Raw genomic sequence first — 71,323 nt, forward strand, 5'->3', positions numbered from 1 at the left:
TCAAGCTGGTTTAAGCAAAAGATTATGGAGATGGATCAGGCACTGCAGGACCTAGGGGCTTGAGGAAGATCTTAGAGTCTTACGGTGGCTCTGTTCCTTAGCTCCACCTTCTCTGGGGTTTTAATCCATGCATCCATCCATGCATCCATCCATGCACGCATGAGTGTGTCCACCCATCCACACATCCGCTCGTCCATCCCCTAGTGGGAGCAAAGATGGCTGCTGTGGGGACTCAGGATGCAGCGCAGGCTCCCCCTCGATGCAGGACCTGGCAAGGCTGTCTGCCGGCAGAGGATCAGCACTGCGGGAGGGGATACCCTGTGTTAGGGCACACCTCCCCCTTGGTGGCTCAGGCCTGCTGATGACAGGTGTGCGGTGAGAGGCTTGGTCCTCCCAGTAGACTCTGGGACAAGCCCTGCTCCAGTGTTCTCTGCTGGTGGCTGGGGCTGTCCTTTGTCTGTCTGCCCACTCCTCCTCCTCTCCTGTCTTCCACCAGGGCTGAGCGCAAGGTCCCCTCTAATGAACGCTTTCCTTGCTAAAGTCTGTCTCAGAGTCTACTTCTCAGGGGACCCAACCGCTACAAACCCCGAGGAGTCTCTTGTCAGTGTCTCGCTCGGGGACCCTGGAGAAAAGAAAGACCTTTCTCAGAGGTGCTGCAAACCGCCCAGGAGTGGTATTCCTTACTTCTGATCCACTCTGCTGGGGTTTTAGCACCACCCGCTGAGCCAGTCCCTGTGGAGAGGAGGGTGCAGTGCTCGGTCCTTTAGCCCCTCTGAGACGGGGCCTGAGAGGAGGGGAGGGGTGACTCTCCAAGGGGAAACTGAGGTGTCGGCGGTGGAGTCGAACGCCAGAGCAGACCGGGTGCGGGTAGGGAAGGAAGTGCACCTTTCCCGGTCGCCTAAAGAAAAGTGGGTCAGTTGCTTCCAGCTGTCTCTCTTTCTCTCTGTGCCCCCACCCCCATTTCTCTAGCTGAGGAGATATTTTATGCAGGGCACGGGCACAGCCAATGATTCTGTCACCGTGGCCGGACCCCAGGTACCAGGTGGCCACATCCCAACGGCAGCTCAGATTCTGCCCCATCAACAAGGGGACCCCACCCCACCCACTGCATTTCCAGAGGTCGTCTGGAAGACACACACCAAATCAAAGCCCACTCTCTAAATGGGCCGATCCAGAGCACATTTCCCCCTCCCTGCCCTGGTGGAGGGAGAGCTGATTAATGAAATCCATGTTCCCCTGCATCTAGGATGAATGGGACAGCCATAGATACTTGTTCCTCAGTTGCCCTCCAAGCGGGCAAGTTTCCTTTTCCTGGCTCTGCCCTGGAATCTCTGGGGAGCCAGCGCTGGCTGAGAACCACCGTGTAGCCTGGGGCCTGTGATCCCTCGCTCGGTTTCTGTGTGGTCAGGCTTGGCTCTGCACCCCACTCACCCCAAGGCCCAGTCACTCCTCAGAGCATCAGAAGCTGGCTGGCTGCTCCCCTCCTCTAAGCTCTGACGCCTCCCCAGGTGGCCTGGGGGACCTCAGTCTGAGCCCAGCACCCTCCTCACACCACCCCCACCGCATACCCTCACCTTGAGGACAGCCCTGGCTTCTGCCCAGCCACAGAGCCCAGGAACCTGGACCCCACTTGTGACTTTCTGTGGGTCACCTGACATTCACCATCCATCACACGCCCCTTCAAGTCTTCCATCTGACCAGCAGCCGTGGCTCCTGGCCTGATGGCTTGGACTTGGGTGTCCCCTGACCCCACCCCCAGCTCCCACTGGGCCACTAGACACCCCGCCCGGAACCCTACTTGTCTCCCCGGCTTCCTTGTGCAAGTGCACATTGTCCCCTGGCCCAGCCCCTTGCTGCGGTGCTGTTGCCCGAGGGTGGCCTTGCTTTCCTCTGTCTCTGTTTGTGCTGTTCCCTCTGCGGGGAGCTCCCTTCCCTGTTCTGGCGATTGCTTCCTGGGACCCAAAGTGTGTGGCTGTTCTGAAGACCCCTCCTGGGCCTTCCTGACCCCAGGGGTCCCTGAGGCCTTGTGTGGAGCTGCCTTCTGGGGTGCTGACCTGTTCAGCAGCAGTGGACCTGGGGCATCTCAATCCCAAGCTGCCGGTGAGCCAGGTTGTGTCAGATTCCCCATCAGCTCATCCTTGCCAGCCTCCCGGGGCCTGCGGGAGGGAGACTGTGGCCTCCAGTGCCCTGGGGTGGCAGCCACAGCGAGCCGGCAGCCAGCAGGACCCCTCTGCTCCCGGAGCCCCCCTCCCCAGAATCCCCCGCCAGGACCGGTGGCCGGGCGACCTGACTTCCTGTCCCATCTGGCTCCGGCCCCCACCCCCTGCCTAATTAACGCCCGGAGCAGCCATCGGCCCCTTCCCTCCATCTCATCTCCGACATTTTTCATGTCTAATCCACCGAGGAGATCTCCTGAAGGCTTTGAAGTCTCCGGGCGCACGAATAAAGATGTCACCCTGGCACATGCAGCGCTTCTTAATGAGTGCGGGTTTGATGTGGGAGCCGAGGCCCGGAGGGAAGCCCTCCTCCCCCCAGCTGCAGCATGGCGTGGCCAGGCAAGTGGGGAGGGGGGGAGCCCAGGTTGGAAGCCGGAGCTGGGATTCTGAGCTGCAGCGGGGGTGGTGGAGCTCTGATCCCCCTCGCCGTCCCTGGCCTGGGAACCCCTTGCCCAGGCGCCCAAATCCAGAGACCCTGAGGCGGCTGCTGGTCAGGGGAAGACAAGGGGAGGAGAAGGGGCCCTTTGAGGGCACTGGGAGGACATGGCACCTGCTGCGGCTTGGGTGGAGACAGGGGAGGGGACAGCTTCTGAGAGTGGCCCTGTGTCCCCAGTGTGACCAGCGTGTCCCTGTGGCACGGGCCTGGGTGGCTCTGGCTCCCATCTGACCTTTGGCCTCTGTGTCCGAGGACGAGCACTGTCACATGGGGTGACAGCAGGGTCACAGCTCAGGGCTGCTCCATCATCACCTGGATGAGCCTTTTGGGCGTCTCTGGGCCTCAGTTTGTCCCTCTGGAGAATGGGGCTTATGGATCCTCAGCTCTGTCTCAGAGGGAACTGTGGGGACAAAGGGGTCCAGTGCAGGACTGGAATGCAAGGGGTCCCACAGCTGACAGGTACTGGTGACAAATGGCCTTGTGCCTCTTCTCCACCCCATCACCTGCTTGCGGGCAGTGCCCCGGGTGGCTCTGTGTGCCAGCTGCTTGGATGTCATGGGTGTAGAGACACCTCCTAGTACCTTGAGGAGGGCTCAGATGGCTCCCTGGGGATGTTCTCACTGTGCCCTGGGCCACCAGGCACCCCCCACGCGGCCCCTGCAGTAAGACCCCTGGCCATTCCTTTCTGCTCAGCTCTGTGGCTGGCAGTTCCTGAGCAGGGCGGCCAGGCAGGCCGATGCAGACCCATCTCACAGGGGCTGGCAGGGGGCCAGAGGGGCTTTGGAGGTCACCCCAGGTCACAGGCCGAGCCAGGTTCACTGTCAGGTCGACCAAGGATGCAGTTGGTCTCGCACTGTCTCTGCTGGTGTGCTCAGCCCCTCAGGAGCGGGATGGGGACCACCATCACTTTTTAGAGGTGCTTCTGATGTTGGGGTATGGCTGAACCGACATTTACCTGGCGGTGAGAGCCAGCAGAGGCCACAGGGAAGCCCTGCCCTCCTCCCCATGCACAAGGGTGATTTTGAGGGGTCCTGGGCCCCCAAGGAGGGTCACATGCATGGACTTTGTGGATTCATGACGTGGAGATGGGGCGGGGCTGAGTGACTGCACATAACCTGCACTGAAGGACCGTGGCTGGGGTCTGGCAAGCATGGGGGACAGGGGCTGCGCCCAGCCACTCTGACACATGGCTTGTGTCAGGCACTCCCCTTTAGCCTCGCTCAAACCTTTCTGAGGGACTATACAGTGCCATTTTACAGAGCAAACAAAGATCAGAGAGGTTAGTGACTTGTTGAGGTTGCACAGCACTGCTTTCCTTTCCTTCTTGCCTGGTCCCCATTTCCCTGTGGGATAAGCTGGGACACTTCCCAAATAAGCAATGTGGGCTTGAATACTTGGCTCAGGATCTGTTTCTAGGACCCTGGCAGCATCCTCATGGAGCTGGTAGTGATTTACCAGGGATGCCCGCCTCCCCCAGTGTGGCTAGGTCTGGGCCCAACGGCTCCCTCCTCAGAGCAGTGTGGCCAGGTGTGAGGGACCTGTGGTCCTGGGCCACTTCAGCAGTTATTATTAGGCCGCTGTGATCCCTGGGGGGGGGTGGCCTCCTTTCTGATGGACACAGACACTGAAGAGTTGGGGGGACCCTCGGGGCAGGGCTGTGGCCCGCAGGAGCCTGGAAGCTCCTGGCTCCTCATGCTGCCTGGAGTGCCCTGTAGGGCTTGGCCACCTTCCTGCTCTTGGGTCTTGCAGACTCCTGAGACCTGCCCAGTGTCCCTGCCAGCCCTCCACACACCTCGGCTCCCGCCACTGGCCCCAGCATACCCTTCCCTCTCTGCCCGCTGTCACCTCTCTGAAGATCCCTGGCCCAGGCTGCACCAGTCACCCCCTCTTCCCCTGCCCTTCTCCTTGCTCTACTGCCCAAATACGAGTCCCTTGTAATTTCCAGAAGGCCCTTCTCCTCTCCACCCCAGCCTCGCCCATCCTGCCGTGGCATGCGCTTTTGGCTCCCCAGGAAGGGGGCTTGTTGACTCAGGGCCACTCAGCATTTCCATGTCAGGGACTCTTCCCCTCCTGTTACCCAACGACCACCAGGGCTGATCCCCGGATGCTACGCAGCCCCTGCTGCCCTGGGCCCAGCTCTGCGTCCCTATGAGCCCCTGGGCTGAGTCAGGGGAAGGCCATGAGCCAGGTGCAGGGTCCGGCCACGGGATGAGGTTTCCAGTCGGACGTACCATCTCCATGGCGCTAGCCCGGGGCTCGCAGGTGTGTGGTGAAGGGCGCCAGGGGACCCGGGTGCAGGGAGAGGGCTCAGTGGTGCTGACCTCAAGTTCAGACATATGGGCAGGCAAAGCCCTGTTGGAGATGCACTCTGATGACTCAAAATGACTGCTTCTGCAGCAGCAAAACCAGCCAACCAGCCAACACTAAATCCCACGTGGATGTGAGAAGCAGCACAGTAAGTAGTGCATTCAGGAACTTTGGAGTCTGATGATGTGAAATCCAAGGCTTGCAGCAGATTTGCTGTGTGGTATTGGGTAATGTCCCTCACCTCACTCTGCTTTGCTTTCCTCGGAGCTGCAGAATGGGGGCTGCAGGCACAGCTCAGTGGCATCGTGAAGCCCTGGGTTAGATCCCCAGCACTGAGAGAGGGAGTGGGGATTAAAATAATGGTCATGCTTACCTTACAGTGGGTGTGAAGGGTGTGATGAGTTAATACATGTTCCAACCCAATATTCAGAATAGTGCTGTAGTAAATAGTATTACTATCATCTGGAGAAAGGATAAAGAAACTGGTCCGGTCATAACACAGAATATTGTACAATGTTTAAAAAGAATGAAGCAGATCTGTAAGTGTCAGTGGAGGTAGCCGTTGAGTATGAGTGTAAAAGAATGTTTCAAGTTAACATTGTCTAAGTCTGTTTTCAGTTGCTGTAACAAAATCCTGGAGATCATGTGATGTATAAAGAATGGAAGTCTGGGGGCTGGGGATTTAGCTCAGAGGCAAAAGCGCCTGCCTTGTAAGCGCAAGGTCGTGAGTCCGGTTCCCGGTACCGGAGAAAAACCCAAAAAAAAAAAAAAAAAAAGAATGGAAGTTTGTTGGGCTCGTGGTGCTGGAGGCTAGAAGTTCCAAAAGCATAGTTGGTGGCATCTGGTGAGGGTCTTGGACTGTGTCATAGCACAGTGGAAGAGTGGGAGGGGCAAAGCACGAGGGCTGCCTCAGTTCACAGCAGCCCACGTTGTGGTACCCTCACCCTGTTCTGGGAGTGTGAGAACAGACTCACACCCCAGGAATCACCCCAGTCTCTCCAGACCAGTGCAGTTCCGCCTAAGGCCTGAGTCACCTTTTAACCATCTGCCACCTCTCAGCACTTACACCAGAAAGCAATTTCAGCATGGGTTTCAGAGGGGGCGAACCCTACCCTGACTGCAGCAGGTACACGTCAGACACCATTTATGATTCCTGCGTGTTTCAGGTGTGCATGACGGGATGAGTCCTGAGCTTGAACACACAAGGAGCTGTGCTGATGATGGTTTGGGGGAGATGAAGATGGAGGTGGTGGTATTGGGGCCTGGGACAGGGATTTCAAATCCCCCAGTGAGAAGGGGGGACTTTACCTTCCTCTTCGACGTTCTAATTGTGCACAAGGAGAGGGTCATTACTCAGACAGCGACGGCCACATATTTAGAAACAGACAATGACTGTTGGAGAAGGGGTTTGAGGGGTCCATCCTGCCTGGGAGGGCCTGGGGTGGGCAGAGAGTGTACCTGAATCTCTATGCAGAATTATCGAGTTGGAAAAAGCACTTGTGTGTTACAGAATTATTACAGGGTAATTTAATATTTGGAAAAGTGGAAGGAAATTAGCTACATTTCTTGTAATAGAAGCAATGGGAAGTACAGCTGAAGAAAATCCTCTGACAGCCGGGGCTTGGATGTGAAAATACAGAAACCCCAGCCCACCGGGCTGAGCACTGCACTTAGCATGCAGCCTCTTGTCCAAAGGCACGGTGGGATGGCCGGAGACGGGCCGGGCCAGCTGGACCTCACCGTCGTGAGCACAGGACCCCATCCCCATCTGCCCGAGCCCTGCACTGCATGCCAGCCACCAGGACTCCACACCTCTCCCTGCTTCGAGCTTCCTTTGATCATTTTTATTCTCTGTAACAAGCAGAGCTCCACTTTGCCGAACACTTACAGTGTGCGAAATACTTCATGAGCTGCATCTCATTAATCTTGCAATAACCCCCGAGCCGGGTCATGGTAGATTGATTGCAGAAATAGATCCAATCAATTCTTCTTCCTTCCCCACCCCCCGCACCTTCGCCCTTTGGGGCACAGCCTCCCAGGAAGGGGCAGGGTCCACTCCTCCATCCGCTGGCTCTGGGCTGGCCGGTCACCTGCTTTGGCCTGTGGAATGTGGTCAAGCAACACTGTGCTGGTTCCAAGCCTTGGACTCCAGAGACCCTGTCCATTTCCAGTTTTGCTCTGGCACCTTTCCGGCTGATGTGGGAACGGCTCTGGAGGCTCAGAGACCCTGGCCTGACCACCATCGTCACGTGACTGAGTCACAGCACCGGCGAGCTGCTGGCTGACCACAGAAACACAAGCAACAGGGAGTGCTGCTTGTCTCCTTTCCTTCACACCCCCTGTGTCTTGAGGGCCGTTTGGTAGGCAGCCTGATTTGCACCAATAGACTGGCAAGGAAACGATCTCAGACAGGCTGAGCGGCGTGTGGTGGCCTGGCCGGGCTGGACCCTGGTGGCCACACTCAGAACTGTGGACCCGCCTGGGGTATGCGGTCTCCCGTGTCAGTTTTACCTCCAGCACGGGAATAGTGTTCTACATCTTGTCCTGCTTGTTTCTTTCATTGCATTTCAAGGCTCCAGGGACAATTCACCTGTGAAAGACGTTCTGGGGCGGCCCCATCAGCCCCCACCCTGCCCCCACCCCTCATTTCCGCCTTGGGATAAAGCCCCTGCCTGATTTGGTTCTGCAGGTCAGGCCGACCCCAGGGAATCAGGTTGGCAGAATACAGGACTTTACTGAGTAATTATAGGATTAGGCATCCCCCTCGAAATTAAATGCTACCTCTTTACCTTCCAGAGAAGAATCCCACCCCCCACCAGCTACCGTGTAATTATCCGGTGAATTACTCTACGGAGGTCTCATGGTAATTATGTGAGGAGTCAAAAGCCAGCAATTCTTCCAGTCATTACAACCGAGGAATTAGCTTTCATTGTGCAAGCCCGCCGCGTCGCAGCAGAAGGCTGGTGCCCAGCGCTCCACCCTCCAGCGTGGGACGAGGCCTCCAACCACCCTTCCCAGCTGCCCGAGGATGGACTCTGAGCAAGACGGGGTGCCTGGGCACAGCCCAGAGCTACCCTGACCCCCGGGCGTGACGGTTGTCCCCCTCTGGGCTGCCAGAGCCCTCCAGGGGGCTGCCCCTTGGCATAGGGACAGCAGGTGTCTACTTCCTGCTGGGCTTCACGTCCTCTGAGGGTTTGGAGGGCAGGGTCTACATCTGACCATCCCTGTACCCCTGGTGCCTGGCAGAGAGCCTGGCACAGAATGAGTGCCAGCAAACGCTTGTTTAATCAAGAACAAGTGCACATCAATGAACTTGCAAGTGCCTGATGAGTGATATAATTATTGACAACCCCTCATCCCAAGCACGCTCAGATTACACGCCGACCTGCCGCCCACATGCAGCAGCGTGTTGGGATTGTGGGCTTTGGGTTACCACCTGCATTCAGCCCTTCAGAGCTGTGTGCTTGTTTTCTGCCTCAGTCTCTCCCTCTGTACTAGGGCTGGTTGCTAAAACTGAATGAATTTGAGCCAGGCATGGTGGCACACACCTGTAATCCCAGCACTTGGGAGGCTGAGGCAGGAGGATTTGCTGAGAGTTTGAGGTCAGCTTGGGTTACATAGTGAGTTCAAGGCCAGCCTGGACTACACAGTGAGATCCTGTCTCAAAAGCAAAATAAAATAAAAAGCCCCCCAAAACGAAACATGAACTTGTACCAGCATCTGGCACAGAGCAAGTGCTGAGAAGCGTTTTGCTTCCAAGAGGAGGGTTGTGTTGTGTCGTAGGCTGGGTCCCGCTGTGCTCAGCATGCCCTTGAGCCATCAGCAGTTAGGGAATGGAGGTGCATGGCAGCACCCAGAGAAGTGAGAGCTGAGCGAGAGGGGGATTAGGCTTGAGATATCCTGGAGGTGGGGTCTGCCTCATTCAGGTGGGGCCCGGTCTCTGCTGCTTGGTGGCCTTGGGCAGGTGGCTTTGCCTCTCTGAGCTCTGGGGTGAAGAGCTGTGAGGGCCTCTGAATGCTGTTGTGAGAATCTAGGCTGCTAAGATGTGCAACTCAGAGAAAACGCTCAGCTGAAGCTCTGCAAAACACAAACGTGCCGGGCACGCCCTCCGTCTGACTCATCAGCCTCGGTCCTGTCCCTCTGTCCTGCAGCTCCAGGAACGCCTGCATCGCCGCCCGACTCGGGGCCAAGGGAGCTACCAACCACCGCCCAGGCCAGGGCTGCAGAGCCCGCTGCGGCTGGACTCCTGGAACCGGGTTTTTCTTTGCCCTCCGGGCTACAGCCCACGCCCCACGTGACATGGGTGCCTGCCTGGTGCTGGGTGCGGTCTCTTGCACAGCTGTGCAGCTGCCCGTTGTGGATAGCCTGGGAGGGAGAGGGCAGTGCGGCTGTGCCTCAGCCCTCCCCCTCCCCCACCACTCACCTGTCAATCTCGTCCCTCCCCTCCCGAGCAGGGACGTTCGGAGCTCGCCGTGGTCTGCGAATGGCAATCTGAGGCTCCCCGCTGGGCCCGCTCCTTTTCAACCGCGCTCCCTTCCACCGCTCCATCACTGCGGTGAGGCCGAGACACCGGCTGAATGAGGCGGCCGCTCAATGCGAGCCTGCTACAAAGAGAGTATTTTGATGTTTTCATTTCTTTCTAGTTCAATAATTTGAGAAAATACACAGACTCGGTGCTCGTTCCAACAGGCTCGCTAACTACTTTTTAAAACTTTGTGTTGGTTAACAGCGTAGTGGGGGTGGGGAGCGACGGCGGATGGGACCCTGGGGCGCGGCTGCTTTGCACCGGCGGCTGTCTTCTCCCTCTCCTCTTCTCTGCCCTCCGTAGCTTGCTATTCCCGCAAAGCGGCGGACCCTCCAAGTCTGCGGGGTCGGTGCAGGCCCAGCTCGGCCACCCAGGGAACAAAGACCCTAACCTGGAGCGGCTACCCGAAAGGCCAGGCGACCGGGGCGCTCTCCGCGGTCCTGAAAGGGCCCGGACAAAGCCTCCCTTTGTCTCCTGCGTGCAGCAGGCAGATCCTAACTCATCTGATGTACTAGCATTCATTCTTTAACCCAAGAGCTGTAGGCTGAACTCCTAACTCAGGCTTTCATTGTTCGGGGTGCTTGGGACCCACCTCCAAATAAAAAAAAAGAAAGAAAGAAGGCCCCTGCCTTCAAGCAGCTCACAGCCTAGGAGGGGCGTTGTGACCCACAAATGCCTGGGCTGCCTGTGGGGACCAGGGAGGCCTTCCTGGAGGAGGTGATAACTGTATTGATGTCTAGGGGTTGTTGAGATTTAGCCAAGTAGAGACAGGCATGGTGGCACATGCCTGGAGCCCCAGCACTTGGGAGGCTGAGGCAGTAAGATCGCTGTGAGTTTGAGACCAAACTGTGCTACGCAGTGGGGTGCTACATAGTGCTACATAGTGCTACATACTGTCTCAAAAAAAAGAAACCAAAACAAAACAAAATAAAAAAAGATTCAGCCAAGTAGAGATGGAGGCAGGAGAGGGAAGGGGGTGTAAAAATAATTAAGATGTGTCATGTCCATGTACCCACTTCCCATGATGAATGTGATCATTATGCACTGCAAACATGACCTAATAAAAATAAAGATAAAAAATGATTTATCAAGTGAAGAGAGAAACTAAAGAGAGATTCAGAGAAAAGGACCAGGGTGTCCAAAACAGAAGTGAGGGTTTAACACAGGGTCAAGGGTGCAGGCCCTGACCAGCTGTGCCTCGTAGGCTAATGACACCCTCTTCTGTGTTTCTGTGTCCCAGCTACAAAATGTTGCACAGCTAAGAATGTGCTACATGTTTGTAGGGTGGTCGTGTGCTCCGGACAGTGGCAGGAACACAATGGACACGGTACAAGCTGCTCTCACAGGCGCAGGGGCTGAGGCAGTGTGGGGAAACTGGGGCAATGGATGAGTGGGGGGCACAGGAGAGGGCTTGGGGACCCCTGTTGGGTGCCAGATTCCACTCTGAGTCCTCAGAGGGCTGGCTGCGTGAACAGGCTGCATGAGGGACTGGAGTGTGCACCCCCTTAGGGGTGATGAGGGGATGCTTCCCAGACAGCTGCTTGGGGTGGAGGGGTCCAGTGAAGACCGCCCCCCATGCCTGGCTCTGGGTGTGGTCGTGGGGGGGACGTCCTTTCTTCTTGGTCTCCTTGCCATGGATCCCCTAAGGAAAACCTATGCTAGCAACACCTTTCCTTCTGCATCCTTCTCTGGTACTAAAACCCTATGACAGGCATAAGTAGAGAGATGCTCATGCCCACGTGTGGAGTATTGTGTTGGTCTATGAAGACAGGATCGAATGCTGCATACTTATCTCCAAATCACTCTTCTCATCCAACAGTACTGTATACAAAGTCTACTGCAGTCCACTGGTACAAAATTAATTACATCTTCTCTAGGTCGCAGAATGCTGTGCTGCACGACTAGGTCACCATCTGCCTTTCCTGTCCTGCCCCCTTGGGTTCACCTCCACCACACTGCTCCGTCAGGCCTCCCCAGGCTTCCGGGCGCTGCATGCTGCCCTGCTGCTCCCAGCCAGTGTGTGGGGTACGAGTGTCCCTGTGCTGGGCCTGACTCCCACTCCTACTCTCAAGCTTGGGAGGAGCTGGGTGGAGGGGGCTTGGTCCTCACCCTAGAAGAGGGGCTCCTGGAAGGTTTGCAGCCCAGCATGCCTGGTGCTAAGCTCTGCTGTAGCTGCTGGGGACCTGGACCTCATGGAGACCTGAAGGGAGGCAGAGAGCCCCGCCCCCCCACTATCCCCCTCCGTCTCGATCTACTTGCCCACCACTGGCTCCTCCTCCACTGCCGGAGCCCAGGCTGACCCCACCTGTCCAGGTCAGCGTGGCCCCATCCCCTCTGCTGGCTCCTCTTCCTGCTGCCCCCCAAGTCTTCAGGCCCCACAAGGATCCTACCAAGGAGAAACAAAGGCACTGGCCGCTGCTCAGCGCCCTCTGGGGAGGCTCCAGTCACCGTCCATCTGAGTCGCAGCTCTGAGCTCTGCTTCTCCTGAGTTGAGCTCCGGTGTCCTTGGGGCTTTGATTCCTGGGGGGCTGCCTCCCCATCCACACCCAATGCGTCCACTCCAGGGCAGGACAGGGAGGTGGACAGTGGCACAAAGTGGACTTTTCAGTCCCCAGACTCCCCGAGGCCACGCCTAAGGCTCTTCTTGGAAGGCCTGTTTCTGTCTCATCAGCTGTACCCCACAGGATCAAAGGTCATGGGTCATCAGCAGCCCAAGGATGAGGATGCCCCCAAATGTGGCCACACGAAGCAGAAGAGGGCTTATTATTATTATTATTATTATTATTATTATTGCAGTGCTGAGGGAGGACCCGGGGCCTCCTGCACGCTGGGCAAGTGCTCCAGCCACGCCCAGACCTAATCTTTTGCTGCGACTGTTCCCTTTACTGTGGCTTCAATGGCGCAGGATGCAGGACATGGTGACTAAGGACCAGGGAACCTAGGGTTTCCTTGTGGGTGAAGGCGTTCAGTGAAGAGGAGCCCAACGGAAGGAACGGCCCACGAGGCCGGTGAGAGCTGGGCAGCCGGACCCCAAGGCATGTGTTTTGCACACTCCTGGCTGCAAGTGTGGCTCCTGAGGATCCCCCTCCCCCCTTTCTCATACTGCTCTGAAAAGCTATGGAATTCTGGGACATGCCCATAAAAATCCGTATTTCCTGGCTTCTTCAGAAAAATGTGAGCACTCAGCAAAGCTGGACGGGGGCTGCAGCGAGGGGGCCTGCTGGCCAGGAGCGGCGTCCCCTGCTGTGTGCTGGCCCCGGGCCACCTCTTGTTGCCCCCCTGCCCCCCCGCCCCCCCCATTTCACAGACCGAGCTCCTGCAGGGCAGGGTGGGAGGGGCATCTTCTGAGGGTTGGAGCCAGGCGGGCGTCGCCTCCGGGGACTCATGCGTCCTCTCTACCTCCGGGGCCCCCGCTAGGACTCGGTGGTAGCGCTGGCCGGGTTGGCTCCTCTCTCGGGTCTTCCGCCCGCCCCGCTTTGGCTTTCGTGGACGGCAGGGGGCGCGCGAGGCCCACGAGAGCGGCTCCGAGCAGGACAAAGGCGGGGTGCGGCGGGGACCCTGGGGCATGGGACCCAGTGCCTCAGCTCCGTCCCGGCCGACCCCCAGCAGCTCCTGCCACTCCCGGTCCTTTTCTGGGGGCTCGGTGCTCGCGCCCCTTCAGCCGGGCCTGGGCTGTGCCCCCCATCCCTGTGGCACCCCTCTATCTCCTTCCCTCTCTCTGTCATCGCCTACCTCTTGTCCCTGACTTTCTGGGCACTGGCCCTGTCTCTTTGTGGCCCGTGGCTGGCTTAAGCTTCTTTTTCTTTCTTTCTCTCTTTTTCTTTCTTTCTCTCTTTTTCTTTCTTTCTCTCTTTTTTTTCTCTCTTTTTCTTTCTTTCTTTCTTTCTTTCTTTCTTTCTTTCTTTCTTTCTTTCTTTCTTTCTTTCTTTTTTCTCTTTCTCTCTCCCCCTCCCTCCCTCCCTCCTCTCCCCACCCCCTGCTTTGGGACAGGCCAAGTCACCTTTGTGGCAGGCTGGGCCACCCCTGACTGCCCAGAATCCTTCTTGGGTTCCCCCTGTCTCCCGCCAATCCCCTAGAATTAATTGCCCAGGTCCAGGGGACCAGCTGGGGCCTGCATGCCTGACTCCCATCTCTCCTGGAGGACATGCACTCTGGGCTCCAGGACCTGAGTGGACACAACTGGTGCTGAGCACAGCCCTCACTGAGGAGCCCCCTTTATCTGTTGTGCCTTGCACAAGTTGTTGCCCAAGAACTCTTTGCAGTCTGGGTGTCGACCAGTGCACCTGTCATGGTCACTAAAGAGCAGGTGCCTGGGTGATAAGAGTTAGGAGTCCAAGAGCGTCATTGCAGGCAGGCTGTGAAAGACAAGGCAGGGAGGGGTTGGTGGGGAGGGCCTCAGACCCGAGCAAAAGGCTGAGACTGCAATGGCGGAAAAGCCCCAGCCTGCAGTGCACTGTCCGGAAGTCCTGACGGTGCAGCAGGAATCCCCGGCCAACTGTCCATGACAGCTGCGTGCGCTCGAAGTCACAGTGCTGGAGGCTAGAGGACACCACGGTCCCCAAGGCAGGCTCGTCTGGAAGGCTGAGAGGGGACAGCTTGGCTCTGTGGCCAGGGCATCTGCTATTCCAGCAAGTACATAGCTTTTGGGGCCAACCAGACCTGCCACGCCTCCTCAGGCCATGTTGGTCAAGTCTCTGGGCTGGGGTGGCCCCAGCGATGCAGATGACCGGACAGCTGCCCTGAGCACTGCAGTCCCGTGGCAGTGCCTGGCTGTGGCCGGCAGTAGATGCTGGACCAGGGCGGTTGCTTTCAGGTGACTTTCTTTATCCCCTTTTCCCCAGGACTGCTGGGACCCAGTTTGGCCTGATACTTCTCTTTCCCTAACTGTAACATGGGGGCAATAATGGTATCCTCACCAGTGGCCCGTGTTTACCTTTCTTCCTGTTAGTGGCTATAAAACTCCCTTACGGTGTGGTCATGAAAATTGTGCTCTGATTTGCCATTCATTCATTCATTCTCTGGCCCCAGACATCACCTTCCCATCTCGTGGTACCTAGTTCACGGAAGTGTTCATTGTCCTTGAGCTCCACAAAGCCTCGGCCCTGTCAGAATTTTTCACAGCTCTGTCCCCAGGGCCTGGTTGTAGCCCCTCTTTGTTGGCCAGTTGGATGTATTTATGCAGAGCCTACCTTCTCTCATGGAGGGCTTGCCCTGCCCTTGGGTGTGTCCAGTTCAGGGGGGCTGGACATGGCCAGCTGCTGAGCCTGGCGCAGTCAGAGCTGGAGCAAAGCCAGCTGTGAGACTGAGCTGGGAGGGAGGTGAGGCGGGCACCCACACCCATCTTCTGGAGCTACACAGAAAGGGTCTCTCTAGGGGTTGCATTAATGGGATGACCCATTGTGAACCCACAGACCCACAGGGACCTGCAAATGCCCAGGGTGTGCTGGGAGCTCAGGTCCTGTCCAAAAGCCTTCAAACTTGCTTGAGGCAGCCCTGAGGACCAAACCCAGGGCCTCCTACCTGTTTGGCAAGCTCTCTACCATTGAGCCCCAGCCCCAGCCCCAAGCTCGATTCTGTAACAGCACAGGCAGACCTGCAAACATGTCTATGGCTGGACAAGGCCCCTGGGCCCCTGCTTTGCCTTGCCTTTGCTGGTCCAACCCTTGCTTCCTTTTTGGGGCAGAGCAGGGGAGCAGCACGAAGAAATCAGCCCCGGGCTGGCACTTGGCTTACATTCACCAATTCCGAGTGGCCCAGACTACTGATTCCCTCAGCCGGATGCAAAATCAGAGAGCTTCCCAACTCCCCAGGGCTGCCCAGCAAGGAAGGGGGCCAACTAGAGTCTGAACTGAGTGCCAGCTGGGTTGAGAAACAGTGAACTTCCCCACCCCTTCACAGTGGTACCCAAATAAGCCACTTCTCCTCCAAGTCACCCTTCTTTGGCGCTGAAGTCTGCAGGGGCACGTCTGTCCCCACGAGCTCTGGGACAACAGACTTGGTTGCCTGCAAAGCTCTTGTGCCTATGCCTCGAGCCAAGCAGCAGCAGATGGCTGCTCGGTGAGGCTGTGCCCATGCCCTGGCTCCTGAGGGACAGATCCTCATCTCCAAGGAAGGGCTCCCCAGGCCCCTTGTCCCAGACAAGGCCCCCCGGCAGGCAGCACTTGCAAACACAGCAGCGCTGCAGGGCGGACAGCAACCCAGATGGCCCCAGCGCTGCTCCCCAGAAGGAATGTACCACTGTTGTTCCCGGATGGACCGGCTGCTTCGTGAAGGCCACCTGGAGCCCACGGACATCCACACAGCCCCCGCGGGCTTCAGCGCGTCTCTGTGCCTCTCTGGGTCCCCGTTTCTTCTCCTCTGAGATGAGGCAGGGTCTGGCTGATCAGTTCTGCGATGGGCTTTGGGCTTGGACAGCCCATGCCAGTTTTGCACTCTGGCTGGCTGCACGAGACTCTTGGGGAAAGAACAGATATATGTTCGTTTTGCTACCAGATTAGAGTGAAATTAGCAACATTTGGCAATTAATGCATTTTCCCCAAGACTCAACTCTTAAACTGAGTTCTGAGTGTTTGACTTTCATTTTAAATAGGAGGCTGTCAGGAGGAATTACACAGCTCCTAAAGCAACACAGACATTATAATTAAAGAGATGCCAATCCTGGCAGGTAGGAGGAGAGGTGAGGGAATGTGGCGATGAGGATGGAAGGAAGAGTGGGGATGGAGAGCCCCGGGGGATGGGATTAGCCATGGAGTGTCCCCATCAGCATGGAGGGGTTGGTTTCTGCCACCTCACCCAGCGACTGCCACTCACAACACCCCTAGGGCAGATGTGCATTTGACTGTGTCCTAGGCACCGTTTGGTCAGTCTTTCAGGATCCTGAGGCAGTCCAGGAAGGCAGGTGTTATTTATCCTATTTCACAAGTAAAAAAGAAAAAGACCAGTGATCAGTGCTCTTCTTAATACACTGACACTGCGTGCTACAAAGTATAGTGAGTGCTACAAAGTGATACTTAGTGCTACAAAGTGATAGTGAGTGCTACAAAGTGATACTGACTGCTACAAAGTGATACTGAGTACTACAAAGTGATACTTAGTGCTACAAAGTGATACTTAATGCTACAAAGTGATACTGAGTACTACAAAGTGATAGTGAGTGCTACAAAGTGATACTTAGTGTTACGAAGTGATACTGAGTGCTACAAACTGTTATTTCCCTCCAGCCCCAGCTTGAGATCCTCCTCTGGTCCCGGCGGAGCTCTACCCCCACCCATGACAGCCCCACCTCCAGCCCAAGCTGAGCTCCTCCTCTAGCTGAGGCTGAGCCCCACACTGGCCCAGGCTCTCCCAGTGAAACCATAACCACACCTACTCCACCGGACATGAGACTGATGGAGTCTGAGTGCGTGGATGCCACCTAGGCAGGACCTGAGGGGCGAGGCATACTCAGAGGTGGGCTCTGAGGCTGGGGGGTGCCCATTGGTGGGCGTCTCTGCCCTTGCAGGTTCTCCTCCCTGCGGACAGGCTGAGCCCTTCCTGGTGTGGCTCTGGGAGATGGAGAGAAGACGAGAAACCAGCAGGAACCTTGGGGCAAGAATGGAGAAACCAGAGAGCAAGGTGAACCGAAAGCATCAGGAAATCAGCAGAGAAAGATTATCCCGCCCCGAAGACTCGGGCATTCATGAAGCCGAAAGTACCCGGCGCTGGCCGAGCCCAGCTCCTCAGCATTGCGAGTTTGACCCCTTCCACCCCACCCAGCCTGTGGTGTCTCTGCATGGGGCTCGAGTGCGTCTTACCTGCTACTCTTTGTGAGTGTCTGGCTCAGTACTTTGCCGGGGCGACCAGGAACCTGGACCCAGCTGCCCGAGGCCTCTGTCCACTGACACGCCCAAAGCAGGTCCCTGGCCAACCCGGGCACCCGTGTGCCCCCCCCCCACAGGCAGGTCCTTAATTCTGTGCCTGGTGGGGGCCTCCTGGGCTGAGCAGCGGGCGCAGGGCACTGATGGGCTGAGCAGCGGGCGCAGGGCCTCAGCGGGCTCCACTTCCTCCCTGGGGGTGGCTCCCTGGCCTCCTCCCCATCCCGGCTGGGCTCCCCCCTCTGACAGGTACCTCATTAGTAGAATCTCTATAAATAACGCCGATGAGTTAGAGTTACAACAAGGTAGCTCATTAAAGGCACTTCGCTCATCGCGCTTCCCAATTAGTGTTTCTGTGGCGCAGCTGCCAGGGCTGCGTGTGACAGGGTACCCTTGGCATATGGTAGGGCCTGGCCAGGCCCCCATCACTGGGGGAGCTGGCATCCCAGCCCCAGGCGGAGGCTTCTTCCACCCCTTCCAGCCTAGCAGCCCTGTTTGGCCAGTGACCCAGGGGACACAGAGCCTCTGAGCACTGGTGCCCATGAGGGCAGAAGATCCCGCTGCTCCACACACCCTAGAAATGCATCGAGACCAGTGCAGTGGCTCCATCTGACACACGTGTGGTCCACACCCCCACAGCATCCGAGGCTCCGCAATTCCACTCCAGGGGCTCCCTCATAACTTACCTGTCCTGGGCCTCTCCTGCTCACAGTCTTCCCCTTACCTTCTTTTTTTTGGTCTTTTTCCTTTTTTGAGACAATGTCTCACTAAGGAGTCCAGGCTGGCCTTGAACTTACTATTCTAGTCCAGGCCGGCCTCAAATTCATGATGATTCTCCTGCCTCAGCCTCTTGAGTTCTGAGATTATAGGTGTGTGCCATCACGTCCAGCTTTTCTAGGTTATCTTCTTTTATAGGTGACCGTAAACTCTCTCACTGCAGCTTCTGGGGACAACACTGTCCTCCTTGGATGATGACATCATTAGTGACAGCAATGGAGGGAATGTCAGGCAGGAGAGGAGGAAAAGAATGTGCTAGAGTGCTGTGGGAGGTGCACTGAGGGTGTTCTCAGAACAAACCTACCAAGGTTGCAATTTGTATACTTTTCCACATTCAAGGGAGCAGGCTAGAGGGCTTTGGCCACTTGCCCCAGGTCATAGAGGGTAGGTGCCATCGTGGGGGTCGGACCAAGGGCACAAGAGAGCTCCTCGGGGAGCTGGATTCTGGTGGCTCAAGTGCTGCTCACCTGTCCCAGCAGGCCATGGGGTAGAGAGCGGATCTCCCGGCCCCCCATCCTGCCCCACAGCCAGCCCCTCTCTTTCTCCACCTATGTTTGGATCCCCTGACCGCTCAGCCTTCTGTTTTCACTTTGGCTCCGCACTTTCTGCTTCATTTTGGGAAGGAAACAGCTCCCAACTTCTCTCCCTCTTGCCTTGCTGAATCGATAGCCTAGCTGGGCGAGGCAGATAATGAAATTTACATTCAATGGTTTCCATGGCAACCCCAGTGCTGGACCAGTTTCTCCTGCTCTTGGGGGCATAGTGTTCTGAGAGGAGCCAGGTATCCAAAGCTTAGCTCCCTGAGGATGCGGCAAGGGCTTTGAAGAGACCTGGACAGGTCGGGTCCTCAGGACCACCAAGTTTTCTAGCTGTGTGGCTCATGGGGAGGGGAGAGGAATCCTCATTTCCCCGTATGTTGGAGGGACACACTAATGATCCCGCTGTCCTCAAATCCCCATTGCTAACACCATAGGCTCCAACTACATGCCAGACCCTGTGCTGAGCACTGCGGTGCTATCTTCTTTTATCTTTGCTGCAACTCAAAGAGGTGGGCATTTTGTTATCCCATTTTACAGATGGAGAAGTTGAACCCAGGGGGCATCACACACGTCTGAGCTGCCAGAATGAAGCTAGGTTGGCTCGAGCCTGAAGCCATGGCCTTAAGCGTTCTGCAATGAGACAGTAGCATTGTGAGCTAACACAGGCCCTTCCTGCTTCTCCAACATCTACGGGGCGGTCTACAGGACCCAGGTTGGAAGCACAGGTCCGTAGCCACGTGGCTTGGGCCCTTGCTCATCTTCTCTGTGCCTTGATTTCTCCGGCCCTGAACTAAGGATGGAACAGAGCATCTGCCTCTCCGGGGGAACAAGCGGATGGAACGAGAGGAGACCAGGTGTTGTGTGGGGACCTGGGCACATGGCCAGGCCTCAGGCCTCAGTATTCAGGGCTGCCACTTACACAGCGCCTGCTGAGTGATGAGAAGAACCAGGCTGCAGGATCCCGAAGGAGGTAGCGATGCCCCGGCCTAGGGGCTCTGGGGGCTTCCAGAGGAGGCACGGCTGGGCCCAGGCAGGGACAAACAAGCACAAGGACATCCGAGGAAGATCAACAGGGAGGAAGGAATAGGTGTGGGATATTTGGGGCAAGTTGAGTGTGGGGCAGGGTGTGACTCTGAGACCCGGAGTGTGTGGAGGCAACATCTGTCTCGCTGGCCCACTCAGCCTCTTATTCTTCCGTGCACTATTCCTTCAGGAACCAGCCTTCCCCCACTCTTAGTCTGTGTGGCTCTGGAGTGCTGGGGACCAGGGGACATGAAACAATATATTACCACCTGGGGACCAGGCTATGTGACTGGGCCCTGTGGTCTTGAGGTCAGTGTGACCTAGCTTGAGGAACAGAGAAACATGTGGAAGGCCGCCGCGCTTCATGAATGTGCAGAGATAGCTCCAACCGCAGGGCTCCTAAGGCAAGAAAACATCTACTGAGGACACTGCAAAGAACGCAGGCATCCAGGTATAGGGAAGAACGTGCCCTCCATTAACTTTTCTCTGCCTACCACGGTCGCTGTTCCAGGAAAAGCACACCACCCCTGCTCCTGTGCTCCTCGCTTGCTAATAAAAGTGGGTCAGCTGCAGAGACTGATGTGCCTGCCCACTAGAGGCAGGTTCCTCTCCGTCCACTTGTACCTTGAATATCGTCTTTTGTCTTTCTTTACTCCCTGCCATTCCTCCCACAGGTATCCTGGGGTCTGATCAGTCCCAGGCTCTGGAGGCTGTCAGGCCGCCCCCTAGGTCTACATATGGGCACATGACTCAATCTTAGCCAATGAGAGACTTGCACCTCTCAGAGCTGTAGTGATTGGTTGGGAGGTGGGCACATGAGTCCAGCAGAGCCAATCACTGCTTATTATGCCTGAGACTCTTCCCTCCACAGAAGGTAATGAAGCTGGGAGAAAGGAAGCCTGACCTTTGTGGGATGGGGCTGTTTGCCACACAAGGAAAGAGCCTGTCTGAGGATGACGCCAACACAGAGGGAAGTGTGGCCCAAGTGGCAAAAGAGGGATTCCTACAAGTGTTCCTGGACCCAGCTGTGCCTGAAGTCCCAAGCTTTCTTTGCACACGAACCAATAGATTCTCCTTCATTTTATTTACACTGGTGAGAGCTGGGGTCACAGCTTTTACAACTGCAGGAATTGTCCTTTTTAGAGACAGGGTCTATGTAGCCCCGGTTGACTTTGAACTCAAGGCAACCCTTCTGTGTCAGCCTTCCTGAGTGCTGGGATTACAGGCATGAGCCACCATGCCTGGCGGTAGGAATTGTCCTTAATACAAGAGAAGTGACAAGCAGTGGGTGGAACAGATGGCAGGCCCCACATGACAAGTCCTAGATGCCACGGTGAGGGAAGGACGGGCTGGGAACCCCTGCTTGCACACAGCGTTGATAAGATGAGCCTGGGTTTTTGTGAGACCTCTGATGCAGGGGCCCCAAGTGACTTTCATGCTGCAGAGGTGGCGTGGGGGAGTTGTGTGTGGGCTGGGACTTCAGGCAGGGTCTCTTGGTTCCCAGGCCTGTAACAGGTTGCCACAAACTCAGTGGCTTAAAACAATACAACCTTATTATATTTCTGGAGATCAGAAGACTGACAAGAGTCTCACTAGACCAAAAACAAAGTGTCTACCAAGTCCCTTCCTCTGTGAAAGCTAGAGAGGAGACCCCACTTCCTTATGTTTCCTAGCGTCCAGTGGTCACGGGCGTTCCTTCCATTGTGGTGCCCTCTTCCACCTTTAAAGCTCCTCACTGCAGCCTTGGCCCCTGACATCCAACCTTCTCTCTGACTCTGCCTTCCTTCCTCCCGGTCAGAAGGAGCCTTCTCTTACACTGGGACACTGGACAGTCCATGAGCGTCTCGCCATGTCGGGACCTGAGCTTGCTCACATCTGCAGATCCTCCTTTGCTGTGCTGAATGACACACTCCCAGGGCCCAGGGATTGTGACGTGGGACACCTTTGGGGTCTTGCTCCAGCAACATGGGGTAGTGAGGATGGAGGGGAAGGATGGAGGGAACACACCAGGCAGGGACTTGGAACACTGGGGGTGGGTGACTCATGATTATTTTGACTTATGGTTTCAGACCATGGTTGGTTGGCTCTGTTACTTTCTGAGGGCTTTTGGTGGCTCAGTGCCTTGTGATGGGAGGGTGTGGAGAGCAAGGCTGCTGATCTCATGGTGGTGAGAAGCCAGAAACGATGTGGGGCCGGTCCTTATATCCCCTTCCAGGCCACACCTCCAGTGACATCACTTCCTCCCACTCGGCCCCAACTCTTAAAGGTCCTACGAGCTCCCACTTTGCCGTCAGCTGGGGATTCCGCCTTTGTGTATGGGCCTTTGTGGGCCATCCAGATCAAACCACAATGCCTAGCAAAAGGGCTGGCTATTGTGGAGTCTCAAGGCTTAACTTTTTTGTCTTACAAGTAGTTTCATTAGAGAGTTGCTGTTTGGATCTTCCTCATTTTACGGATAAAAGAACAGAGACATAGAGGGTTTAAGAAACTCTCCCAGGGCCATGAAGCTGGTACGTGACAAAGAAGAAATTCTAACCCAAGCGGATGTGTGACTGGGCTTACAATAGGTGTATTTGACCAAATTGGCAGCATGCTGACCTTCAGGGTAGCTTTCCATGAACACTTTCCTGTCTTAATATTTCACAAGAGCATGATTTTTACAGCTGCATAGTAATTCATCTTCCAAAGTTACTCCATTTATTTTGTGTTTTCTCTCTCTCTGCTGTTATAAACAACAACCTGATGAATGTCTATCTTTGGGACATTTTTAAGGCTAATATATCTTTTTGACTATGGACGCCAGCTGTCCCCTTCTCAGCACTCAGGAGAGAGAAGATGCCGTTAGCGAGCCCTCCCTGCCACCTTGGTGCTGTAGAGGAACAGTTGGGGTTGGAGCCAAGATCTCCATGGCGGGAGGATCTCATTCCAAGGTACTGACTCTGTGACAGAGGTGGAGCTTCATGCAAGGGACACCTCAGGCTTGAGGCCCACAGTGGGATATCTGCCCCCTTGGGAATAACCTGTGGGGACCAGGATCTGGCCTTTGATCGTGATGTCCTTCTGCTTGAATCTCTCTGGCTTCTGAGTCGGGGTGTCCCAGTGCACAGAGGTCCCTTCAGAGTAGGCCTGCCACCTTGGGGATCAGGGCAGGGCCAAGAAACCTGTGTTCTTGGGATCTAGGTGCAAGAATGTGCCCCAGGGTTTCAGGCTGGGGTTTTCCAGAACAACTTGGGAGCCTGAACTTTTCATATGACATTTCCCATTTTTCCCAGGTTGAAAACTGGTCTTAGTCCACCTGTGCTGCTGTAACCAAATACCACACACCAGGTAGTTTACAAAGAACTATTCGAGCTGTGTCCTAGCATGATGGAGGGTGTCACACGGGGGATGGGGCATACGCTGCATTCGGGTCCCTCCCTCTTCTCATAAAGCTGCTAACGCCCTTCTGGAACCCCACCCTCATGCCCTCCTCTGTCCTAATCACTTCCAGAGACCAAGTCTGTAGACACCTTTACCACATGAATTTGGGAGTTAAGCTTCAGCACCTCCCACCATAGCCAAAATCAAATCCTCTTCTCACTTGTGGACTAGACTGCCCATTATCTCCTGAGTCCCTTTCACTATCCTTGCGTTCTTGATTACAGAAGAAGCAGCGTGCCTGCCACTGTCCCTCATTTATTTAGCAGCACACCTCAGAACTCTGTTCTCATTACACACAGAGCCTCTCTCCATCCTGCATGCATGCCTTCCATGGCACGAGGGGCCTCTGTTGACTTAACCTGCTGGCTCTCTCATCCAGCAGTGATTTTTCACTGGCAGTGTCAAGAGACACTTTGATTGTCACTGTTTAGTTTTGATCAAAAAATGTCCCTGACATTCTTGATGTGTTCAGAAGCGAGGCCTTGGGAAAGTGGGTAGATCATGGGACACTAACATTATCGTCAGTGGATCAATCTATTGCTAATAGCTGAGTATACTGCTAGGACGCGGGGCCTGGCTGGAGGAGGGTTCCTGGGAGGTGTGGCCTAGAAGGGTGTGTTATTGTCCCAGGCTCCTCCCTTCTCTCCCACTCCTTCTTGGTTCCACCCTGCCCTTCAACCATGATGTTTCCACCTTAGAGCCAGTTACCCATGGACTGAGCCCTCTGAAACTATGAAACCAAATGCACTTTTTCTTCTGCACACTGTGTATTTAGGTATTTTGTCCCACCAATGGACAGCTGGATGTGTGTGTGCTCGTGGTACTGCACTGAGGCCAAGAATGCTGCTAAACCCCCTACCACGACCAGGATTTCCCTCACAGCAAAAAATGATCTCTTCCAAAATATCAACTGCAGCATGGCTACTAAACCCAGTGGAGGTTATAGTATTGAGCTGTGAGGATACAGGATATACTGAGAGCCTGTCCACAACACAGTAAAGATGCATTCATGGTTCACCTGCAGTTCAAATTCAGATGGGCATCCTACAGTTTATCTGGGGACCTGAAACCCATCCCCTATTGATAGAGACACAGTGGCTTTGAGTCTTTCACTATTATAATGATGTAACAAGGAGTAAATGTCATTGCACCCCTCATCTGTTCACAGGCAAAGGTTTCTGTAAGATCCATGCCTCAATGTGGAATTATTAGAGCAAAGGTCACAATTGTGATTGTGTTAGACCCTCCCAGGCTTATTCTCACCAGGCCAAATGAATTTATACTCCCACCAGCAAGTGTACGAAGATGACTGCTTCCCTGCAACAGACTTTCTGATGTTTGCCATTTTGATGGAAAATAGGTATAGAAACTTCCAGTGGAGAATGCGTATAAGGAGCCCATTGCAGACCAGCTCAGCGTAGCTTCTGTATGCCTGTTGTCCCAGTCTCCAGTGTAGCTGTGTGAAGTGCACCTTCCATCTCAGAGAGGTCAAATCCCCTGCCTGAGGCCACACAGCTGGCGGGTGCTGGAGCCCTCCTTGGCTTGCTTCCCAAGTCTCCGTCCTCCTGTTTGCTCAGTCTCTGCATTGAGCCAGTCTAGGGTGGGCCACGGTGGGCCGCATCCCCACCCTCTCTGCCAGGAGTCACCGGAAGCTCCTCTTGTCTCATTATCGAAAACCCTCCGAGCCGGGCGTCTTGTCTAACACACACAGCATCGGCAGCGGCTCTGGCCACGAGCTGAGAGAAGGCCTCGCTGAAGCCTGAACAGTCATACAGACACGGCTAATTGGTTAAATAGATTCTTCTACACATGCAGCCTTGAGCCTTCGGCTTCGATAAGGCGTAATATTAATTTTCATTAAATCTCTGAAGGCTTGGCCAAATATTTCCATTCTCTGAACACATCCCTCGATCACACAGTCTGCATTCCCCTGAGACAAGGCCACTGGGAAGAGCCACTCTCTCCCAGGACTCACTCTGCTCTTCCATGGCAAAGAGGGGGATGCCAGTGGGGGAGGGGTGCCAGATGTATCATGGCCACCGAGGCCAGCTGTGTGCTTGGCCCATAGTCAGGACCTCCCACTCCTGTTTAACTTTGTCACACAAAACAGCAACTCGACAGGGTCTCACTATATGATCCAGGCTGGCCTTGAACTCCTGGTGATCCTCCTGCCTCAGCCTGGTGCATGCTGGGATTACAGTGTGTGCCACTACAGCTGGCACTTATGGGACCATTCTGAGGATGCCTCAAGACCACAAAAACTCCCTCAACCCCAAAGCATGAAGCACCTCTCTCTCCAGGGCATTCTGCTTTCTCTGAGTGTGGAATTTTAAAATTCTGCCTCATTAAGCTTTTTAATATCTCTTGGTGCATCCTGCAATTTGTTTCTGTGACATAAGTCTGCAAACCTACAACCTACCCCTGGGTTGGGGTGAGTTGGGGTCCCCATCTTCCCTTTGGGGACCCCATCCAGTGACACCTTGGCCTTAGTGACTAGAGAAGGAAGGTTCCTCAGGCCTGGTGCCTAGATTTAACTCCAGGAGTTTGGTTCAATTGTCAGTGTGGTGGTGCATGCATGTAATTCTAGCACTTTGAGAGGCTGAGGCAGGAAAGTCCCAAGTTTGAGTCATCCTGGGCAATTTATCGACTTAGTGAGACCCTTTCTTAGAACAAAAGGAAAGCAAAACCCACACAAGCACACAAACAAAACATGGGGAGATAGCTCAGTGCAAAGGCCCTGAGTTTAATCCCCAGTATGGAAAAAAAGGTTGGGGAGGCAAAAAGACAGAGTCAGAGAGTGGAAGAAGAGGAGGCCCAGGAGGGAAAGCAAATGAAACGCTGCCTCCCAGGAGGCTGGGCCTCTGCCTTGCCCCAGGAAGTCCACCCTTGTGCCTTCCTCATTATTTAAACAGGTCAAATACAATATTCTCCTCCCCTTCCACCTCCCCTCTCTTGGTCTTTTGCCTCTTCTGCTATTTTATCTTCCTCCTCCTTTCTTCCCCTTCCTCTGTCCTTCCTTCCTCTTCCTCCTCCTTTTCCTTGAGGTGCTTAAAAACATTTTTGGTGGAGTCACTTTTCAACCCTAAGTGCCACTATCTGGAGCTCCTGAGGAGGGGACACAGTGACAAAGAATCTTCCGGTCAGCTGACCATGACTTCCTGTCCTCTGGAGGTGGCTGGGCCCTCGCTCTTTGATGGGCATTCCCAGGGCACTCCTGGGTCCTCATCTGCTGGCAGGACAGTGCCAGTACTGTGGTGCCTGGCTGTGCTCTGGAGCCTGGGTCGCTGGTTCCTCCAGGGACCGCAGGCGTGAGCTCCGTGCCCATAACACGAGGGACAGAGGAGGAGCCCGGGACCAAGTACAGGCAGCTTCTAATGCTGATGAGGGGCTCCGTGGTCCAAAGACTTCCAGGGTGAGAATAAAAGACTGAATCCGGAGCCTTCACACTGAGCTCCATCCCTAGCCCTTTAAAAATATTTTTTATGGGTCTTGTTAACTTCCTAAATTGCCTATACTGGTCTTGAACTTGAGGTCTTCCTGCCTCAGCCTCCCAAAGTGCTAGGATTATAGGCATGAGTCATCACACCCATTCGAGACTCTATTTACCACTCACATACTCTTGTGGCCTTAGGGATGGGCCTGGGGGAGCGTTCATGATCAGAAAAGTCGTAAGAACATATATAAAATTTCACAGTGAATCCAATCAATGCTCTCACCCAGGGAGGACAGGAGGCTTATCCCACAGCCTCTCTGCTCCAGGGTGGGATCTGATCTGACAATTTTTGCCACTCTAACAGCAGAACCTGGAATTAGATTTTCTGTTTCTGTTTTAATTTGTGGTTTCGTAATTAGGAAGACGACGCTTCCTTTCATATGTTTATGGGTTGCTTGTTTTCCTCTGTTTCCTGGATTTCTGTTGATATGCCTCGCCTTTGTTTCTGCCGGGTTGTTTGTCTTTTGCTTATTACTGCCAGGCACTCTTTATCTCTTTGGGATATTAATCTTTTTCCCGTAATAGAGATTGTAAGCATTTTCTCCCAGTCTGTTTTTGCTGTTTGAAAACTGTTGTTTCTTTGCTTGTTTTTTTGAGACAGGGTCTTGCGAAGTAGTCCAGGCTGGACTTGAACTCACTATGTAGTCCAGGCTGGCCTCCAACTTGTGGAGATCCTCCTGCCTCAGCCTCCTGAAGGGTTGGGATTTCAGGTGTGTGCCATCATGCCTTGTTTGAAAATTGTTAATTGGGACTTTTCCCATATAGAACTTTGATTTTATGCAGTCAAAAGTATTCCCCTCATGGCATCTCAATCTCTGGTTTTGTTTAGAGAAGGCCTTACCCATTCCAGAATTTAGTAGGTTATGCTCCATGTTACATGTATACTTTAATGAAATTTTTATGTTCAGACTTTTGATCTAGCCCTACTTTTTTTTTTTGGAGGGATGTCCCTGAGTAGGCATGAACCCATCTATCTGAAATTTACTGTTGTGCATGCCAATTTTGTGTGTCCTCAATTTGCGTCTGTTCACCAGACTGTTTCTAAGTTTTCTGTGCCACTTTGTTGTTATTAATATTATTTTGAATTCTGGGGAATTCTTACAGCTTCCACATGAATTTAAGGGATCAACTTGCCAAGTTCTTAAAAAAACAACTCCTTTGGGTTTTGGATTGCTGTTACATCCTGAACTTATCCATGATTACATTTATTTATTGGTACCAGGGATCCGTATTTATTGGACACCGGAAGCAAACACTGAGTTAGTAATTATTCCTCATTTTGTGGCCTGTTATCATTCACCCAATGTCTTTTTCTTATATTTTTTTCCTTTGCTTGCAACCCCCATTTCCACATAGCAAAGTGACTTTGAGCAGTTATTCGTCTTTATAAAATATTTAGTATTGTTTTGTCAAGTACTATAGATTTTTGAGCCCCCCGTTCTAAACTCCATTCAGAGAGCTGTATGGATAGCAAATCCGTTGCCTCTGGCAACCGCAGAGCATTCCTAGGCAACACACGTCTGTTTTCTTAACCAGTCCCCTGGCAGTGGGCCCCGAGGTTGCCTTCAGCTCCTGGACTCCTTAAACAGTGCTCCGCCGACCGAGGAGCCGCTCTGAGCTGCGTCTCTGCGGATTTCAGCTCACTTTTCTTGAGAGCCCACAAGCAGGACTGGCTTCACCCGGCACCTGATTTCCACAAGTTGCTGACTGATGGCTCTTCGGGAAGGCTGCTCCCATTTCTCCTTCCCTTCAACGCACACGGGACTTTCTGATCCTGCAGCTTTGCCAAGGCGTAGTGGTGATATTTTTTCTGGCCTCTTGATTTTGCCACCGTGACGGGGTAATTATTTTCATGTGAGCTTCCTGATTCTGCACAAAGCGAAGCATCTTTCTGTGTACCGAGCACAATTTGGGTTTCCTTTACTCTGAGTCGCCTTGATATAGAGGGGAAAAATGTAACTTCCAACCTGAGATAGGAAGTTAGCTGTGGCAGAAGCTGGCTGGGGAAGTGGGTGTAACCTGTTAGTTACAAGACCCGGACACATATACAGAACCGTTCCCAAGAGTAGGTTTTTGATAGCATGGCCCAGACCTGACCTCCGCCTGAAGCGTGGGAGGTCTCAGCACGGACTTGCAGGACCCGGATGTAGAAGTTCTGATTTCTCCAGATTTGGACAGCATAAAAGAAAGGCAGCCATGCGGAGTGGTGCTAGCTTAACTTTCCACGATCTCCCGCACTGTTTCCCAGACACAGTGCGTGCTTTCATCTTTGCTCTCTCCCTTTTTCTCTTTACTCCTCCCAAGCTCGCTCTGCAGCCAGTTCCCGCCCCCTGCCACCCTTCACTTTTGCTTTCTTGAATAAACTTTGCCACTGCTTTTTGCTCGTTTTGTTCAGTTCTTCGTTTGAGACAAGAAGAACCTGGAGTCTAACTCCAGAGGGACAGGCCAGCAACCTGAACCCGGTAATGTTTAGTTGGAAAGCCACTTTTTAGAAACAAGCTACCTGACAACAATCCTGGTAGATGTCAGATATGCCAAGTTCATGTAACCCAAAGTCCAAGAACGAATTCTAAGGAACAATGGAATTTAACAGTAGGAAAATTTGGGAGGGAATAGGAAAATCTCCTGAGAGAGAACAGGAGGGGCCCAGAATGGGCTGCCCATGAGCCCACTTCTCTGAGAAAGTTTTATAGAGCAAAATCATGTCGTGGGTACAATGTGGGTCAAAACGATAATCAGCCAATAAGATTGCAAGTATAGCTGCTTGGCTGATACTGATCCAATAACAGAAGGGCATATGGATGATATCATTAACCTTGATCGATAATCTATAATCTTAAATTTTGTCTTTAGTTTTTGTCTTAGTGTTAGTCTGAGTGGTCTTGGTGGGAGAGGATGGCCCACCCCTCATGAGATAGTGGTTTATTTACACAGGAAATCTCCGCAAGGTGGTACCGGTAACCTCAAGCATCCCTTTATTCCTTAGGGAAGTATGTAAATCTGGCCACTATGACTTTAATCTTCTTCAGATGTGCCTCTAGCCACTGTTTTGATGTGTTCTTAACTTCTGCGCTGACTCCCTGGAAGGCCTCACCCTGTCTGACTGTAATATTTCTACATAACTTAGCTGTCTATAAGAACCTCATCATTTCGCTTATCTTCTGGCTGTGGGTGAGTATTTTGTTGCTACTTTGCAGAAATTCCTGGAATATTCTTGAGTGTTTCGGTAGATAATGCAAGCACCTTTCAGTTAGCTATAGCACTGACTATTCATTGAACAAAACTGCTTCATTCTGATATGGTCAGGCCCATCTATGTTCCATGTGGTATGTTAAGAAAAGTTATTTCAAAGAGAAAAAAAATAACAAAATTTCAAAATAAGGCAGTAGGAAATTAGCAATGGTTAATACATTGCATATAGTTATCTTTAAATTAGTTACTCAGGGTACAAAATATAGGCATTTAATTGTCCAAACTATGTTAGCACAAAGTTTTTTTCCCAATGAACTAAGAGAAATTAGTAGTATAACTATCTTATATATATATAATATATATATATATTTTTGCTTACTCCTTCCTTCTTTTTTCCTTTCCCCCATCCCAATTTCTCTTTCCTTTTGAACAGTTTCTCCTCATTTTATAATGTATATGTTTTGGATCTTATTTACTCTTTGAGCTTCTCACACTAGGGAGACAATACCATGTTTACACATGAGTCTGGTTTATTTCACTTATGAGTATGGTCTCTAGTTGCATCCATTTACCTATGAAAGTCTCTAGTTTATCCTTCTTTATGGCTGAGGAGTAGTCCATTGTATGAAAAGACCACATCTTTTTATCCATTCCTTGGCTGATGGGCATCTGGGTTGTTTCTAAGATCTAGCTATTACAAATTGTGCTGTTATAAACATGGGCACACATATATTGCTGTGGTATGATGTTTTTAATTGTTCTTGGAAGATATCCAGAAGGGGAATAGCTAGGTCAAATGGAACCTCCAGTCCTAGGTTTTGGGGAATCTGCACAGATTTCCATAGTGGTTGCACCAGTCTGTACTCCTACCAACAGTGGAGAGGGGTTCCTTTTTCCTCACAGCCCCTCCAGCATTTGTTACTGGTTGATTTCTTGATAATAGCCATTCTTTCTGGGATGAGATGGAATCTCAATTTGCATCTCATGAATGGCCAGTGATGTTCAACATTTTTTTAAATATTTATTTGCTGTTTGTATTTCTTCATCAGAGAAGTGTATATTCACCTCTGATACCAATTTTTGGATTGGGTCTTTAAATTTTGGAGTTCTGATTTGTTTTTGTTTTTGTTTTTTAGTCCTCTATATGTCCTCCATAGTAATTCTTTGTCTAAGGAACAGCTGGAAAACATTGTGGATGGGCACTTCACTCTGTTGGTGGTTTCATTTGCTGTACAAAAGCTTTTTAATAAGATGAGATTCCAGTTGTTGATTCTTTGTGATGGTTCCTGTGTGTTTGGTGTTTTCGTCATGAAGTCTTTTCTTATGCCAGTGTCTTCAAGAGTTTTACCTATTCCATCTTCCAGTGGATTTAATGTTTCTGTTTTAATATTTAGATCTTTGATCTATTTTGAGTTTAGTTTAGTGCATGGTGAAAGAAATGGGTCCAATTTTAATCTTCAGCATGTTGCAGAGCAAGTTTTCCTAATACTATTTATTAAAGAGGCCATCTTTCTTCCAGTGAATATGTTTGGTACCTTTGTTAAAGATAAGGTGGCTGAGTATATCTGGAGTTGTTTCTGCAGCTTCTAATCATTCCATTGATCTTTAGTTCTGTTTTTTGCCTTGTCTACCAGCTGCTGGGTTGATTTCTCATGGCCCCTTACCATTTTGAAGAAATTGTTCTTTCATGATCACTAACCACAAGCCTGTCCTCTATATCTGAGCTCCAGTCCTTGTATTGGTTGAATCTGCTATGGATACTTTCAATGGAATTTTTGTTCTCCTGGATATCTGCTTGAATCTGTCTTATGGATTCCATTTCTTTCCTATGTTGAACATGCATACCTTCCATAATATTTTTAAGCTCTACTAGTTTTAAAATCTGTATCTGCTCTAGATTCACTAAGCTTATTCCACCTCATTGCCCACTGAGTTTGCTTTGGTGAACTGGATGTCTGGGGTTGCATCTTGTTTAAGTATCTTCTCATTTTTTTCTTTCTTTTTTTAATTCCTGGAGTGATGCTTGTAAATTGCCTATGGTGAGTTGCTTTTTTGTTAGGAAATGACTACTCTGAGGTATCTTCCAGGTGTAGCCAGTTTTTGGGTTTTGAGTCTGTTGCAAGATCCTACCTCTTCAATTTCTGGGGGATGAGAAATTGCTGCCTGCTTGGCCCAACCCCTGATTCTTGGGCACTGTGCCACAGTATTTTCTATGACCCTTAATTAATCTCAGTATTGGAATAACAGGAAGAACAGCTGTTTAGAACAGATATGTCACTTTTGGCTAAAGTGATACTATGAGCAATAACAATAGCATCAAACACAGCCTAGAAAAGTACAAACTGAGGTAATCATTAATTTTTCATCTTTAACCATATGAAAAAGATTTGTGGTTATATAACAAAATCTAAAACAAACCAGAAAACTATATGCAGTATATAAGTCCTTAATATCTCAATTTCACCCTCAGGGGTTAAAATTCAAGAGGGGTTAGGGAGAAAATAGAGAAGTAGAAGAGGAGGAGGAGATCAGCAGTAAGGTTGGAGGACAAATGGGTGGTCACTCTAACTTTGAGAAACTGGTGCAGAAGACTGGAGGGAAAAAGAGAAGGAAGAGATAGAAAGAAGAACAGAACAGAACCACAACCACAAAGAGGCTAGAAATGATGTTCACACTCATATAAAAATGAGATCAAATAATGAAGGGAGAAAAAAACAAAAATCAAAAGCGAAACAATGACAACAAGAACAAAAAATGAATGAAAGAGAGAGAAAAAAAGTCCACTTCCGGGTTTGTCTCTGCTGTCACTGGTAGACATCATGTGGAGATAAAGTCCTGATCTGTGACACTCTATCACAGCAAGCCAGTGGTAGCTTTTTGGCAGGGTAGTGGATAATCCCAATGAGCCTGCATCTTCTGGCTGAGACCAGACTCATTCAGCCTGCAGCCATCAGAGCAACTTTCTTGGGCCTGAGCCCAGTTGGGAGCCACTAGATGAAGCCAGCAGCTGCTCTGAGTTCTAACCTCAGTTGACTCCTCTCTAAAATGGCTCCTGGTCAAGCAGTCTCTCCTGTGAGATGACTAAACCCTCAGCACTCACCACCAGCTAGTACATTCCTTCACATCCCCTGCTCTCCTCCACGGCTGCATCTCTCTGTGGAGGCCTCTGGAGTCGCCATCAGTCACCATGTGTCTGCAGCTTTGAATCACTCCTCTTGCACAGTGAGTCCCATCTCAGTGAGTAGGTACCATCAGCTACCTCCTTCTTCTTCATTGAAGATTCTCCCTTCACTCTCTCTGTGTGCTTCAATTTGCACTTCAGGTCCTCCCTGGGTCCGGGGGACCCACCTTCCTCCTTCTTTTCTTCCTCATGTTGCTGTATTCCAGAGTCTGGATGACAGCTCTCAGAGAGGCTCTTTCTCTGATGCTTGCCTCTCCACCATCTTGGTGCTCCCTCCCTCCGGAATACATATTCTTTTCTGCAGCACATGATACTTTCTCCAAAATAGATCACATGTCCACAGAGCCTTTTTCATACCCCAGTCTGCGTCTTCCTGCAGCTCACTGGCCACGTTGTGTGCTTTTATACTTTGTTTAAGGAGTCTTTCTCTACTCTTGCATCAAAAATACATTTTCTTACATTGCCTTTCCTATGAGCTTTAGCTTTCACATTTGGATTACTTTGGAAAATGATCAACATAGACCTCAGATATGAAGTTCTTCTTTGTGTAGGGCCAAAGGTAAGGATTCAGTTTTTTCTTGCTATATATAGTAAGCCCATTTCCACCTCCTGTCTCTAATACTATATTGAACAGAAGCACTTGGACATTATATTAGTCACTGAAACAAAATACTTGATGCTTGAAACCTAAAGGAAGAGAGGTTTATTTTGTTCACAAGTTTTGAAGTTTCAGTCCATGGCTAGCTGGCTCCAAGGCAAGAACATCATGGTGGAAGGGCCTAGTACAAGAAAGATTGTGAACCACATGGTAGCCAGAATATGAAGAGACAGAGAAAGAGCCAGAGAGCAAAGGGCTGGGGACCAGACACAGTCCCAAGACCACACCCCTGGACCCACCAGACACACCTAGAAGTATACTTTACTCATTTCCTAGATGGCTCTCAAGTCAATCTAGTTGAAGATCAAGACTACACAGCAGACAGGAATGCTTAACTAATGTAAAGAGAATGTGTGGAGCATGTGTGTAGGTAAAGGGTAGTGACCTGTGGGCCTGAAATACAGCTTTATAAAGTTGTGTAAAATCCTTTCTCACATCACCACTTTCCTTGGAGTTCACCTCATGCATAACTGGTATTGGACATTAAGGAATGCCATTTCTCTGTCAATTGAGATAATCATGCAGCTTTCCCCTTAGGTTATTCATTGGAAGATTTTATTGATAGGTTTTCTAATATTAAATCTTCCTTTCATTTCTCATAAATCCTATTAGGTGTGCACCTTTTTTTTTCCCCTTAGGGGGAATCACTGTTCACTGGAGTGGAACTTGCATACAGAGCAGATGAAATCCGATGTGAATGTGCCTGGGAGGAGCATATGGGTCCAGCAGCACTAGTGTCCATTGGCCTGGAAACCCCAAGGGGAGCCTTCCCCTGAAATCAGCACCACTGAGGCACCTGGGTCTGCTGGGAGCTTTTGTGCAGATGGAGCCATGACATGTGCTTTGTTTTTTAACACACTGTTGAGTTTAGCAAGGTTAGATCTGGAATCTTTATTCACAAGTGACATGGCTCGATAATTTTCTTTCCTTGCTCGGTCTTTCTCTAATTTGGGGATCAATATTATTCTGCTTTCATAAAATAACTAAGGCCTTGTTCTCCCTTTTCCTAGTTTCTCAAACACCTTCCCTGTGCTGGAGTCTTCTTTCCCTTGAAAGTCTGGTTGAGTTCACTTGTTAAATGGCTCTGGCTGCCGTGTCTGGAGGAATGGGTATTTGATTACTATTTTAACTTCTTTAATGGTTATTGATCTATCAAGCCCCTATTTCTTGCTCCAATTTTGGCATTTTATGCATTGCCAGAAATTTATCTATTTCTCCAGGTTTTCACATTTACAAACTTGGAGTTGTTCATAACATTCATTTGCTTTGAATTTGTCCATTCATTCATTCATTCATTCTATTTATTTTCCATCCATGCTTATTTTCCTTTTTTATTGTTCTATACTTTGCTTATGTACAATTTTCTACCTTTTTTCAGATATGTGGGAATTCTCATAGCAGCTACCGTCTCATTACTGTCTTGATGTGATTATATTATGGTTAGAGAGAGGGCTTATGTAGTATTGATTTCTGTTATAACTCAGAGGCCTCATGCGAGCCACGGTTGATTTTGTGAATATTGCATGTGTGACAGGATTCACACTGTCTCCTGGCTGAATGGCAAGTTTTGTACATGTTACATATTTCACATGTGTTTGCTTATGTTTGTTGTCTGGTTGATCTATTATTTCTCATAAGAGATGTACTAAAATCTTCAATCATGGTGTTTGATGATCTATCTGTTTCTTCCCTTAGTTGTTTCAGTTTTTTTTTTTTTTTAATATTTTGAGGCTGTGTTTTAGGTAAACACATGCATATTACTACCAATATACATTCTCAATCCATTGTTCATTTTGTTTTGTTGTGGTGCTGAGGTTTGAACCCTGGGCAGCTGTTCTGCCATGGAGCCACAGGTTGGATCCAATCCATTGTTCTTTTAACAGCTAAAATGTTCCTTATGATATTCTTGTCTTAGATTTTATTTTTTCCCTTCAATATTAAAGTTTCCAGGCTTTCTTTTGTTCCCATTTTTTTGCCTGTTTTTTCATTTTTAAATTTTCATCTCTTTATATCTGTTAAATTTACATCTCTTTATATCTAATATTATATATATATATTAACCCATATTACTGGATTCTTTAAAAAAAAAAAAGACATCTTGGTGTTATTTGCCCATTTATACTTAATTTAATCCATGTTAATTTAGAATCTATTCTCCCAAAATCGTTTTTGTGTTTCCTTTCTTTCTTCCTGCTTTCCTGGCTTCTTTCTTCCCTCCCTTTTCCTCCCTCCCTCCCTGGAGATTGAGCTCAGGTCCTTGCACGTGCTAGGAAAGCGCTCTACCACTGACCTACACCCCTCACTTTCCCTGTTTTATTTTATTTTTCCCTATTTCAATAGCGTGTTAGCCTTGTTTTTCATTAGTATCATGGACATATCCGAGGCAGGCCAACTTCACGAAGTCTACAGTTTGGAGTGGAGGTTTGCAATCACACTGCCCAGGTTCTGGCCTCTCTCTGTGGAGCGCCCTCTTGCGGACGCTGCCGTGGCAGGAGTGTGTGGGGGTGCGAGGTCACCTCCCGAGACAGGAAGCCGGAGGGTGCCACTTTTCCAGGTCTCGCCTCACACTGAGGGCCCGGCTTCCAACGCATGAGCCTAGGGGTCAAACCAGAGCAAAAGGTCGATTGGAAAATCAGAAATGAGTGACCTGAAAGTGGAGCTGTTCCTTGTGCCCTGCTGGCACTTGCCCCTCACACGGTTAGATGTCTGCGCATCAGAACTCTGGCCAGCGCATAGGATTAAGGACCATGAGCTCTGACAGTGACTTGTGGGAGCCAGAAAGACAGCCAACTGTAAAACGGCTCCTCACATGGAGAGGCCCTGTGTGGGGCTGGCTTCAGCTGCTTGTCTTGGTCAGCAGAGGTGACATCGTGGGACAGGCCACATGTCCCAGGACTTTTGGGATTCTAGGCTGACCTGTCCTGCATGGAGAAGGCCGTAACAGGGTGAGACCATGCATAGGCACTGTGACCAGCATACAGCTGGTCCAGAAGGGGTCACTGTGGGTGTCAGGCCGGGCACCTGTGGTCCCAGCCATGAGCCGAGCGAGACTGCGTGAAGGACCAGGAGAGAAGCACCCCACTGAGCCCAGGATGCCCGCAAAGCAATGAGAGCTCACGGTACATTATTTTAAAATTTAATTTAATTTAGTTATTTAATTTTAGGGTTTGCAGGGATAGAGATGGAACACAAGGCTTCATGCATGTGATGTATGAGCCATATCCCCAGCCCCAGGAAATCATTATTTTCAAGGTACTGTGTTTTATAGTGGTTTGCAACACAGCCCTGGACCACCCACCGAGTCAGTCCTTTAGATATGGAGGGTGAGGAGCAGGGGGACCCTCAGGACCCGCCCCCATGATCCTCCCACCCTACCGTGAGGAAGAGCTGCACCAAGCTGTGCACGGGGCGGGTCTGCAGCCTCCTTCCTGCCTTTCGGGTGACAGGGTGTGGAAGCCCCTCAGAGAGGAGAGGACAGTGCTACACAGGAGCAGTGCCCTGGCATGGTGTGTGCCTACACCCCTGGGCACTGCCACCCACCCTGCCACCTTCCTCCTCTACACACGCACAGACATGCAGTCAGTCGTACATGCATAGCCACAGGCGGAGACACAATCACAGACACAATCACACATGCACGGACACACTCACATACAAATACATACACAGAGACACAGAGACACACCCGCACGCAGAGACATACACACACAGTTACATACAGCCCCATGTACATGGACAGGCATGCACAGAGACACGCAGTCATGCACAGACACACACATGTGCACAGATGCTCACACTGCTGCCATGTTGCAGCTCTGAGGGGGGCTCAGGCCCTCAGCCCCCTTCTTGGTCCCCAGTAGAGGCTTTGGGTAGGAGCCCGGTCTGTGAGTGCGTGGAGTCTGCCTGGACACAGAGGCCTGCGGGGAAGACCAGGCTCCTCTCCGCCTTAGGGTTTTGTTTATGTGAAGTTCCATCTTCTCACACAGGCCTCATTCTATGAATTGCTTATTATTTTCTGGTGTTTGTCACTAGAGGAATAGGATGCATTTTCCCCAAAGGATTTCCTAACCTCTCAGGGCGGTTGCCGTGGGCCCACCATGCGTCGGGTGGCAGCCGGTCACGGATGGACGCTGACTTGGATTCCACCATTTGCAAGTTGTGACAGCTCATCAGGATTTACCTGGAGCCTTCCTTCTTGTTCTAGGTGCAGGGCCTCTCAGGGCGTGGCCAGGATGGGGCAGGCCCACCGTGAGTATCACCTGGGGCTGTAACAGAGGACCAGGGGACCAAGAGGCCAGGGGACCAGGGGGCCAGGGGGCCAGGGGGCCAGGGGACCGAGGCTGCCTGGAGCCATAGGGTGGAATCAGACCTTCCCTGTTGGCACAGTGGCCTCCCGGTGGGTGGATGGCCACAACCTGGACAGGGCTGAGCTCTGGATCTGCTGTTTTCTCCAGACACACTCTAGAACAATGAAGTTTAACTTAGAAGTTAGGCCCATTAAGCATCTAACAACAACTAATAATAAAGTAGAACAATTAAAACAATATACTGTAATAAACTGCCAGCCTCGTGGCTCTTGCACACTGGGCCACTGTTGAGTAAAACAAGGGTGACTTGATCACAGGTGTAGCAGTGCTGAAACAGCAGTTCAGTGACCAGCGGGGGCAGGCCAGCATATCCGGCGTGGGTGTGCTGGGCAAAGAGAGATGTGTGTTGGAGCCAGGCGGTGTGGGGCACCCTGATATTCAGAAGAGACATGATATAAAACTTATGAGTTTATGCATTGTTTCTGGGTTTTAAAATTTAACATTTTCAGACATTTTCAGTTGGTCATGAGTTCCTCAAACCATGGCTAAGCGAGACTAGTAGTGCGTAGCTGGGAGCCCGTAGCTGGGAGGCAGTGGGACATAAGTGGGCATTCCTGCTTTGTTCCTGATAGGAGCACTTCTGAAGTCCCACTGTTCAGTATCGAGTCTACCACAAGTTTCTAACAGATGATCTTTATTGAATTAAGAAATTCCCCTGGGGCTGGGGATTTAGCTCAGCGGCAAAAGCGCCTGCCTGGCAAGCGCAAGGTCGTGAGTTCGGTTCCCGGTACCAGAGGAAAAAAAAAAAAAAAGAAATTCCCCTTCGACAACATGCTTCCTGTTCGTTTTACAAGTCAGAAATCAATGTCCAATTTTATCACCTGCCTCTTCGGGGGCATCCATGTAAACGATCATGTGTGTTTTATTAATATGTTAATTCAGAGGGTAAAATTGCATTCATAATGTCAAACTATCCTTTAACTTCTGGGTTACTACGTGTTCTATCAAGACCTCTTAATCTTTCTATTATATGTGGATACAATTTACTAATATTTAGTTAAGCATTTAGAGAATTCTTAATGTGAGATGCTGGTTTACTTCTTTCTTTCCTTGCCTAGTTCTCTAAGAAAGAGGTGGAAAGCTTCCCATCTTCCTGATGCTCTTGAATTCATACAACTGGAAATTTGAGAAAACATTTATGAACAACTCGAGTGAAAGGTAAATCAGAACTGAAATTTAAAAATGAACAACAGCGTTATGTCCTCTGTTAAATGACATCAGGACGGTGGGTGCCTAGTCTGACTATGACGTCTCCAGGAGAGAGCTGGATTAGATTAGATTAGGTCCTCAGGGTGGAGTGCCCATGACCGAAGCCTGGTGGCTTTGTAAAGAGAGGGACAGAGGCCGTACACTGATGGAGAGACACATGCACTCTGCCCTGGCTACAGGCAGCTGGGGACATCTGTCCAAGCCTGTGACATTCTTGGAGTTCCAGCCTCCAAAACAAGCTCAGCGCACTTCCTTTCTTTATAAAGCAGGTTGCCTCGGGTATTTCATTGTAGGGATGAAAACCTGACTGATTCAAATGAGAACTAATTTATGAGCTGCTGCTGGAGAGACATCTACATTTATTTGAAAAGAAAAATGTATTTATTTGGGGGAAAAAAAAGGGCTGAAAGTCACAAAGAGGTAACTAAGAGTTCCTTAAGACAGACTGTAAAATAGAAGTGAGTTTTCAAAACTCCAGGGATGAATACGTAAACATGTATGCGAATTTTAAAATTAGAACTGGAAAATGCACTCCAAACTGTTCACAAAGATTAGCTCTAAATGAATAGGGGAATGGAGCTGGAGAGAAAGAGCATAATTACAAAAGGGAACTTTTATGTTTGACTCTGTGCACTTCAGTATTGATTGAGTCTTTTACGGGGAAACTGTTTTTATATTATCTTTGGTTTTAAAGTCAATTTTTTTTAAAATTAAAAGGACGACGCCAATCACATTTCCCCAACACAATGCAAGTAGAACTGGCGATGAACAACAAGAGGATGGCATCCCAGATCTGTCCACTTAGAAGTGTAAAACAAATCTAAATCACGTGGATTAAACAATAAATCAAAACAGAATTATCAGCTATTTAGAAATGAACGGCAATAAAGGCTGTATACATAAAAGCCCCCAGGATACCGCCCAAGCCGAGTGTACTTAGAGGAAAATGAATAGCCCTGAATACAGTCATTAGCAAGGAGCAAAGATGGAAAAGATCAAGGAACTGAGCGCTTACCTCAATCAGCGCGGACGGAACATCAAAATAAATCTGGAGGAAGCAGGTGGAAGAAATTAATGAAGAAAAGCAACCGAGATTAATGAAAGGGAGTAAAACAATAGTGGCTATGAAAATGAAAGATAATTCTTTGAACGCAACTGATAAACTAGACAAAAGGAGCCAGTCTGATCCAGAGAATTCACGTCAGGGGTCATGCAAATGAGGGAGGGCATCCTAGACACACAGATATTCAAGACATGGTAGGAAACAAAGCCCAGAGTTTTTGCCAGTAAATCTGATCAGCAAGTCTGGTGAATAATTTTTAGGGAAAAATACGTGTACACAAGACAGCAAAGGGTGCAGGGTGCTCACCTGAGCCCACACCATACCTGTGTCCACTCCACAAGCGGGGGCTAAAAACTACATTTCCCATGTGCCCTTGCAGCCAGCAGAGCTGCACCATGTGGGGCAGACACAGGCGGAGATCTGATCTGGCCGTGGAGCATTTGGTTCCACTGAGGCGGAGGGAGAGGTACCCAGCGCAGTGGTGGAGGCAGTGGGGTTTCTCATCCTTGCAGACATGCAGGGGCCTCCTGTCTCCTGGCCACCCTGGACTTAGTTTTTAACTAAGTTCCTGGTAGTTACCAGGAACTCTGGAATCAACTCCACAGAACTGATTCCAGAAGAGGTGAGGGAAAAAGTAGTCACAAACAGATCTAGCCAGTGAAAAGAATTCCGAAGGTAGCCTAGCAGAAAAAGACAAAGAGAAAAGGAAGGAAGGGTGGGAGGAAAGACAAGCAGAGTATTCAGAAGGCTGAGTCAGGACAATCCCAAGTTTGAGGCCAGACTGGGTTACATAGTGAGACCCAGTCTCCAAAAAAGAAAAAGCTGGCGCTGTGTCCAGAACGTTTTATGGGAAGGTGGGATCACACATCTGAAGAGCAGGTAACACCTGCATTGGAAATCCTGGCTGATGCAGTCAATCTTCGGATTTTTGTGAGGCAATTGAAGTTTGCAGAACTTTGTGGGCCAGCATGAGCCAGGGTAATGAACCAGGCTGTGGACTTGGTTTGTATGAGTCCTCTGGCTTTTCCTTCAGATAGTGTCCTACTTGTTGTGCAGTTCTAGACCAGGAACACAGCAGTGAGCAAGTCACTCTATTGTGGCCACACAGGTGACTGCAGGATGTACTCCCAGCGGCTGAGGCAGTCAGTGCAAAGGCCCTGGGGCAGGAGCATGCCTGGCCTTCTTAAGGAAGAGTTGGGTGTCCAGGGCAGCTGGTGTGAAGTGCTGGGGAGTGTTGGGGTCGGAGGGGAATGAGGTCTGAGCTGAGCCTGCTTGGGGGACACTCACAGGTTCTGCCTTTGCTTTGTGTGCTGTGAGTTAAGACAGGCTGAGGCCTGAGTGGCAAGAAGATTTCTCCAGGGACTTATGGGAAGAATGTGGAGGTGAAGGTCAGAGCAGGGCTGGTGCCGGTTGCGGAGGGCCGGGAGGGGGCGGGGCCCAAGGCAGAGGGGAAGCTGTGGGAGGACGGACCAGCAGGCATCAGACCGGGACGGGCATTCCCTGCCCCTCCTTGCTCTAACTGCGTCTTCCCTCCAGCCCCAGCTCCCCTGGAAGTGCAATTTCTCCGAGGTTGAATCACAATGCGCCCTCTCTTCCCTCGATCTCTGCTTTGATTGTGCGCCCCTGGCTCTGCGCCTCGGGGCTGGCCGGCGCTGAGATTCATAATTTCAGGCTGACACCATAGTAACCACTTAGCTGGATTCAAGATGCCAGTGTCATCCCCGGCTGCGCTTGAATAGGACCAAGGAGGGCGGGGAGGGGCGGCAGAGGGGGCCGGGAGACCGCGCCTCAGAGGTGCCGCAATTATTTCTCCGTTTCCAAGGAAAAATGTAAACACAAGGTCAGCCTCGGCCGGGCTTCTTAATTTTCTTCCCTTTGTGGGGACAGGTTGATTTGGGGAAATTGGTTCTATTTATTTCGCCTCCTGGGGCTTCCCCTCCCCCGCTGCCGGGGACCGAGGCAGTGGCAGCTCTGTCGGTGTCAGAGATGGGGGCGGGCACTGCAGGATAAGCGGCGCGTCTGTCTACGGGGACCGGCCCCTGGCAGCAGCTGCAGAAGCAGCCAGAACCCTGTGGGATCTGGACAGCTCCGCCCTTCACCGTTCCCACCCGTCTCCTCCCACTCAGCCTGAGCCCTGGAGCTGTCCCCGTGTCCCCAGCTCAAAGCCCAGCGAGCCACAAGCCGCCCTGCCCCCAGCCCGGCTCCCGACCCTTTGGAGCAGGTCCCTGCCTGGGTGTCCCCAGGGGTCCCCTGGGCTCCCCAGCGCCACCCTCTGCTGGATTTGTACTGTGGGCCCCTCCAACCCAGCACCATGAGCTCCCAGGGCTTCTGACTGGGAGAAACTGGGCCTCGGTTTCCTCATCTGTGGAATGGGGCCGGCATGGTGGCCTCTTGAAAGGCGCCTGCAGGCATGTGGCGATGTTTGGAGAGAGGGCGTCTGTCACCAAAGTCTTCATCTCAGGGAGACAGCAGCCTCCCCAGGGCTGCACTGGAGGGGACAGGAGTGGCCAGCCTCCATGTTTTGTTACCCACTGCCTAAAACCCAGCAGTGCCGCCGGTGACCAGAGTCTAGGAGGACCGCGGTCCACTTCCTTGCCTCAGCTCAGCGGGCTCCCCCGGGGCCTGGCGGGTGTCACCACTTCCAGGCAGCAGTTTCTGCCTCATGCAGCCCCTTTTGGCTTTGGGTGCAGCAGCCGGGGAGACAGGGGAAGGCTTCAGGCATGGCTGCACCCTGGTGCTGGCCTGGCCCTGGGCTTCCCTGGGTAGCTGAGGCTCGATCTGCCCTCGCTGCCCGCTCTATCCGGCAGCGCTCTGAGGAGAGGCCCATGGCAGGTGGCAGCTGCCCTACGCTGGTTTTTGATCATTTTACAGGGAAACCTTCCTCCCCGTCCCCCTCACGGCTCAGTCCTAGAGAGGCTGCTGAGTGTCCCGAGGTGTTCTCTGCCCTCCTGCTCCCTCCCGAGGGACCCAGCACCGTCTCAAGGGGTTGGCACCTGGCCCACCCTAGCGGCGTGGCTCTACCAGGCCTAGTGCGTGCGTGGACGTGTGTGGGTGTGTTCGTGCAGGATTCAACACAGAGGGACAGGGCACTGACCGTATCCTGGTGACCTCAAGAGTCGTCCTGGAGCCACAGAGCCCCGGCCCTCACACTTGGCTCTTGGAGAAGGTGAAGCCCACACAGCTGCAGGATTAGACTCTGGGCAGTTCTGGGAAGAAGGGGCCCTGGTACATCTGCAGTCAGGGAAGCCCCCTGGGGAAGGTTGCGCCCTGCCTGATAGCAAAAGGACCTGAGAGGTGTTCACAGACACAGCCAAGAAGAAGAAATGAGCAGGAACAACAGGTGCAAAGGCCCTGAGGTCAGGAGAGTGCAGAGTGCATCAGTGCAGTGAGGGGAAGGGGGTGCTGGTGGCAGAAGCTGGTGGGGAGGCTGCGACCAGGCTTCTGGGCAGCTCCTGCTCAGCAAGAGGCAGCTGAGGTTTTGCTTCCTCCTCCAGGAAGTCCTCCTCCACTCCCCAGTCCTCCCTGACTTTCTATCTGTGCAAGGGGTCACTTTTGGTCACTTGGGGGTTCACCCATCTCTGAGGCTTGGTAAGGCAGGGGCTGTGTGATGTGAGCTCCGGGTCCTCAGTGACCCACAGCAGTGCTGAGTCGGGTCGGGCAGCGTTCTTGCAGACCCTTCAGGTCCACGTATGCATCTCATCGGGGCCTAGGGTTTTGTGTCCAGGAGGAGGCAGATTTGGGCCAGATTTCCAGAGTCTTCTGAAGGTGCTGCTCTGAATCGGCCTGCATCAGCCTCCCGCAGGCCCTGGAGCGCAGCGCCTCGTGGTGAGGAAGGAGCCAGAAGCTGGTCCCAGTTCTCCTGCAGAACGGGGTGGAGGTGAGGATCCAAGCAGACGGGGAGTTGTGCCCATTCTGGGGTCCACAGAGAGTTGGCCTCCTTGTTATAGAACAGCTTGGAAAATCCTCCCAAGCAGGAAGGAGGGAGGGAGGGGGGAGACAGACAGACGGACAGAGAGACAGAGGGGAGAGAGAGGGAGGGGGCCCTGTCCCCGCGGCTCACACAGTATGGTGTGGTGTGATCCATGATAGCTAAAGCACCGTCTTCCCCTCACAGCTTCGTCACCCACCAGGCACAGGACCTGGGGACACCGCTGCCCCTCTGAGCCCCGGGGGCAGGCAGCTGCTGCTTGGCAGGGTGGTGCCAGGCTCACAGGAGGGAGGGCAGAAAGCTCGTGTGCTCCATGCCCTTTCAGTCATGTTTTTAAGACGTCCCACTGGGGAGGGTTGTTTGGGGGGAGGTATGGGGAATCGAACTCAGGACCTTACACTTGCCGGGCAGGTGTATATCCCTGGCCTCACTGGGGAGGTTTTGCTTCTCCAGTTAAGGGCCATCTGGGCAACTTGCTGTGCTGTCCAGCAAGCTGGTGGAGGTGTGTGGGAGGGGATGCTGAGGACCTTGCCTGTTTCCCGGGCTGTCAGGACATTACAGGAGCAGGGTAGCCAGCTTCTGCAGAGAATGTGCCTGAGTCATGGCCGTGTCCTCAGGCATCAGTGAGCTGTGTTCAGGCTGAGGCACGGGGTCACTCAGTTCAGCCGGGTTGGAGATAGGTCTAAGAGCGGGGAGCAGAGGGCCTCTCCATGCACCCATGCTCTGATTGAGTGGAGCCTCAATCCTCTTGCTCCTCCTGTCCCCCGGTCATCCCTGTGTGATAAAGGGTGATAGAGACTCTATCAGCTGGGCTGGCATCTGCTCTGCCTTGAGGGCTGTGTGACTTCACCCAGCTCACTTAGCCTCTCTGGGCCCGAGCCTTCCCACCTGCAAAAGAGGAAGAGGACGGTGCCTGCTTTGGAAATAGGGGTCATTAGGAGATGAAGCGAATTAGTGAACTGAGCATGCTCAGAGCATGCCGGCCCCACAGGGAGCGCACAGAACAGAGCCCACTGCAGCGAAGCTGGGCAGGACCACAGGGCCCTCGGGCTTCTTCCTCAATGGTATGCTGGCCCGGCACAGTCAGTGGTACCTGGAGTGCATGTGAACACAGGGTCCCTGAGGGTGCGGTGCAGGGGCTGGAAGACAGGGAGAGAGAACCAGAGACAAAGAGACAGAGGGACAGAGCAACAGACAGACAGAGAAAGACAAAGACAGAGAGAGATACAGACAGAGAGAGGAGAGAAGGAGAGAGAGACAGAGAGACAGAGACAGAGGGGGCTGGGGATTTAGCTCAGCGGCGAAAGCGCCTGCCTGGCAAGCGCGAGGTCGTGAGTTCGGTTCCCGGTCACGGAGAAAAACCAAAAAAAAAAAAGAGACAGAGACAGAGAGACACAGAGAGACAGACAGACAGAAAGACAGCAAAGACAGAGACAGACAGAGATAGACAGACAGAGACAGAAAGACAGAGACAGAAAGATAGAGACAGAGAAAGACAGAGACAGAGAGAGACAGAGACAGACAGACAGACAGAAAGAGAGACAGACAGAGAGAGACAGACAGAGATAGACAGACAGAGACAGAAAGACAGAGACAGAAAGATACAGAGAAAGACAGAGACAGAGAGAGACAGAAACAGACAGACAGACAGACAGAGAGACAGAAAGATAGAGACAGAGAAAGACAGAAAGACAAAGACAGAGAGAGACAGAGAAAGACAGAGACAAAGAGACAGAGAGAGATAGACAGACAGAGACAGAGACACAGAGAGACAAAAAGAGATAGAAAGAAAAAGAGACAGAGAAAGACAGAGACAGAGAAAGACAGAGACAGAGAGACACAGACATACAGAAAGACGGACACAGAGACAGACAGAGAGACAGAGACCGCCAGCGCAGGACGCTGTGTCCCTCCGCCCTTGCCCTGGGTCGCCCTCTCCAGTGTATTTATGGCTTCACCTGCAGCCCCCGTGTCCCCACCCCAGGGTCCCGCATCTCCCCCAGGAGTGCCTTGCAGAACCCAGGCAAGTGGCAAGAAACGGCCAAGGGATTCTGATCTACTTCCCTCCAGAGGCCACAGCAGGAAAAAAGATGATGCTGGAAAAGAAGTCTTTGCAAAACTGCAGATGCCAAGGGGGCTAAAGGCTCAGCCTGGAAATGGCTCAGCTGGGTTGGGGGCCAGGGGTTATGCTGCCCACCCATTCCACACCCCAGATCAGGTGCTGGGTCGGCCCGCGCCACGGTGTTGACCCCCACTGGTCTTAGCCGGGCACAGGGCTGCAGGGACCGGATGTGGAAAGGCCTGCCCCACAGGAGCCTGACTTGTAGGGAGGCCGGGGCACTTCGGCATGGTGACAGTCCTCTGCCTACCCGAGTTGGTCTGCTTCCTGGGTACTAGGGGTGGATGCTGAGCACAGGGGTCTAAATGTACCCTCCAGGGGACACTTTCAAAATATTAATAACTGATACTGCGGGGACCTGGTCCATCAGAAGGGCCGTGGGCCACATCTGTGGTGCCAGATATTCTTAGACAAGCCAGGGGTCCCAGGGTCCAGGTAGAGTCACTCAAGGGATGCAGGTCAGTGGTCAATGACCCACTGGTTTTACTGTGTTGCTGTCAAGTGTGGTGGTGCACACCCATGATCCCAGCACCGGGGAGGCTGAGGCAGGAGGGTCACCAGAGTTTGAGACTACATAGTGAGTTCAGGGGCAGCCTGAACTGCATATTGAGACCATGTCTCAAAACAAACAGGTGTGACCTTTTTAACAGCCAGTGAGGCCATACTGCTGTGAGCCACTGAAGACCAACTCTGGCTCCTGAGCCCTTCCTGGGTTCTCCTGAGGGGAGACCCTGCAGACAGGTGGCCAGTGACAGGGACCTTTGTGACAGCCCACAGGACAGATCGTGAAGGATGGAGATGAGGTCTGGAGTGGAGAGAGGCTCTTTTCCGTGGTTTCGGAGCTGGAACCAGTGCCGCATGGTCTGTTGCACTGGGTGAGCTCAAGCACTGAGCCACGAACACCAGGGCCACCTGGGTAGGACTTGGCGGCCGATGACGCTGGCGTGGAACGGACATCGAGGACAGTTTGCGGGGGAGGCCCGTTCCATAACCCGGTCTGTGGGTCATTCACAGGCGTTCCCACACATCTCACCTTTTGTATTGCTGAGACACAAAGCCCGACACCTACAGCTTCAGGAGAGGTCTAGGTAGGCTCACGGTTTGTAGAGGTTACAGCCCACGGTCGGTGGGCTCCAGAGCAGGGAGGCGCGGCAGACAGGCATCAGAGAAGAGAAACGGTGGGGAGCAGAGAGAGCAAGGCAGGAGAAGCGAGAGGAGCCCTCCCAGCCCAGGGCCCAGTGACCGCGTCTTCCTACCAGGCAGGCCTCCTGACGGCAAGTCAGCCCTCAGAACACAGCCCCATCCAAAGGCCCCGCCTGTAGGTGCAGGAGGTTGGGGGACGTCTGGGTGGAAACTGCAAGCCCAGAGCATCAGTGTCCAGGCAGTGGGAGGACAACGTGGGTCAGACCCTGAAGGCCTGGCCTTCACCCTCAGCACTAGGGCTTGGTGGGCGTGAGTGTGACAGTGTGCGGCACACGCGTGTGTGGGGTGTGTGCTGTGTCCCGCCCAGGTCTTTCTCCTCCATCGTGCAGCGCTGCTCCTCGGGCCTCTGCCCGCGAGGAGGGGGCTTATCTGCTTGGCTGAGCGCTGCTCTGGCCCCGGAGGACCGTGGCGCCTCCAATTATGCCAGGTGGAAATTCATTTCCTCCGGCTTCACGGGGCTGGGCTGCGGAGGGCTGTGCTCCGGCTTTATTGCAGAATGCATTATTTTCCCTCCTCTCTCAAAAATATTTATCTATGCTAATTTAGCACGGGAGCCAGCTAAGTTCTGCATGGGGAATTGCCCTATTAATTCTGCTGCCTGGAACAGTGCAGAAGTTCTGCAGCCTCCCAAGGGGCGGCCTCCCCCTTTGGAGGGGAACCCCAGGGCCAGAAGGGGAGCAGCCAACAGCCACGTTGAGGGGGCTGAGGACCGATGTCTCGCTGCTCCCTCCCGCATAGGCTGGAAATAAAATCCCCGCACACATGACAGCTGGCCGTCTGCACTGATGGCTCCATTCGATCCAGTCTCCACCAGCCACCCCACTGGACAACCTTGGCAGGTGATGGCACCCCCCAGCCGATTTTCTGTGCCTACACAATGAGATGGGGAGGATGAGCCATGGGCTGGTCCCAAAGGTTATTAGGGAGGGCGTTAAGGTCGTCAGAGCCCCAGGCTCGGAGAGAGTTAGGTGTCATAGTCCTGTCTTTCAGCAGAGGAGACTGCCTGCCTGAGTGCCTGTCTTGGGGGATGGTACAGCTTTGTGTGGCTGGACCGGACTGTTTATTCACTTCCCAAGTGAGGGACATTGGGGCTGAGCTGGCTTTGGGGAGTCATCAATACCACTTGCACACACACTTCACGTGGAATTGTCATGGATGCGTGTGTGCTGTTCACGTGGGGAAAAGTTCCTTTCCAAAGTGGTCATCCTACTTCAAATTTCCCCAGGAATATATGGGAGTTTACTTGTTCGGCTTTCTCATGCATGCTTGGCATTATAAATCTGGGGTTTTAAAAAAAATGTTGGGGGGGCTGGGGATTTAGCTCAGTGGCAAAAGCGCCTGTCTGGCAAACGCAAGGTCATGAGTTTGGTTCCCGGTACCGGAGAAAAACCAAAAAAAAAAAAAAAAAAAAAAAAAAAAAAATGTTAGGGGGCTGGGGATTCAGCTCAGCAGCACAGCGCCTGCCTGGCAAGCGCGAGGTCATGAGTTCGATTCCCGGTACTGGGAAAACAAACAAACAAACAAACAAATAAATAAATAAAATGTTAGCCTTTCCGTTCTGTGTGTGGTAGTTTCTCATTGTGGTGATGTGAAAAAATTTACATCTACTTGGACTGTTTTCTTTTTATTGAGCTTTGAGAGTTCTTTATATATTCTGGACATAGGCTTTACAGTAGAGACAGGCTTTTAATTTTTCTTCCCATTTTTGGTGACTGTCTTCAGCTGTGCTGTCCTGGTTGCCTCAGCGTCCTGCACTGATTCAAAATGTTTCCCTTTCATGGTCGTCTTGACTTTAGGAAAGAGCCACAAAGAGGGTGTCAGATCTGGTGACTAAGGCTGATGAGGACACAGCCTCGTGTTTTTACGAGCCTGCCTTTCTGTTGCATGGCACTCCACCATTCACTGTATTCTTGATCCCACCTTATAAAGACACTCAGGAAAGAGGACTCCAGAGCTGTTGCAGAAAGCGGTAAACACGATGGGATGGGTGTGTTCCAAGCAAGGGGCGCATTCTGAGGTGGATTCATGGTAATGTGCATTTTACTGTATTAAATTTTAAGATTTAACCATTTTGATCACCTAGTATCTTTCGGAGGAGAAGCTCTTAGTGTTGATCAAGTCCAATCTACCAGTTTTATCCTTTATGAACGCATTGTGACTTTAGGTGTTTGCTTCACCTGAGGGCCCTGAGGGTTAACCCAGCATCCTGGAGAGTTTCACCCACATGCTCTTTGAGAAGTTTTATTGCTATGGGGTTGCACTTCGGTCTATGTTCCATATCGATTTAGTTTTTGTTCCTATGGCTCAAGGTAAAGATTCAGGTGGGCCTCCTCCTCCCCTGCTTTCTCTTCTTTCTCTTCCTCCTCCTCCTCTGCCCGCTCCTCCTCTTCTTCTTCCCTCCCCTCGTCCCCGTTTCAAATGTTCCAGCCCCATCTCCTGGAAGACTCCTTTCCTCATTGAATTTTCTTTGCACCTTGTCAGAAATCAATCGCCATAATGTGCGGATCTATTTTCGGCCTCTCTGCTATGATCCATCGATCGCGTCTGCCCCCTCTCCTGGGCTGCACGTCTTGATGACAGTAGCTTTACACTAAGTCTTGGAATCAAGTGGTGTGAGCCCTCTAACTTTGTTCCTCTTATTAAGAACTATGTCTTAGTTATTTTTCTGTCCTTGCTGAGACAAAATACCCGACACCCAAACTTAAAGGGGGAAAGGTTTATATAGCTCACAGTTTGTAGAGGGTTCGGTCCGTAATCAGCTGGCTCCAAGGCAGGGCGGCGTGACAGAGGGGGATTGCAGAGGAGAAATAGTCTGCTGCCCAGAAGGTAGCAAAGCAAGCAAGAGGTCTTAACAGCATCTTTGGCCCTTTTATAGTGCTATCTAGGTTATCAGGATCAGGGTGATGCCAAACCAATCAGTGGACTAATTTAGTAATCACACACCTTTAACCCCAGCACCACACACCCTAGATCCAGCCACCCCTGGAAAAGCCCCACCTATGACTGCATGAGGCTTTGGTGGGGGCATTGAGACACAAGCCGTAACAAGTTATTCCAGCTATTCTAGTTTCTTTACTTCCTTGTATCAATTTTAGAGTCAGTTCTACCAAAATCACACTGGAGTTTTGATTGGAACTGTATTGTATGTGTATAGCTCATTTAGGGTGATAGCAACATTTTAGCAATATCAAATCTTCCAAACCAAGGGTATCATATGTCCATGTATTTAGGACTTAGATTTCTTCCAAATCTTTTGTAGTTTTCACATGCAGCTTTTGAATATATTTGGTAAGATTTATACCTAATTTTCTCATGATATTTGATGTTATTATAAAAGGGTTACCTTTCAACATCAGCTTCAAAGTAGTCATTTCTCACACATCGAACTGTTATTGATTTTTTATGTTTATTGGCTATAGTCTTGTTAAGCTCACTTGATAGTTCTAGTAGGCTTTAAAAGACTCCTTGGGATTTCCTGCATAGATAATTATGCCATTTACATCCTTTCAATTGTTGCGTTTTTATTTCTAGTTCTTGCTTTATTCATCGACTGAGACACCCCAGACAAAGCTGAGTAGAAATAGTGAGTGTGGACATTGCTGCTTTTTACTTGATCTTAGAGGAAATCATTCAACCCTTCAACATTAAGTGCAATGTTAGCCAGGGTTTTGGTGGGTTTTTTTTTGTTGTTTTTTTTTTTTTGTTTTTTTTCATAGATGTCCTTTATCAGGTTGAGGAAGTTTTTAATCATGCATAGAGGCTTTATTTTAAAAGAATCAGAGGGACTGGATATGATGCCTGGAGTGGTAGCAGTCATTTTGTGACAATGAGGAGAGCTAGTTGGAGCAGCAGAGTCAACTCATGGATGGTGGAAGAGTGAGAGATAGAAAGAACTTGTCTCCTTTCTGTCACTGATCCACTGAGTTAACTAATCCTGGGTCCTCCCTCACCAGTAGAATTCTTTATTATGTAGGAAAGTAAACACCTTCCTTGTTTAAGCCTTGGAGGGCTGAAGATTTGTTCCTTACACATCAAGGACCAAGGGCAGGGCCTTCTTCTTTCTGCTGCCCTGTGTTTAGACTCATGCCTGGAATATAACAGCTGCTTGTTAAATTCTTGCTACAGAAGTCAGTGGGGGCCAAGGCCAGAGGCACCTTGTTCTGAGAATCGCTTTGGGCTCAGTTTGGAGGGCAGGCCTAAGAGAGAACAGAATCAATCTTTCTTTCTTTCTTTCTTTCTTTCTTTCTTTCTTTCTTTCTTTCTTTCTTTCTTTCTTTCCTTCTCTGTCTCTGTCTCTCTCCTTTCTTTTTTTGAGACAGGATCTCCTTATATAGCCCAGGCTGACATCAAATTCATGGTGATCCTCCTGCCTCAGCCTCCCAAGTTCTGGGATTACTGGTGTGGGCCACTGTGCCTGGCTGGAGAGCCAAATATTTCAGACTTCGTCATGGGAGCAGGAGGTGGTGGCCCTGAGCTTCAGAACAGGGACATCAGAAAGTCAAGTGGGAATGAGCTGGGGTGAAAATTAGATGCCGGACTTGGGGTGTGAGCGTCACAAGAGAGGAGGGGCAGGATGGGAGCAACAGCGAGGCCAGGACTTACTCTTTAGTTGCGAGGCTGTTTGAGAAGATAGACTACGCAGTGTGACGAGGATGGCGAAACTGTACGGCCACAGCACTCCCATGCGGAGCTGCTCCTTGCCTGGGAATTGCTCGCGTGTGGAGCACTGTTGGGGAGCAGCTCCTGGATGTCACCTCGTTTGTCCCATCCTTCCTGGCCCTAGGGGGCACTGAGCATGTTGCAGCATGCCTCTTCACACTGCCGTGTATGGCCGCATGGGGATGCCCGGTGTGTGCTGGGGCTGGGGGGGGGTCCCCTCTGTTCCAAGAACTCTGCAACCCGCCCCCTGCGATGGCAAGAGGGTCTTCGCCTTGGTGTGTCCTGGCATCCACAGAAGTTTGCTCTTGGAACGCAGTGCCAGTAGGGTTGAGTTCTGATGTTCGGCTTGTGGTACCCTGGTGGTGGGCACACAGCTGGCCCATCTGTGTGCCCCCCTCTGCCAGCAGGGGTGTCACTAGCGTGGCCCCGGAGAGCTGCCTGAGATTAATCAGGACCCAGCTGGATCTGGCTCTGCCCGCCTGGCAGAGGGTGGCTCGGGCCCAAGGCTATGGCAAAGGGGACAGCAGGTGACCAGGAGTGGTCCCCACAGAGAGCCCAGGAGGCCCCAGGAGTGAAGCCTGGAAAAGCCACGGGGGATACCAGCCTTGGTAACCCCACAGGGGCAGAAGGTCCCATAGGTGGGTGGAGCCACCGTAGGCCCTGGGGTGTGAAAGTCAAGGTGACTACCTGGGCAGGGCAGGTAGGCTCTGCGCCCTGAGGTGACTCTGTACCCAGTGTGTTCATCAGGCTGCTGTTGCTGTGACCAAATACCTGAGCAGGATAATGCAGAGGGTGACAGGGTGGTCCTGGCTCCTGCATACAGAGGGTTCAGTCCGTGGTGGCTGGGTGAGGCTGACACACCGTGGTGGAAGGGTGTGGAGGAGGAAAGCTGCTCCGCTCATGGCATCCAGGAAGCCGAGAGGGAGAGGAAAGGGCCCAGACTGGACAAAGCCCTCAAGGTCACACCCCAGGACCCACTCCCTCCAGCCAGGCCTCTCTCATTCCCACTGACACCATTCAGTTGTGATCTCATGACAGGGTGAACCCACTGATGACCTTGTGATCCAGTCATCACCGGAAACACCCCAAGACAACCCCCGAAGTTTACATTACTGATTTCCTAGGTGCTTCTCAAGCCACTCAAGATGACAACACTACACAGCTGGGCATGATGGCGCACCCCTGTAATCTCAGCAGTCAAGGAGGCTGAGGCAGGAGGAGTTTGAGGCCAGCCTGTGCTACATAGAGAATTCAGGGCCAACCTGGACTACATGGCAAGAATCTGTCTCAGAAAAGAACAAAGAACAGAACAGAACAAAACAAAACAAAACAACTGCTAAGCGGCACACACAGGAAGTTAGGGAACTGAAGCACCGTAAGCAGACTGGCAGGAGGCCTGTCCATCTGCCTTGGGGAGATGCAGAGTGACCACCGCTTGCTCTGGGCATGAGCCCTCACTCTCAGGAGGCCCTGAGGGGCACAGTGTCAAGTGAAGGACGGGGTGGTTCCTGAGTCCAGGGCGGGCCTCACTTCGGTGGGGAGGCCTCAGGGCTTAGCGGGTATTAGTGAGTGGAAGAAGGTAGGGGATTTGGGGGGCACGGCCAGTGTCTGCCCCTCCACGTGCAGGACTCCAGTTCACAAGGGCGCATAGAGCTGTCACTCAAACTCTGCACGTGGGCAGGGACAATCACAGCCTGCCGTAGTGCCAACTACCTGGTCTAAATCACCCACAGCTCACCCAGGTGCACAGTACTCTGCGCCCTCATCACACACATCCCCATCCGTCTCTTAAACACTGCCATTTCTTTTGCGGCATGTAAGGAGCCTTCCCGACGTCCCGCCCCAGGCTCCCCAACCTCATATTGCTGAGGTTTGTGAAGGAGCCACCCATGCCCCAGGGTGGTCACCTCCAGCCCAGGCTTGCTGTGCCTGACCTCATTGTGTCCCTCAGGTCCCTTTTCTGCCCAGGCTGCCACACTGCACAGAGCTATCCCACCTCCCCAGGGTCTGCTGGAGGCCCCCGTGATTGGCCCGGGGCCTTCAGTGTGTGGAGGACCACAGAGGCCAGGCACCCTCGCCCTTGCCTTCGCCCTCCAGGGACAGGGAAGTGCTGTCCTCTGGACTCATCCCTTGGTGGGTTTGCCTGGGACGCCTGGCAGGGGTCCCGAGTATTGCTCTACTGCGAAGCAAGCATCCTCCTCACATAGCGAGCTCTGTGGAAGGAAGAGTGAGCGCTGTCTTCATCTCCGCAGCGGAGCAGACAGAGGCACAGGTGCAGTTTCTGAGCAGGGCCACACTGACAACAGCTGGGCTGCCGGTTTACTTTGAGGGTCCACTGGAAACTCCTGCACAGCGCGCCTTCTGAAGGGACCCGAAGGCTTTGAATATACAGGTGGGCACCTCAGGCGCTAAGGACCCGGGCACCCGTTAGCCTCCTTGAAAAAGAAGCATGTCTGCTTGTTTTTATCCACGATGAGGAGAGGTTTTCCCATGGATTTAGGGATGTTTGTGTTTGGGGGTTCTTAGTACTGAGTTTCCTGCTTTGGTGACAGCATGTGATTTCCCTTTCGGGGAACTACTTCCTGTCACATCTGCCTATTGGGCTCAATGGTAAAGAGATTTAAGCTAGACTCATGAGAACCCCACTTATCCTGAGGATTCGGGGACACAGCTTGCTTTGTCCTGGAGGGAGCCCGATTCCCAGGATTTCTTCCATTGTGGCTTCTTGGTAGCTTTGGCCAATGAGAGGGACACAGAGCAGGTGAACCAAGAGGGAAGCCAGGGTAGCATCTCTGCAGTGGCCTGGTCTCTTCCTGGCAGCCCCTGACAGGTGCTTGTCGTGGGCAGCCCTGGCCCTGAGCCCACAGCCCTGCTCCAATGGCTCCCCATGCTTAGGAGTGGTGGTGCTTGCCTGCGGGGCTCGTCTTGGGGTTGTTTGTCTCCATCTGGGGTGCAGCCACTCCCCTGCATTAAACGTCTTGTGTTTGAAAGGCCTGGAGTGGTTTCTGTTTGCCAGAATGGTGTTCACGGAAGCCGGCTGGAGAGTGCTTTCTGGAAACAGCGTGTTGAAAAGTCTGCCTGCAAGCCGAAATGTCCACCGTGCTGTCCCGAAGCTCCTGTCCTGCCTGAGGCCTGCTTGTCCGGCTACCCTAGACCCTTCCATCCTGCTCTCTTCTGCTTGTGATTTCTGTGCCTGTTGCTTGTGATTCTGTGAACCTGATGTTTGATCTCCGTGCTTCCATTTTTGTTGCCAAAGAAGTGTAACTTATGTAGGGAAAGAATTTTCCCCCATTGGGCCATGGCCTCTGAACAACTGGCATACCACTGATGGTTTTGCAGTAAAAATCAAGCCAAGAAATTATTTGTTCACTGTTTTTTTCTCTCTCTCCTGGCTACGTCCCAGGGCCACAGTCTTCATTTTGTTCTGGGAGTGCATTAGGTGGTGCTGGACCTGGTCCAAATGTTGTGGATACAGGGCTGCTACAGGCAGCCCTGGGAATCATTTACATCTTTGGGAAGTGGAAATTAGGGACTGAGGCTGGAGTGCCTCACCCCTAAAGCGGTCCAGCCCAAGTAGCCCAGGGAAAGATTGCTGTCCTGCTGGCTTGGGCGATGTACTTGCTCCTGGATCCAGGCACCCTGGCAGTGTAGCTGTCCCAGTGAGGGTCACAGGCCAGGAGAGGGTGGCACCCGCCACAGAGACAGGGCAGTGGCAGAGTCAGAACCTGGGAAGTCACCCAATTTAGTCTATGTAGCAGCAGGTAGAGAAAAAACCCATCCTCCATCGTTAACAAGATCTTCCCGAGTGCCAATGATAAACGGCATCTTATTCCCACTGGCCCTGGTTCCCCATGTACACATCTTCCTCCATCTTCAAGACCCCCTTCCTCTCCCATCCTCTGTGCACCATGCAGCTGGCAAGTCCCCGGGTGAGATGGCTGTCATCCTGGTGCCACCTTTCCCCGAGGATGGTTGGTGCCTTGCCGCACCTCCCTGGGGTCTGCACCTGCCACTCACATTGACAGCAGTGCCTCCCTGGGTGGCTACAGCAGCATGAAGCTGTGGAGGATGGTGTCCCCCGGTGAGGACCAGTCTCTATGCCCAGGCAGCCCAGAGGGACAACCGTGAAGATGGCAGCTTGAAGGCAAGGCCAGTTCTCCTGAGCACTAGCAGCTCTGTGCCTGACTGGGCCTTGCCAAGAGCCACAGGATGGTCACTAAGGGTATTGCTGTTGTCTTCCTTACATGAGGATATGGACCCCCTATTGGCTGGTGGCCCTTCCCAGTGACACCGTGGAGGCAGATACATGTTGACACCTGGTCTTTCCTTGATGGATATGGCTGCATCTTTACTTCTCCAACAGTTGGTCAGGATCCTTTCTCCCAACAGAAACTATCCAGGTCTTTCCACAGAGGGAGCTGAATACAGGGGACTGCTCACCACACAGGGGGCTGGTGAATGAAGCTAGCTGGAGATTAGGCTGCTGTCCTGAAAAGAGAAGGCTTTGCCACCAGAGCTCAAAAACTAGACCCCCCCCCATGGTATCCAGAGCCATGGTGGGACCCCAGGTGGGAACTGGGGCCTTGGAAGGGTGCAGTTTAGGGGGAAGTAGGGGGTCATGGAAGCAAGCCAGTACTGGTGATGTCACCCAGAACCTTCATCAGCAGAGCTGCTGGGGACAAGGAATCCTGGGAAATGTGGGTCCCATGACGGGAGGTGTGGGATGTGCAAAGACGCGAATCTCAGACTTGGCATCCAGATCCTGACAGCGAGGCTTAGCCTGGAGCCAGGGTCATCGAGTTCAGTGTTTCTCACACCTAGAGGAGGCTGTGACCTTGGTCCCGTTGGCTTTGATCTCCAAGCTCTGAGTGACACTCAGAAACCCCACCGGGGTGCCAAGGGGCCACCGCGCCTTCCATGCACACCTGGAGCCCCACCCTTCTCCGCACCTTGGCTGTGTGGCCTGGACTGGCACAAACATGACCCAGCATCTGTGCAGACCCTGGCTGCTCTCGTCTCCTGGGTGTGCCACGGGGATTCAGGCAGACGAGACCCTGTGGGAAATATCCTTTCCCTTCCTCGGCCAGTGGCTGCTGACACTGGTGCCGGACTTCTTTGTGGCTACGGCCCTGGAGGAGCTGTGGGGACTTCCATTCTGCCTGCGCAGAGCGGGGATGGCCACTGTGGGGGTGGGGATAGAGGCCGCAGCTGCAGGCCCATCTGCTAGTGCTGTGGGGAGGGAAGGGGTGAGTCAGGGAGCTGGAGGAGACAAAGGATGGGAGAGGGAGATAAATGAGCCGGGGCGCTGGAAGGGGAGCCAGGCTGCGAGCCCCGGCCTGCTTCCCGGAAGCCAGCGTCTCTGTCCCCAGCTCCCCGCTACAATGTCCCAAAGCTCTTTCACAGCCAGAAAGTGGTCTCTAAAGGGGGGAGGAGAGAGTTGTCCCCAGAAATGTAGAGCAAGTGACATCTAGGAGGGGTTGTCTCAGCAGGCTCCCTTTCTGAGCAAAGAGCCCAGAGGCTCAGAAACACTCACAGCCACCCTGGAAAAGGGACCCAGTCACCAACTCACTGGCACAGCTGCCTCGGTCAATAAAGTCTACAGCAGTCACCCCCCAGGGAGCCTGGGTCACCTTGTCCTATGTGCCCAGAGAGGCCTCATTAGCCGGCTGCCCCAGAGCCCATGCCCTCCACCTTCCTGCACCTGGACACCCCTGGGCCAGGGAGGGACGTGCAGGGAGGGCTGATGGAGCCCCTTGGCCCTGCAGCTCTTCTGTTGTCATGGCAACTGGGCACCGTCTGCACCTACCACTCACATTGACAGCACTGCCTTGGTCAAGGGGGGCAGGTAGAGCGAAAGCTTGGGCAGCAGTCAGACCCATCATATCTCAGGCGCAGTGGCCTCCAGGGGCAGGGCCTGGGCACCATATGGACAGTTGTGGCCCCTGTGCAGCTGGTGGTCCTGGGGTTACGTGCCCTCCATAAATGCAGCTGCGGCAGGCTTCAACCTGCAAGAGCTCTCTAAGCCAGCTTCCTGAGGCCTTCCCAGGGCCTGGCCAGCCTCCTGTTCTCTGGAAGTGTCTCTTGCCGCTGAACTCATCATCTGACCGGTGGGAGGGACAGCCTAGACCTCTTCCCACCAAGGCTGCCAGCTCTTGTGCCCTGGAGCGCAGCTCCCTGACGACTCCAGTCATCTGGTCCCATGTCTTGTGAGTCCCTCCTGCTTTGTGTCTGACCCTGGGCTGGACACAGGGAAGAGGACTGAGTCACGCTGAGGCTGTGGGCACGGAAGACAGGAGGGTTTAGCCATGGCGGTGGGCTTGGATAGACTTGGGCTCAGGCTCTGGGCGGGTTGCTTTACCTCTCTGAGCTGCAGTGATGCTGTTGTGACTTACGTCTTGATGTCCCCCTGAAGCCTGATGTGCTCACAGGTAGGGTTTTTAGGAGGAGGTTGGATCGTGGGGGCACATTGTTAGGAAGTGTGATCTGGTTGGGAGAGGCAGGTCACTGTGGGCTTGGTCTGGAAGGGTTTATCTCCCTTCTGGCTCCTCCCTAATCTCTCCCTCTGCTTCCCACCGCCATGTTGCCCTGCCTTGGAGCCAGCTGACCAGGGACTGAAACCTCCATAAACTTTGAGTCTAAATAGACCTCTCCTCCTTAAACTTGTGGGTATCAGGTGTTGTGTCCCAGGTAACTGAGACAGATGGTACCTGTAAAAATGCTATTTGTTCCAGTGACAGCCTTGTAGGGTTGTGGCGAGGGTTTATTGAGATGATAGGGTTAAAAGTCTCAGCTGAGTGTTTGGCAGGAAGTGTGCACGCTTTTAAGAAAGATGGTACTGGCAGAGTTACAGCTTGTGTCTAGATGTCCCCCCAAAGCCTCATGCAATTATAGGCGGGGCTTCTTCAGAGGTGGCTCAGTCTAGAGTGTGTGATTGATTATTGGTGCAATGCTAGGGTTAAGGGTGTGGGATTAAGAATGGGTGATTACTACATCAGTCCACTGATTGGTTCAGCACAGCCCTAATCTCAGGAGCCTGGATACAATATAAGGGACAGAAAGAAGCTTGTCTTGTTCCTTGCTTGCTTTTGCTGTCTTCTGCTTGCCACAAACTGTTTCTCCTCTGTGATGCCCCTCTGCCACACCACCCTGCCTTGGAGCCAGCCAACTATGGACTGAAACCTCTGCAAACTGTGAGATGAAATAAACCTATCCTCTGTAACGTTGGATGTCAGATACAGTGGACCTTGAGTCATCACCAACCTCACATATGAACAACCTGGATTATGACTGGAATTTTAGGTTTAACTTACAACCAAAGTCTTGGGTTAGGATCTGAATGTCAACCCTTCTGCCAGTTTTTAGTTCTGAAAAGTTGAGACCTGGTGAGCCAGAAGCAGGTCCTCGTGGGCTACAGACTCTCCCCAGGAGAGAAGGGGCGCCAGAGAGCCAGATTCCTGATGTTCTTATGGAAGGGGCCTCACCTCCCAAACAACACCCACCTTCCACTTCATCCTCCCTTCCTGCGAGCCAAAGGTGTCAACTTGAATGGCGAGTGCAGTGTGCAATTGCTGTTTCTGGTAAACTAGGCACATTTTATAAGTTTTGGGTAAGTACACTAGGAAAATCATTGATGTTTCTGATAAATTATACTTGTTATATAACCCTCTTTTATTATGAAAAGGTTAGTTGAGGGGTGCTGTGGGAGGTTTGGAATGCATTATGGATATTTTCATTATTTCTTACAGGAAAAATACTCCTGACTTGCAACCATCCTGAGTTACAACCAGCTCTTGTAAATGAATTGAGTTTGTAAGTCAAGGGTCCACTGTATTTTCTCTCAGCAGCAAGAAAAAGTAACTAAGACAGGCAAGTTTTGTGTGAGCTACCAAGCCTTACTGACAGTCATCAGTACAAATGTCTGACCACTGTGAATACCTGCCAGCTTCCAGTGAGACTCCCCAGCTTAAGGGAATGCCTCTCAAAAGCAAAAGGACCTGCAGTGGTTGTATCGTCTACAGATGTGTCAGGTCTTTTGAAGGATGGGAGACTGGTTGGGACATAGGAGGTATGACTGAAATATATAGTGAATGCTTAAGTTTAAAAAAAATGTTACATAAAAGACACATTGTCGGGGCTGGGGATTTAGCTCAGCAGCACAGAGCCTGCCTGGCAAGTGTAAGGTCATGAGTTCGATTCCAGGTACCAGAAAAAAACCTAAAAACGAAAAAAAAGAAAAAAAAAGACACATTGTCACAAATCTTTCTCAAAATCCTGCCCTTCACTTCCAACACCCTAATCCCATTGTTCTTGCCACCTTCTGAAGCAGCTCTGGGGTCTTCTTTCATGAGTTGTGCTATCATGGCTGCCTCAAAGTCCTGAATTGATTCAGACGGGATTGGGCATGTTCAGGGTGCTATGGCCGGAGACTGAATTGATTCAAACCATTTCCTTTTCATGGTGATTTTAATTCTGGGAAAGACCCGGAAGTTGCAGGTGCCAGACCCAGTGAATAAGGTGGGTGGGTGAAAACAGCATCATATTCTTAAGAACTTTGGCTTCCCAATGGGTGGCACTTGGTAGCAGCATTCACTGTATTTATGATCACACCTCGTAAAAGACACTCACGAAAGAGTATTCCAGAGTTGTTGCAGAACAGTGGGATGAGTGAAGGGGAGATTTTGAGGGGGGATTCATGGGAATGTCTCTTACTGTAACAAATTTGTAAAATGTAACCATATATTTTATTCACTAACCACTCCCTTACCAGGGCCCAGTGTGCTGAAGCAGGAGTGGCATAGGGGAAAGAAACTCCCAACCTGAAAGATATCTGGGACGAGTTCGTGTTCTCTAAAATCGACGAATAAATTTTAGGAACAATGGAGGTTAAGAGCAGAATATATTTATTGAGGGAAAGAAAGCTTTGGTCCGAGAGAGGGACAGAAGGGGGCCTGAGTGGGTTGCCAAGGACCCTGCCCTTCCTAGGGATTTTAAAGAGCAAAACCTTGAGGTGAGATGGGTCCAAAGTGGGGGAAAAATGGAAAATCGCAAGGTGGGCATGAGGTGGGACAAAACTAGGGTCAGCCAGTAAGATTATAAGTATGATTGTTCAGGCAAACTTGATTGAATTGGGATCAAATGGGGAAGAGTCACGGAGCAAGCAGGCGTGAATACAGAACAGGGGCTCTTCCTGGAAGGGGTTGGGTCAGGGACTCTTCAAGGTGGTTGCTACCTATTTAGAATAGCAATCCCTGAGGTCCATCCCTAGGGAGGCATGTGGGTGCATTTGTTTAGTCCTTTGTCTCGAGGTCAGGCCCACAGCAAACACGTCTCCAGTCGAAAGGTGTCTTGTTTTCCATGTTGGTTCCTTTGAGGGCCTGGCGCTGTCTGACTGCTTATAATATTTCTATCTAACTCAGCTGCCTACAACACAAGGGTCCTGTCAGGAAACATGATCAATCCCTATGTGTTGATGGCTACTGATGTGCCTCTCCAGTGGGCTAAAGGCTGCTTCCTGGGGGCGGGTGTTCCTGCACCCCAGACCTTCCCCTTCCCCGCAGCCCCCACCACCCTTTCCCACAGCTGAAGGGTAATTGCCAGGCCCCGGGGCCATCCTGCATTTTGTTTTGTTTTGTTTTTGTGGCCCTGGGTACTGACCCTAGACCTTTGCACTGAGCTACAGCTCATTTTCATTTTTTAAAAAATGACTTTGAGACTAAATTGCTAAATTGCCCATGCTTGGCTTGAACTTAGATCCTCCTGCTTCTGCGTCCCAGAATGCTGCGATTATAGGCCTGTGCCATTAGGCCTGAGTGGAGGATGTGGCTCAGTGGTAAGCACTTGCCCAGCCTGTGAGAGGCCCGGGTCCACTCTCAGCGCTGAAAAACAAACACAGAACTAAGAGGCACGTTCCACGAAACCTTGTGCACTGTCCCCAAGCATCTGATCCGGGTCCTTAAACAAACCCGGCTTTACAGAGGACCTGGGAGGGCGGCAGGTCACGGCGACCCTGTCCTCTGAGCCGGCTGCACTGGCAGGGTTCAGGACCCCAGGTGAAAGCCGGGTGCTGTCTTCAGAAACGAGGGTGTCGCTGTCACACACCAGGGCCACCCCAGCCCTGCCCGCTTGCAGGCGCACAGCCACTGTCACTTTACTGATTCTCAGGTTCTGGAGGAGACCCTCCACCAGGGCCGCGCAGCCAGCGAGGGTGCGGCTGGGGTCAGCCCAGGAGCTCCGGAAGACGCGCTTGGGGCGCACTCCCTGAAGCACCTGGCCGGCGGCGCAGGGCGGGGGCCTTGGGCTCCGGGCTCCTTTGGGTCCACGCAGACCCCAGCGGTGCCTGTGGCTCCCTGGCCTCCCTTCCTCCAGGGTGACTCCAGGAACTCTGTCTCTGCCGCTGGGGGTTGTGGCGGGTAGAAGAAGTGACAAGTCTTTGTGCTTAATTAAGACCCATTGTCCCACCAATTGGGAAGCGGGAAATGGCTGGGCTGTTTTACAAATAGAAACAATTCTTGTTCATTATCCCCTAATTGAGGCACAGAGGGCTGTGGAAACATCCATCAGCAGCACATTCATGTGCACAGGCAGGGGATTGGGTGGAGGTGCTCACAAAAGGAGCAAGAATGTTCCAATCAGGAGTCACACAGACAAAGGGAGACAGCGGCCCAACGCACAAATACTGCAGAATTAGCCCAATTACACAGTTGACGGGCGGGAATAAGTTTCCTGGCTTCCTGCCAGCTTTCCTCGCAGCCTCTTTTCACCCTTTCCAGGGTTCCGGCTCCAGATGGGGAGAGGCAAGAAAAGATCCTCCCAGGCCTTAAGGAATGGAGGTGGGCTTCGGTGCAGGCTGGGGGCAGGGTGGGCTGATGAAGATCTCGTGGGGCTTCAAACTGTAATTTGGATTCCTGATGTGGCTTGACTGTCACTGACACCTCCCTCATTCTGGTCACTATACCTCTTGTGATGCAACCAAAGATACACTTTTTCAGTGTTGCTTTTATGGGCAACTTGGGGTTGGCTGAAGTCTTAAAACTATTTTTATATGATTTTTTAGGGGGTGGCAGCCTGGGTCTTTTCCATCCTCTCTACAGCTGATTTTTGGGGTCCCCATTAGGAGCTTATATTCATTCCTGTTTGTTCTAGCCCATTTGTCTAATCACCAGCACCAGGGCCCCCCTGGGACCGTTCCCTGCAGTGCTGCTGGAAACCAGCCTGCTGGTCTCTTCCAAGTTCTCCTGGGGGCTGGGAGAGAGAAATCAGATGCTTTCAGATTGGAAAAGCTTTCAAAATTTCCCTGACTTGTTACGAAACAACTGGCCAGCATACAAACCTTGGAAATCAGCAAAAAGGATTAAAAAAGCAGAAGTAAATGAACAGACCCTAACTCAATTCCTTGAACCATCTTATCTGCATGTTTTCCCACGTGACCTTGACTTGGAAACCTCTTTTCTCCCTATGGCTTTATTCACTGCACTTCCCCATGTGATTAAACACTCTTTTTAATCAATATTTATTGTTTTTATTTATTTTGAGCCTGGGTCTCACTGTGTGGTCCAGGCAGACTTGAACTCATGGTGATCCTCCTGCCTCAGCCTCCTGAGTGCTGGGGTCACAGGTGTGTCCACTACTCAGTCCAAGCTCTAATTACCTTTTCCATGACCCCCAGCTCTCAGTCCCACTGTGTCTTCACGTACCTCACTAACGTTTGGATTCTTCCGATCATCACAGAACATTTGGATTCTTTCTGATTTTACACAATCAGGAGCGTTTCTGTTATAGATGGCTCAGTTAGGTAGGAATACTGTAGGCAGTCAGACAGGGCTGGGCCCCCGAGAGGTCAATGCAGAAGACAGCTGTGGCTGGAGGAGCATTCACTGAAGGCCAGACTTCAAGAAAAAGAAGAACTGCTCACCCATATACTTCCCTTAGGGAGAAGAGCAGTGACTGATGTTCTAAGTAGGCATCAGTCACCTTGGGGAGGAGGACCAAACCTTCTTACCCGCCCCTTCCAGGAAAGTCCTTGTCTGCCCATGTGCGCTTGCTGCGTGACTTGTTTCCCCATTGGATCCCCATACAATCACTATTACCCAAGCAACTATTTTGTTGTATACTTATTGGCTGGCCATAGTTTTGTCCCACCTCATACCTACCTTCTGATTTCCCACTGGATCACTATTACCGAAGGAACTATACTTGTAACCTCATTGATTGCTTATAGTTCTGTCCCACCTTAAGCTCGCCTTGCCTCATGGCTTTGCTCGGTAAAACACGCTTGAGAAGCAGGGTTGTGGGGGAACCCACTCTCTGGAACCCCTTCTGTCCTTCTCAGATAGAAGCTATCTTTCTCTCAATAACGTCTTCCTATTCTTAACACCTGTTGTTCCTAGAATTCATTCCTTGATTTTAGAGAGAACGTTAACTCGGTGTCTTGGGCATCTAGCAGGTTGGGAATTTCACTCCCCTATATCATTCTGTCATGGCGTCTGTGTGCCGGGGTGTTCAGCTTTTGCATGGCTTCTCTGAGACAAGAGTCTTAGAAGTGACACTGTAGGGTCCAAGGTGTGGCTGTTGTAAGGGTGCTGGGACCTGTCGCCATGTGGCTTTGAAAAATGGGTCTTTGTTCTAGATTTGTAGCATTTGTTCTTTTAGGAAAAAATTTTTTGCTTGGTAGGGTGTGTGTGTGTGTGTGTGTGTGCATGCAGTGTCAGGGAGAGCACTTCCACACATTTCACACATTTATCTGGCGTCAGCAAAGGGAGAAGTCCTGGTGTCCTGAGGGGAAGGGCCCCACCCCTGGGCTCCATCAGGGCTGTGGAGCCGGTGCTGGCTGCCTGTGCCCTTACCTTGCCGCCTGCACCCCGCCACCTTGACCTTGGCTCCGACCTTAGCTTCCTTCCTGTGAGATTCCAGTCTCTCGCAGTCCTTGGATCTCTGTACCACCCTTGGGGCTGGCTCTCTGTGACATCACACACTCTTGTCCCCTTTCCGTTACCGCCTGTGCGCCCCGGACAACTTACCACGCCGCAGTTTCCTCAGGTAGCCGTGCTCCTCCACGGGCTGTTGCAAGAATAAGTGGACAAATCCCACGTACAGCCCTTATTAAGTGCCTGTGTGTGCCGCAGCTCCTGCCCTCCGGGGCAAGTTTTGTTGGCTTTACGCCTGGCCTGGGACCCGCGGGGACTGTGTGCCTGGTCCAGCCCTGAGCAACCCCATAAGCAGATACTTTGTCCTAGTGCAGATGCAGATTCCTGGGCATGGGCGTGAAGCAGCTGGCTCTCCAGCACCTCCTGCCCTTGGGCCCGAGAGGGATTTGTTGATGTCTTGAGTCAGGCTTTGGGGAATCCGGTGACAGGGAACGGTTGGGAGGATCACGGGGGAGAAGCCAGAGAGGAAATGGGCCCCCACCCGAGGCTCCCAGCCCTGGTGCCTGGGTCAGCCAGGGGACAGGCACGGGCCCTCCTAGGATGCTGCCACTGCTGTCCTGACCCTGTGGACAGGGGTAGAGGGGCTGAACTGACAAGTCTGTCCCTGAACCAGACCTGGGGCGGGGCTGGGCTGCTTCCCGCACCCTTCAGATGACCCACCTGGCCAGCCGCTCCCCCAGCTCTGGAGCGGCCAACAGAGGTTGGGCCGGGCTGGGATAAAGTCAGGCCTTGGATAAAATCAGGGCAGTGTCTCTTCCTTTCCCTGTGCATTCCCCACAGCTAGGTCCCTGATTCTTACCTTCAAGCACTAGTGCTCTTAAAATATTTTTTCCACACAGACACAGTACTGTCCCCAGGAGGAATTCCGGGGAAGAGAAAGAATTTTCCATCTCATTACAGGTGTAATTGCTCTTTTCTCTGTTTGCAAGTCATAGAAACTTGCACTGACTAGCTTAAGCAAGAAAAGAAACGTATTGGCTCATAAAACTAAAAAGTCTCATGTTGACTTCAGGTGCAGCTGGATCCAGGTGTTCCGCTATGTCATCGGCCCCTCTCTCTTACCTCTCTATTCCATTCAGGAAAATACTCCTCAAATCAGTGGCACCATGGTCACAACCAACTCTGTGTTTCTAATTCATGAGATGGGTCACCTTGCACGAAGGACAAACCTCCTTCCCAATAGCTCTTCCAAAGCCCCAGAGCTAATTGCGGGTCAACAACTCCTGCTCGGTCATGGATTGGCCAGCCTGGACCATGTGCCTGCCTCTGAAAGTGACAGGACCTTGACAGCCCTGTCCGGCCCAGCGGCCAGAATGATGGAGGGATGCTCTCAGTCTCCATGGCAATGACCCATCCATTGGCTCCTGGATCAGAGCGTGTCCCCTGCCCTCAAACTGTGGGTAGCAGAACATTTGCAACTGGAGTTCTTGCTGACACAGGCTTTGTTTCCAGGCTGGAGTTAGTTACCTTTTGTTGTTGGTACAAAGCACCTGGCATCCACAGCTGGGGAACAGGTGTATTTGGGCTTACGGTGTCAGAGGATTCATCAGTGGTCAGCTGGTTGCTGAGGGAGGACAGCTGTTCAGGTTATACAGCCAGGAAGCAGAGTGAAAGGGAAGAAGCAAAGAGGAAAGTGTCAGGGAATAGAGTTCCTGTGGTTTGGATCTAGAATACTTCCCCCCCATAGACCCATGTGTCAGAGATGGGGCTCTGGAAGGTGATTGGATCGAGGGGGTGCTGTGCTTATGGGTGTATTCACCCATGGACGAGTTCACGGGTGACTATGCTATATCCGGTGGGGCAGGCGGGAGGCGGCCCTGGGGTATGACCTGGAAAGTTGCATTCTTGTCCTTGACCCCTCCCCCTCTCTCTGCTTTCTGGCGGCCATGGGCTGAGCGGCTTCTCTGTGTCACCCCTATTCCTCTATCTGCCATGCCGCTTTCTGCTTTGGGGCCAACTGACCGTGGACAGAACCCTCTGAAACCACGAGTCCAACCCAGCCTCTCCTTTAGGTTGCAGGTGTGAGGGGTTCTGGTGGGAAACGTGACCCATATAGTTCCTAAGGTCACCCCGTGACTCACCCAGGAGTGTGCTTTCCTAATCCAGGGCTCTGTCAAGACAATGGAGCTGACAACCAGAATTAGCCATCACAGACTGCCACCACCCTGGATTTGGAGTTAGGGGTCTCTTAGAACAGCTGGGGTGAGACAGAACACAGACATGGATGGCAGGAGCCTGGAGCTTCCCTTGAAGACCCCATCTGTCCTGGCCCTGTCCGCCCCTTGCTTCCTCTGCCTAGGAAGCCACTGAGACTTCCTCATCCTGGGATTCCCCAGCTGTGGCTCCAGCTGGGGATTAAAAATCTTTCCTTTTCTCCCTGTAACCTCCTGCAGCAGCCAGAATGCACTTTCTCAGATGAGGGCCCCATTTCTTCTTAGGCTGAAACTTCTGGGTCTTCCCATTGCCACAGACCAAGGCCACAGGGCCATGATGACTTGATTCCACCTCCTGTTCTGAATTCATCCCTAAGACACCAGCCACGCACTGCTTCCAGCCAGTCAAACCCTTCTTGCCTCTGGGCCTTTGCACATGCTGCCCCCACCCAGACCTGGAGAAGCTGCTCCTCCTTTAAGACTGACTCCCCTCCTGCCTGGCTGCCCCTCTGTTCCTTCGTGACATTTTGTCCTATTTCCCGCCAAAATCATACCTTCCTGCTCCTACTCTGTCCCCGTCTCCCAATGGTTCCCATGGCTGGAGGAACACAAAGAAGTGTGACCCGAATGGTCGCTTCCATGGCCACACGTGCTGATGGGCTCTCCCTCAGCAAGCAGCTGGCAGTGTCTGCGTGACATCTCTCCTGTGCTTGCTGTCAGAGTAGCTGGAGGTGGCTGTGTCCTCCTCTGGGCCTCAGGGCCTCCCTGGGGCCAGGCGTGGAGACCCGGTGTGGGGGCCTCAGGGGGTGGCTCAGGGCACTGCAGGGAACAGAGAGCGTCACACCTCTTGTGATGTCACCCTGGGAGTCTCCTGTCATCCCTGCTGGGTTTAAACAGATGCAAATGCCCCCCATCACAGTCATTCTTAAGAAGACAGACTGGGGTGAGAGGTAATTTTGTTTTGTTTTGCTTTGGGGGACGGGCTTTTGCTGTGTAGCCCAGGCTGGCTTTGAACTCACAGCAATCTTCCTGCCTCAGCCTTCTGTGCTGGGATTACTGGTGTGCACCACCACCCCAGGCTGGGAAGGAAAGTCTTGATGCGGCCTTCTTAAGGAACAGGCAGGCCATCTCCATCCCCTGCAGCAGCCAACACACTGTCGAGCCCCACCCTGCTCAAGGAATTGGCCCCCCAGCCCCCAAATCACCAGTTCTGCCTCCGTGACGCTAATTTACACCCTGCTGTATCTCAAGGCAAAAGAGGCCCCCAGGATCCCTGCCTCCTTGGCCCTGGGAGGAGCAGAGTGGCTCCTGGTCTTTGTGCGGCCCCAGCGCTGCTGTGCCCGTACCCGGAAGAGGCAGTGTACAGACCCGGCCTGTGCACCTGCTGTGGAGCAAGAGGACCCCGACACACAGCTTAACCCAAGCCTCCAGGTCTGCGCTTCCAAAACGGAGATAATAATCCCCTCCTCTTAGAGCCGGATCGATGAGGATAATAGATGTAGACGCTTGGCTAGGGGAAAGTGCAGGCACCGCAAGCGGCTCCTCACCTACGCCCCGCCACGCAGGCTTAATGAGAGCTGGCTGCTCCTCGGGATCCTTAATTAACTGTCCCGGCCCCTCAGCCTCAGTGCCAGCAGATGAAACCCCGCTGTGCCAGGCAGGCGGCTGCCCCCCTCTTTTGGATGCAGATGCCTGCAGCGATAGATTTCTGTGGGGAAAGGCTGACTGGGGAATTTTACCGCAGCTGTGTCCCAGGGATGCCCCCAGGGGATGAGTCAAGCGCCCTCAGCAGAATTCAAGTATCTGGGAGTATCTGGTGCTAGCAAGTCATCTGGGGGCTTGGATTGGGTGGGCACTCGGATGGGAGGAGGCAGGCAGTTAGGGCGCCTGACTGGCTGAGGTCCCCCTGCCAGGGTCCCCTTGCCAGGCCACGAGCCAGAGAGCTCCCTCTGGGGACCCTCAGGGGGTAACCACCCAGGCGCCCTCCACATACCACGCGGGCTGCTTTGATCCTGAGGACATGTCCTCACTTCTTCCTGCTTTGGGCCTTGGCCTCTGGGCCCCCTGCCCCTGATCTTTTTCTGAACTGTCACAGCAGGGCACTTTCCTCTGCAGCCTTTGGGGATCAACTGGAGTGTCCCCACCTGCAGCCCCATCCCCCAGTGCTGCTTTGGGCTCAAAGGTAGAGCCTCCCTGGGTTTGATCCCCAGTACTGGAATACAAGAAGAGAAAAAAGGAAAGAGTTGTGGCTTGTGCCTATATGTCCCCTCAAATCTTCGTATGCTTATAGGTGGGGCTTTTAGGAGGTGGCTGGATCATGGGTGTGTGAATATGGATTAAGGGTATATGATAACTAAATTATTTCACTGACTGATTTAGCATAGTTCTGAGTGTGGAATGATGGGAAGGCCCACCCTGGGTGTGAGTGGCACTACTCAAAACACTTGTGGCCTGGATGGGATAAAAAGGGAAAGGAAGGCTTGCTGCAGGCAGCTTCCTGCCTGCCCTGCCACGGACTGTTTCTTCCTTGCCATACCCCTGTGCCATGCCACTCTGCCTTGGCATCAGCCAACTATGGACTAAAGCCTCTACAAACTATGAGCTAATATAAATCCTTCCTCCTTTTTTTTTTTTTTTCTTTTTGAGACAGGGTCTTCCTATGCAGTTCCGGCTAGCGTTGAGCTCACTTTGTAGCGTAGGCTGGCCTCAAACTCACAACAATCCTCCTGCCTCAGCCTCCCCAGTGCTGGGATTACAGGTGTGCACCACCACGCCTGGCAATCCTTCCTCCTTTAACTTGTGGGTGGTGGGTATTTTGTCTCAGCTATGAACAAGTAACTAAGACACAAAGGAAAGAAAAGAAATACTTGTGATGGGGTGAATATGTGGAAGACTGGGTGTATCACAGTTATGGGACACGGGGTGACTTGACTGGGATTAGGTCACAGAGACTTAAGGAGAGCCAGGAACTGAGTCTCTCTGGCTCATAATTGCAATCTCAGTACCTGGCAAGGCATCCAAACCTAGCAGGCACCTAAGACATATGTGATGACATATCTAACGTGTTAAAAATATTTTGTTGTTGTTTACCCTAATTCCTCCTCAACCTGTAGCCCTCCTTTTAAATTAGACCATAAGGCATCTGTCCCCTCATGGAGGAAGTGACAGCAGGCAAACAATGGTGAGCTTTGTGGCTTGTTCATGTGGGGGAGTTAATGTTTGTAATTTACAAGCACCTGGTAGGAGGCTGCGTATCAAAAGCTCTGAGAGTCTGAAATCTTCGTGACAGACTTGAAAGAGCCTACGAGGAATGTGAGGAGCCAGGAACAGCTTGTTTCTAGAGAAAACAAAGTATCCCTGGGCTGGAGGAGACAAGAGAGAGAAGTATATCCGTCAGCTTTTGCTGCATAACAAAACATCCCCCAAACTCAGCAGCTTCCATCAACACCATTTATTATTTATCCCTGTTTGTGAATTTCCTGGATGATTCTTCTGACCTTGGTTGGTTCTTCTGGGACTGAATGGCCTACATCAGCCTCTCTCTCATATCTGGGTGTCAGCAAGAACCTGTGAAAGCCATGCCACTCTCCCATACTCAGAGAGTCTGGTTTGGGCTCTGCATGCCGCTCCCAGTGCAGCAAGATAGGACAAGTGCTTCTCTAGTCTCTTCTTGTACCTTGACATCCCCTTGGCCACAGCATGTCACATAGCTAAGCCCAGGCTCCAGGGACAGAGAAAAGGGCCACCCTCTACCCTCATGGGAGGGACACAAAGCAAGCGGTGAGCATAAGGGTTAAAAGGCATTTGTGACCCCAGGCAGTGGAGAAGATACTGAGCAAGTAGATGCTCACGTGTCCTGAAAGGGAGCTCTCTGCTCTGGCACCCTCTTTGGAAGAGCAGGGGATGCAGGAATGACTAAAGGGTTTGAGGGGATCTGCAGTGCTGGTGATCTTTGTAGCATTCCCCAGACAACCATGTGACTCTAGAGTAGCTGAGAAGATGGGGTGAGGCGGGGTGCAGGGAGAGGTCTCAGAGTCCATGAGGAGCAAGGACAGGGGTTTTGGTGGGGAAAACACAGT

Source organism: Chinchilla lanigera, unplaced genomic scaffold, assembly GCF_000276665.1.
Source record: "Chinchilla lanigera isolate Chin_1 unplaced genomic scaffold, ChiLan1.0 scaffold00028, whole genome shotgun sequence".
In the NCBI taxonomy this organism is placed as follows: domain Eukaryota; kingdom Metazoa; phylum Chordata; class Mammalia; order Rodentia; family Chinchillidae; genus Chinchilla; species Chinchilla lanigera.